The 69,963-nt window shown below is 49.7% G+C and overlaps 7 protein-coding genes across 7 annotated transcripts in view; 6 read left to right on the top strand and 1 right to left on the bottom strand.

Annotated features, from left to right (window-relative positions):
• Positions 1 to 8,197, top strand: part of EMH_0077450 (leucine rich repeat protein, putative) — a gene marked incomplete at both ends in the record, with an annotated part of 16,329 nt that extends 8,132 nt beyond the window's left edge. Inside the window, 13 exons of the mRNA XM_013500084.1 lie at positions 174 to 590; positions 793 to 1,213; positions 1,481 to 1,745; positions 2,151 to 2,303; positions 3,686 to 3,929; positions 4,325 to 4,564; positions 4,816 to 4,957; positions 5,290 to 5,382; positions 5,640 to 5,722; positions 6,079 to 6,198; positions 6,436 to 6,929; positions 7,108 to 7,437; positions 8,139 to 8,197. Of these exons, the coding sequence (XP_013355538.1) occupies positions 174 to 590; positions 793 to 1,213; positions 1,481 to 1,745; positions 2,151 to 2,303; positions 3,686 to 3,929; positions 4,325 to 4,564; positions 4,816 to 4,957; positions 5,290 to 5,382; positions 5,640 to 5,722; positions 6,079 to 6,198; positions 6,436 to 6,929; positions 7,108 to 7,437; positions 8,139 to 8,197 (3,061 nt within the window). The remainder of the gene's footprint in view (positions 1 to 173; positions 591 to 792; positions 1,214 to 1,480; positions 1,746 to 2,150; positions 2,304 to 3,685; positions 3,930 to 4,324; positions 4,565 to 4,815; positions 4,958 to 5,289; positions 5,383 to 5,639; positions 5,723 to 6,078; positions 6,199 to 6,435; positions 6,930 to 7,107; positions 7,438 to 8,138) is intronic.
• A 27,354-nt stretch (positions 8,198 to 35,551) lies between these two features.
• EMH_0076340 (uncharacterized protein) lies at positions 35,552 to 38,953 on the top strand (the record flags this gene model as incomplete). The annotated part of the gene is made up of 7 exons (XM_013500083.1): positions 35,552 to 36,172; positions 36,629 to 36,733; positions 36,943 to 37,258; positions 37,482 to 37,560; positions 37,722 to 37,852; positions 38,302 to 38,529; positions 38,637 to 38,953. The coding sequence occupies 7 exons, from the start codon at positions 35,552 to 35,554 to the stop codon at positions 38,951 to 38,953; spliced, it is 1,797 nt and encodes a 598-aa protein (XP_013355537.1).
• A 3,034-nt stretch (positions 38,954 to 41,987) lies between these two features.
• On the top strand, positions 41,988 to 43,888 carry EMH_0075230 (uncharacterized protein; the record flags this gene model as incomplete). The annotated part of the gene is made up of 7 exons (XM_013500082.1): positions 41,988 to 41,991; positions 42,183 to 42,323; positions 42,500 to 42,596; positions 42,885 to 43,018; positions 43,308 to 43,358; positions 43,496 to 43,584; positions 43,817 to 43,888. The coding sequence occupies 7 exons, from the start codon at positions 41,988 to 41,990 to the stop codon at positions 43,886 to 43,888; spliced, it is 588 nt and encodes a 195-aa protein (XP_013355536.1).
• Positions 43,889 to 45,568: 1,680 nt separating this feature from the next.
• EMH_0074120 (uncharacterized protein) lies at positions 45,569 to 47,404 on the top strand (the record flags this gene model as incomplete). The annotated part of the gene is made up of 3 exons (XM_013500081.1): positions 45,569 to 46,549; positions 46,877 to 47,032; positions 47,255 to 47,404. 3 exons carry the CDS (start codon positions 45,569 to 45,571, stop codon positions 47,402 to 47,404), a joined length of 1,287 nt encoding a protein of 428 aa, XP_013355535.1.
• Positions 47,405 to 60,753: 13,349 nt separating this feature from the next.
• EMH_0073010 (cyclin domain containing protein, putative) lies at positions 60,754 to 63,357 on the top strand (the record flags this gene model as incomplete). Its single annotated transcript, XM_013500080.1, has 4 exons — positions 60,754 to 61,815; positions 62,171 to 62,235; positions 62,405 to 62,438; positions 62,560 to 63,357. 4 exons carry the CDS (start codon positions 60,754 to 60,756, stop codon positions 63,355 to 63,357), a joined length of 1,959 nt encoding a protein of 652 aa, XP_013355534.1.
• A 1,420-nt stretch (positions 63,358 to 64,777) lies between these two features.
• EMH_0071900 (uncharacterized protein) lies at positions 64,778 to 65,882 on the bottom strand (the record flags this gene model as incomplete). Its single annotated transcript, XM_013500079.1, has 3 exons — positions 64,778 to 65,312; positions 65,429 to 65,589; positions 65,724 to 65,882. 3 exons carry the CDS (start codon positions 65,880 to 65,882, stop codon positions 64,778 to 64,780), a joined length of 855 nt encoding a protein of 284 aa, XP_013355533.1.
• A 1,166-nt stretch (positions 65,883 to 67,048) lies between these two features.
• On the top strand, positions 67,049 to 69,112 carry EMH_0070790 (histidyl-tRNA synthetase, putative; the record flags this gene model as incomplete). The annotated part of the gene is made up of 1 exon (XM_013500078.1): positions 67,049 to 69,112. The coding sequence occupies one exon, from the start codon at positions 67,049 to 67,051 to the stop codon at positions 69,110 to 69,112; it is 2,064 nt and encodes a 687-aa protein (XP_013355532.1).
• Between the last annotated feature and the right edge of the window lie 851 nt (positions 69,113 to 69,963).

Raw genomic sequence — 69,963 nt, 5'->3', positions numbered from 1 at the left:
CTCGTGGATTTTGTGAATTTCGAATGGACGGCCAAAACAGCCGAATGAACACATTTTATCCCCAATTGTACTCGTGAAAGGTAAACATTCGGTTCATGAAGTACGTGTACCGAGAAGACGCAGAAAAAAGAGTGTTTGCCCTGCTATTGTGAAGTTTTCTTATTGTTTTCAAGGTGGTTTTTCGAGAATCACTACCTCGTTCCCCATTTCCTCGTTCGCTTTGCATATTCAAGAGATCCCTCAAATCCCGGTTCTTCAGCACCTGTCAACTCCTGTAGCAGGACAACACCTGCGCAGCCGGTTCCGAAAACAGTTCCGGATAAAGTAGCAGGTGCTGCTGCTGCTGCTGCAACTGGAGTCTCACCAGAGGCGGCGAGCGCAGCGGCAGCCCAGCAGGCTACGGAAGAGACAGAAGGACCCCAAGGGACGAAGTCGGCAGCACAAGCACAAAAACTCGATGAGGCTCTCCCGACCCCTAGTGCAGCCCCAGCAACGTACGCTTCAAGCAATTCAGGAAGCGCTCATCAGTACAGTTTAAATAATGCAGGCCAAGACCCGCGCAGCGCTTCACCCTTCGTAGACCTCATCAGGTACGCCACTTGCCCGCCGGCGTCCGCCGCCAGTTAGGCATTCATAGTGATTTTGATGGTTGTGAAGTAGGGCATTCCTGCGTTAACGTGTGACGCATACATTAAGGCAAAACGCAAACAACTTTGGAACAGGGTGAGAACTGCTCGGTATTGTAAGCAAGGAATCCGCTTTGATGCCGTTCGAAATCTGTGTCTGCCTCAGCATGGCTAAACACCTTTTGTCTATTCACACAAGCGAACTGACGAAAGGCGCAAAAGCCCAACAGCCATGCGAAGCAGACAGTAACTGCGAGGAGGTTTCTGGGGTATCTGGGGAGCTAGACCGGACGAAGCCCATCAAGTCCTGTTCCGGCATATCAACAGTAAATGGTGTTGTTTTCTGCGAAAGTCACTTGCAGCAGGTCCTGCTACAGACCTTTGGAACAGCGCCCCACCTCTATACCCTCGGATCCCTAGGGAGGCAGCAGGAGGCACCTCAGGAGCCTGCAGCAGTCGTCTGGAGAGCAGGTGACTGCAAGGCGCAGCTTGACTGCAACGGAGACGTTCTCTCTTTGAGCCTTAGCAGCAACGCGCATCTCATTGCATTAAGCCGAGGGGTCTTACTAAGTTTTCAGAGGCTTAGGGTGGGCAAACGTTGCTCTATTCTGTTTAGAGGCCTGATCTGTTTCTTAACTATGAAGGAATGCGAAAAACGTTACCCACCCCGTTTGCTGCTGCAACAGCTGCTGCTGTTCAGACTCCCTGGGTTGAATATACTCTTCTGTCATGACACGATTGTGCCGGAGACACTGACATCACAGCAGTCTCAACCAACGGTGTTATGCGATGCCCAGGAGCACTTTCCACAGGGTAGGAAGGAAAAGCTGAATTGGTTGTTTTGCTTTCCCCAGGTTCTGTTGCTCCCGCTTAACGGTCTGCGTAACTTTGATGCCCCTGGCGAGTCTCGCACAGCATCAGACGCTCCGGGTTCCCCGAGGGTCACTGCTTCAGGGCCCCAAAATGAAACCAGCAGGATAGAGCTGCCGCAGCTGCGGGTACTGGATTTGAGCTTCAATGAGCTCTGCACCCTCGACGGCTTCTGGGGCACCCCGCGTCTGCAGCAGCTGTGCCTTGTTGCTAATCACCTGCTGCTCTTGTCTGATCTTGCGCCCGTCGGTCCGCTCAGCCTTCACACACAATCAGCCATACGCACGCAAGCAGAAACAGCCAGACAGAAAACGCACACAAGATCAGGATAAAGCAGCCAGGCATAAGCAGTCGATCGCCATGATAGGGCGTTCGAAAGTCCGAAATAGCACACAGCAACATACAGCCGCATTCAGCGACATTCTCTCATGACGAAAGTGGGGGTTTAAGTCTCCCAGTCAGTGTGCGCACTATTCGCAGTGCACGCCAAATCCCTGAAAGCGCATTCCTGTGGGATTAACCCAAAACCGCACAACTTCAACAACTTAAAAAGGCTGCAGATGGGGCGACGCCTCAGACTTATCAGGCTCAAGTGAAGCGTTCATCGGACTGTGTTGCACAGACAATTGCGTTGTGCTGATGATACTCCTGCAGGGACCGCTGCTCCCCAACTGCGGCAGCTGTGGCTTGCGGGGAATCCTTTACAGATGGGGTCGCACAGTTCCCAGCAACTCCAGCAGCTGCTTCCCGCATTGGAGTTGCTCGATGGTCGGCCGCTGCAGACAACACCGGGAGATCCTCTGACTTGTCCGTTGAAGTCATCGAGCTCTTCACCGCCGACGCAAGACGATGCGCCGGGGGCTCCACCAGCACCTCATTGCGCGTGTGCAATAGGGGCACCTGTGATGACTCCGTCTAGCTTGCAGCAACCTGTATCAGCAGGAAACGAGCCACGAAGCTGGGCTATCGCTGCTGCCGCACAGGTTTCTTCCATGGACGAATCGCAAGGCCAACGATACTGGTGGGCACCAGGACAGTCAGCGTCCTTCTGCACTGTCAGGTGGCATGAAAACGATGACCGTAGCTAGAGACATGTCTCTTGATTGTCGATCAGCTGCACGTATCAAAGAACTGTGTACTGAGCTACCTTGTGGATGTGTCTGCCAATCTCGTGCTGAGGTCTGCTACAATTTGATCATTGGTATGGATCCCAGTTCAGGGGCCGGTGTTCTGCAATATTCGCAGCACGTGCAAGGCAGAGGATGCTCAGCTCTTGGCATGTTCCTTAGTGATTCCTAGAACGGGTCCTCGTGGGATAACTGAAGCTTCGAGGCCGTTGGAAGATCTTGACCCACTTCCTGTCGCGCTGCTGCTTCCTCCTTGCCGGGGTCCCGTTCAGCAATGCTGCTGCTTCTGCTGCTGTTGTTGCAGCTGCAGCTCCAGTCACTGCGAGGCAATCACTCCGCGTACAGCCGCTCGGCATGCAGCAACCCCTCGAATGCTAGAGAGTTCCGAAGCAGACAACCACACAAAGGGCTGTGGGGGCCTCTGTTCCGTCGCTGCTGCAATCAGGACAGCAAGGATATGCGGCTGGCGGCCATCCAGCAGCACTCAATCCTGTTGGCCTCCTTCGCAGTACCAGCAGTTCTCAAGTGCTGCTGCCCAGGGTTTCTCTAGAGAAACACTTATTGGAGCACCGGAACTCACCTGGAATAACTGGAGAGAAAAGGTAGACGTCTTGGAGATGTCATTCTTGCGACTGCGCGATGCCCCAAATATACACACTCTGGTTGGACTACGGAAGCTGGAGTTGTCTGAAAATAACCTTAGCAGCATTCAGGTTCGGCTTGATCTCACGCACGCAATACAGCCACTGCAGTAGCGAAGGTTTTAAGGTCTACGATCCCCCTGAAGCTCACTCATCTTTGTCTTGTACATGAGAGTCTGGGTCGGCAAATCTTCTTAAGCTGTGCGTCTAACATAATGCTGCGAAATGCAGCTTGTGCATCATGATTAGACTCAGGCTAATCGATATGAGAAAGCCCCCCGCAAAGAAGGCGACACCGTGTGGTGCTTTTCCTAATGTTGGTGCTACTAACACTTGCAGCATTGTGCTTTTCCTACCTGGCCTTCAGTTTTAAAGTGTTTCAGACTGAAAGGCCCCAACTGACTGCGTCCTTATTCCCCAGGCCTTTTTTTGCAGGGTCTGCTGGGATTGCGACTCCTTGAAGAGCTACTCCTCGACGGCAACAACATAGAAAGCCTTGAAGGCATTGAGTCTCTCTGCCATTTGGAGTGCCTCGACATTTCTCACAACTGCATCGTCTCGTTTCCCTCCGGCATGCAACAGCTGAAGCGGCTAGTCTTCCTCTGCGCTGAAAGCAACAAACTCCAACAACTGGAGCATCTGGAAGGCCTCCCGGCGCTTACACAGTTGTACTTGAGCAACAACGAAGTTCGAGCATTTCGGTGAACCACTTATAGAATCCGTTACTCATACATCTGTAGTTCTCCGTGCATTTACGCCAGGCGGTCCTGCCTGCGTATTTACGCCATAGACTATTTGCTGCTTCTGCTTCTGTAACCAAGACATGGAAATGCGCATAGCGAAACACAAATATTAGTATTAGTCTTGGTATATGCCCCCTGCTTTTAATGACACTGCGTGCATATTTTGTACATGCTTCAGATGCGTTGCAGCAACTGAGAAAGCTCACCAATACTCTCTATTGTTTCCATTTAGTGCATCACCCGCTGGGAAGAAATACTCACAAAGCCAATTTGTGAATTTGGCGATTTCCGTGCATGTTCGTCTGTTGCACGTTCAGGTCATTAATGCATCTCTCTCGGTGTCCATCCCTCCGTGTGCTTGATTTGCGCAACACGCCTTTAAGCATGGAAGCAGAATACCGTTCTTACTCCCTTTACCTCCTTCCCTGTTTAAAAATTTTGGATGGAGTTGAGCCAAGGCAAGAAGAAAAAGAAGAGATACAGCATGTCTTTGCGGGGAGGCTCACGAGAGAGCTGCTGGAACAGATTATAGGGAAGCAACTACCGTGTCTTGAGGGGTGCGACGGGTCATGAACTGGCCATAGCATTCACATCCGTCGCGAATTTAAAGTCTTCCTTATCAACAAACTTGCACTCGTGACTACATGCAAGTGAAATACTCATTCATTTTGCCCAACACATTATATCCTTCTGGACCGTTGACTCAAGGGTATTTCTACCACGCGCACCCACTAATTAATGTAGGATAATGTATTCGAAGTGTGCAGCGACAGCTTTCGATCGACTCCGTTCTTGTTTTTTTCCTTAGGTCAGTTGATTTGTCGGGTCATCGCCTTCGCCGTGTTTCCGACGTTATAACTGAGGAGAATTTTCCATTTTTGCTGAGCATTAATCTAAACCAAAACAAAATCACGAGTCTGGCTTCTTTGGGAACCCTGCCCCTTTTGAGAGTACAGTCTTTCAACTCACTGTACCAACCCACGTCGAGATTCACCATGAAAAAGCTCATACTTAATGAAGCATAAGGGGAGGAGGGAAGTTGTAAATGCAATAGGCTAAAGAGATACTTAGTCTTCAAGTTGGGTTAAAACCTATAGAACTCCTCGGCCGCTGCTCCATCTTTACGCCGGCTCGTACTATTACGGTGTTAACTGGCCAGCTGGCTACGGAAATTTGTATTTGCCAACAGAAAAGCATCACCATAGATAAATCTGTAGCTAGTGAAGACATACAGATACAGAAGGGCTAGACTATGTCTGTGTTATCCAGTGAATGCGTGCAGGAGTTGTCGGTAGCAAACAACAAAATTGACCTCGCAGCGGGGGGCTTAGGTGGGGTTGACGGGCCAGGACTGATCTCGTTGCCACTGTTAGAGGTATGCATAGCCATAGACAAATCTGTAGCTAATGAAGATGTAGAGAGGCAGAACGCAAACATTCATTACTTTCAGGTCTCTGCTTTGGCCGCTGTTCCGCTCTATTTGACCCTCTTTGCAGCGGCTAGATCTAAGTTTCAACTCTCTCAGGAGTCTAAAAAACTTGGCAACAGCGCCACTTGGAAGCATTAGAATACTGCAGTTGCGTGGAAATGGCCTGTCGAGGGTTGAGGGTTTTGGAACCTGCTGCCGCCTAGAGGTGCTCGATCTCAGTGACAATCGAATCAGACGAATCGATTCGGAGGCATTCCAGGGTGCTGCTGAGACTCTGCGCTGTTTGGTAATGGAACGAAATGGACTCAGGTAGCCTTGCGAGCGCATAGACTTAACTGTTGACCTAACACCCCTTTTCTTGCTAGCAAGCAGCTAGCACGTAGCTATCGTTCAACTAATTTTAGTGAAAAGCTCTATTGTCGAGAATTCGTTTCACAATTTAGCAAACGTTTAAGCACTAGCCTGACAATGGCTGTACGCCTTTAAGTGGTTCATGAACTATACAGCGAAGAAATAAGGAGGACATGTCACACAATAACTCGTCGTTTAAAAGCGAGCTTCAGTGAACTTAGGGGTGAGGATAAAAGCATTACACGCACATGAATAACCCGTGGTGAATGTCGACTTGTCTGCGTCCTTCAGGTCCCTGTCCGGCTTTCCATTTCTACCCAATCTGGAGGAACTGCGAATAGCTCAGAATAGGATACCGGACTTCACGCAGACAGAATATCTTGTTCAACTGCCCAAGCTTAAGCAAATAGGGTGGGCCGGTGTCGTTCCACAGTACAGTGCAACAGGCTAGAATCCCTGTTAAGGCAATGAGCGAGCAGTAGCAACAATGATGAAGCATTGACTTGCCTTTTCTCCTGTAGCCTGGCGTCCTGCGCTGAGCAGCTTTGTATCCCGCAGAAGCGGAAATCGCTCTTCTTTTACTCATGTTTTGGTTCAGTGCATACTTGCTGCTTCTTAGCCGATTCCTTTACTCGGTCTGTCATGCAGGTTTCAGCAGAACCCTGCCTGTCAACGCCGTCAATGGCGTTCGATCCTAGCTGAGCAGCTCCCCTATCTAGAGGCAATAGATGGAGAGATTATTTCACTTGAAGAGGTCCAAAGGAAGCTACCTGTTGGCATCCCAGAAGGGCTTCCTATTCCTGAAGACCATGGGCAGCCACTCGGCGAAGCAACGAATGACGAGACGGATACAGCAGTGGGGACAACCCACCAGCAATCAACCCCCGACTACCAAATCCTACAGCAGCACCAGCAGCTACTGCTTTGCTATTCGGCCAAGATGTCGAAGGGCCGACCAGTAGTGCAGCCGAAACCTGAAGGCACCGTTGTAGCAGCAATCCCAAAAAGCAAGCCGCCAGCAGCGGTACCAGAGTTAGTGGCGCTTAATCTTGGTGTTGTGGGAGTGGGTGCTCCTGGTATCTCGCCCAGTAATGGTGCTGCATCATTTCTGTCTCGTCGCGAACCTCCGTCAGAGTCCTCAGGTGTGATCCCAGATTGGTAGCGCTTTCTCTGAGGCCGAATATTGCAAAAGCCCATGGTCACACTGCAGTGACCCCTAATCTGTAATGCCTAGTTTCTGAAAGCACTGCACAAAAAACCAAGTAAAACGCCATAATAGTGTCTACTTTTAGCCGCTTGCTTTTTGGTGTATTCCTCCAGGTCTGCAAACACTCGGGGTTCAGAAAGGCCTCAGAGCAGCGAGCAGATATCTTCTGAAGGTCAACCGCTGTGGAGCCAGCGACGACCGTCAAATGCCTCTTCACGGTCCTGGCTGGACCAAAGGGGAGCCATGCAGTGGTGTTGACCGATACACTAGAAGCAGCAGTACTGACGTCTGTGGTATTATCCCGAGCTGGTGCCCCCCAGCTCCTCCCTTCTTGTCCACTCTCCAGCAGCAAGAGGCATTAGACCCTTCCAACGAAACAAGGCCCCAGCGTGGGTTTGAAATATCCTACTTGGGGCCATCAATGTCGAACAGTAGCAGTGCAGGTACACAGTTGCCTTCAATGCTACAAGGGCTTTGCCTTCATGCAGAACGGGAACGGGGGCAAGCAAAGGGCACTCGATATAATGCGAGGATAAAAAATCACAAGAAAATAACTGGCTGAAGAAACACAACTCTCAAACCGAAAGTGTTTTCTCCGTGTGTTGATCACGCCTTTTATTCGCCTGATTCAAACGACGCCGGCAGCCACGTAGTTCACTCGGCAGTAGAGGAGCCAAGTTGCTTATGGAGTTGCAGAGCCCAAACCTAATAACTAAAATATGCTTGCGTTCAAGTTTATTCGCCAGCTTTTAAGTAACATATAGGGAGAGCCTGAATATGTGGGTTTCACTGGTTCTGCGCTCTACGCCACGAGCCAATTGACCAATTGACAGACTGCCTGTGGTGAAGGATGAAGCTCTAATATGTACTTAGTAGGCTACTTTTAGCCGTATAGTCCACTCTCGTAAGGTGACGAGAAGCCAGACGGTGTGCGTTTTGAACTTGCTTTAAGCTTAGTGAGGGGAAAAATGTCACAGTGTAGCAAATACAGGCAATATGCAACATCTTATACATCATCTCACGCTTTCGAGCAGACCCTTTCTGACGTGCTAACAGTCAAAGCTCCCTAGAATAACTCCGTTCTCATGCACTCTCCTATGGTCAGCGGGGAGCCGGACGGAGTGTGGTTTGAACGTGCTTTTAGATTGGAAAGCGAAAAAGGGTGCAGTGAAGCTGATACAGGCAGTATGGAACTTTACGTAGTCGTATACGCACTCAACAAAAGCACCAGCATGCTTGTACTGACCTGGCAGATGTGTATTTATTGTGTGGGGGCAGGTCAAATGGAAGATAAACATAGTCAGTGGAATATCCGTCTGCTGTTCGTTTTAGGCAGAAAACCCTTCGTCCGTTTGTTTGAGTAGTCAGGTCGCTAAGTAGTATCCCAGCTCGCCATGCATGTATGTTCCAATATTGCACTGCTGAAAAGCGTGGATAGGAGGTGAACACTGAAGTCACAGCATCTCACGTGGCTCTCACGTAGAGCATGTACACTGTGGGAACACAGCTGCATCTCATGGTTGGAAGTGCCACAACATCGTTTCAAGCCTCATTCTGGTTGTGCAAGGATTGAGCGGGTCGGTTACACTCGCGAAAATGCGTCCACAACACCGCCTGCGCCTCTCAATGTGCCCAAACGACTTAAAGCGCACCTTATCTATCTACCTATAAGCAGATAAGAGAAATACATGCTTCAGCATCCTAGATGAGAAGGAATGGAAGTACCGGGATGGACGCGTTGGAACCTTCAGCATATGCTGTTTCTATTTTATGCCTATGCTTCCACTCAACTACAGATGGAGGGCATGAAAACTAGCACGGCAGGCTCTTGGTGACTGGGCCTGGTACGCTGTGTGCAGCATACGTGTGGCCTCGGCTATTCTGAGCATCAAAAGCAAATACGGATATCTAGGGTATACAAAACGCAGGTATTCTACGGCTGGAAAGGAGGTCTTGCCTTTCAGTGCAACTCTGAGGAGGAATATATGCATCGCTGATACGGCCCGAAGACCTGCTTGCCGAATTTCGTAATCGTCCTTGATTTAATTTCGTGCTCATTCAAGCTTTTGTTGAGAACCATAAGTTGGCAGCATCGAGGGCAGCGAGGAGGTTCTTGGGAACAAAAACCATGCTGGGGACACAGCGGCTGCGCTGCACGGAAGGGAAGCGAGGGAAGACTAGACATTGTGTAAAACGCAGCCCCAGCCCGGAACTGGGTTGTCCTGCAATGGTGCTGAAGCCTGTTTCCATCCAATCACCACGACGTAACCGTAGGCGCGCAGCAACTGGACGTCAGGCATAACATACTATTGAAATGCATGGGCTAGAAAGCAATGAGATACTACACCAACTAGAGATTTCAGTGGAATGGCAGTAGCATGAATCCACCCTATAAAAAAAGCTAGAGAGGGGAATGCAACTTAGCTCCAGTCCTAGCCCTACAAGCCTTGTGCCTGTCGGATGTTCAATCCGCTTCAAACGCGATAAGCTAGCGGGAAGTAGGAGCTCGCTATGAGTGAACTCATATGTCGAACACTTATTTGCCGTCATATTGATGGGAAGCCCTCATATATCCTGGTGTTAGGAACTTGCCGGCCTCATCGAAAACATGAATGAGAGGTTAGGACCCTAAGGATCTGAAGACGCTCAAGGACTGAACCTTACTAGCAGTAGGTGCTGCATTGAGTGCTGGTGGGTAGCCTTCTGGCACCTTTTTCTCGCCAGAAGCTTGGGTCAAGATTGGCCTCGCAGAAAGGTATGGCAAAAGCCTAGAATTGTGGGAGTACTTGCGCTTGAAGAAGAGTACTGCTGGTGAGCAAGCACTCCGTCATTCAGTCTTATCCTTGCTTGAGAATGGTGTCTCAGCCAGGTTATGCCCGCCTACCGTGATAGTCAGCAGTGGGCTTGAAGGGGTGGACCCCACAATTGGCTTTCACTGAAGCAACCGATTTGTATATCATGCTTATTAAAAATATTAAACCAAAACCTTATTAACTTAATTAGCGACAACCAAACCCAGCATGGCATGGGAGGGAATGCTGGGTTAGCGCACACATCAACAGTCTCCTTGGCGCGCAGCATATCCATTGTTATTGGTCCACTACATCTCATCGTCCAAGGGGAACCGAATTCCTGCTAGGGCTTACAGTGTAGTTTCTGTCTGCGTTTCTGTTGTCGTGGGGGGCACAGCACGCAGAGCTGCGGCCATTGTTTCGTTGCAGCCACAAAACGCGGTCCAGTTTCCAGGGCCCTATGATCGTTATGGCCCCAAACTCCTCTTAGCAGGCCTGCTGAAGGAGAGTTTCTCACAGCGCCCCTTAAGATCTTGCGATGCGAAATGTGAAGTAATTAGTGGGATATAGAAAAGAAAGTCTGCCCTTCTATACCTGAAACAAGGGGGCAGAAGGCTGGCCTAACGTAAGAAATTCACACAACTCCCCCGGTGCAATCCTTCCTCTACTTTTGTCAAGTGCCTTATTTCCCTACTTCGACGCATGTTGGCGACAAGTTTGACGCGCGCTGTCCATATATGTCAACCCCCCAGCACGTAAGATGTCATATCTTAAAATATGGATCGACGACATCCCCTACAAAGAATGGCAGTGCGAAATTTTCCTTATGACGTCTGAGTTCTAAACATTCCCTGTAACCACCCTAGTACCATGTGACCAAACTCTACAGTAGGGTGCATTTCTATTAATATAAGACATACCGGAAACTGGGGTATTTCACAACATTCTGACATTTGCATTAGTTCTCCCGGTACTTCGATGACAATTGGCTAGTGCGCAGGGGTCTTGATTTTTGGTTTTTTTAAACCACCAGGTAAGCAGAGCACGACTGTTCTACTAGGGCAGTCTCGCCAGGGCTTGATTTGCACTACAAGGGCTTTGGATGCTCACATAAAGCTGTAGAGCAGTCACAGCGATTGACCCGAGGTTCAATCGTTCTGGTCATCCTAAGGCTTGGTGCGAGCAGGCAATCATTTTGCCACACGATCATGAATCATTGTGGTTGATCCCCGGCTTGCAACGAGCACGGAAGTGCTTTCTAGTTTGCTCGGATAAACCTGTACTTGGAGTCGTAGAGATCAGGGAAGTCTGACGGTAGCACCAGTCTATCCTCAGCAATATTTTTTCCTGCAAAAGGAAACCGTCAGCGCTACTAAAAGATAATCGGCGTGGCCGGACGTTTGTCCCATTTGCCAATTTCTGATGTTATTTTTCGACACAAATCCCTTACGGGTGTGCATCTGTAGCTCTGCTAAGCCTTAGTGCACTCGGCAAACGCTTTTGGAAGCCAATATGTGCCGTCACGGGCCGTACCGAGAAAGAAGAATGAGAGACATGCAGAGACCTGTTGCCAGCAGCAGGAAAAAACTGCTAAGCTTAACTCCTGAAGGTACTAATGCCGCCTTTCGTGTCCTGCGCTGCAGCCGTTTCCCTTCACTTTTCTCTACTTGGAGAGAAGTGAGAAATACTTAACGACCGCAGTGGAGCACCGGACCGTGCCTCAGTAGTCTTGCCTCAACGACAAGTTCAGCTGACCGGTGCTGTAGTGAATACTCCCTACAATCACGGCAGCAATGGCGTGCTCGTTGTGAACCGAGCGAGGGTTGTATGAATAGTGGAAGTCTCTGTGAGTTCTTATTGGTGTGCATTGAATATAACAGTGGTGGATGCATTAAGCGCGCTTTATGGAGCTACCATTGGTATGGTTATAGGAGAGGCTGGCGTGTGCCTTCGTGCAAAAGCTGTTGCGCCAGGCTACGCCATCCGCTCTCCCAGTTTCAAAGGCCGCAGTCCCTGCTCTACTAGGGTTGAGTGAGAACAATTTCCGGAGAGAGAAAAAACTGAGAGAACTTATTTCCTTAACCTTTGTTAGTTTGATATGTTTTGTTCAGTATAATAGATATTGCTTGCCAGCTCGCTGTACTCAGCTGTGGGGTCCCAGCCATGCGCCCCACAGTGGCCGTTCAGCGATACAACCTCGTAGTACGTAAAGCTTACTGCAAATACTTGTACAAAGGAAGAATGCTGTAAGCTATCTTGACCAGATCTCAGCATTGCGTGAGGGAACTGAGGGCTCTGCCTCATTTCTCATCAGCTTACAGGGGCTGCAGTACCTAGAGTGTTATCGAATCCCATCAGCCCACCGTGTGAGGGAACTTGGATGCCTTCTACGCCTCACAATTGCGATCTTCACCTGCGTTTGTGTTGTCGTTGTGGGCACGAGACTCAGAGCTGCTGCCAGGGAGTAGTGCATCTACTGACGTGAGTGATCAGGCTCCGAGGGCCACATGATCCCTAAGGCCCTGAACTCCGCTTAGACTGGCCCTTCTGAAGGGGATTTTCTCACAGCTGGCACCTTTAAGACGACTCGCCAATGACCCGTCTGACCCCCAAAATAATAAGCGCGCAGGGAGAGTTTGTAACCGATCAAATCATAGACGCTACACTTATGTTAAATTGAAGCCTATTTTCCTTCGGTTGGGTAATCCTACAAACACTCCTCTAGATTCTGTAGCTTGGAAAAAACCAATATCGTCCCCCCGGGCTGCTCAAAGTGGTTTTTCTCGTCTCAAAATGCTGTTTGCCTCCGTCCTGCTCTAATCATGATCTGGAGGACTCGCCTTGATAATTGGGGCTGCTGGGGGTGTGCTGTGTCTCCACTGCGTTAATACGATACTAAGAGGATGTGCTATTTACGCTAATGCGAGCTACCCCAGTGAACCGGAAGAGGCCCTTCTCCCAAGCCATATAAGATACGTCCATCTAGGCAGAAAAGTCAGGTCAGCCCGCCGGCGTTGCGGTGGTTGTTAACAACCTGCAACAACGACCCTAACTGGATATGCACCTGCACCCGTACCTCCCGTGATCCAGGTGGATAGAGCGTGCTGCATGCAGCCGCGTTTAGTCATCCTAATAATTTGACTGAATGCAGGAATGCTCTGGGAAAATACGGTGTGAGTATACTCACAGACAGGAAGTAGGTATTAGTTATGCTCCACACGATAATCAAGGAGACCGAGTGCGTAAACGCATGCGCTGCCGCCGTTATGTTAATGAGCACCACCGAGGGCAATCCGTGGGCATCGGCTCATGCTTTTCTGCACAGGTTTCAGTGAGATCCGGAAGACGGGAGGCAAACGGGTCGCTTGAGGTTGGGGTAGCTTGTATGTCACCCTTCTCCTGCTCTAAGGAGGCACGTGAAGTCGCAAACCGCGCGGTTGAAAGTTCACGATTTTTCTGCTTACATCCAGTTGGCAACCCGAGGCTTTCCGCTGCCTCGAATTCGACTTCTTTTCTGTGCTTACCTACATACTGCTGCTGGGTTCGTTCTGATTGCAGGATATTAGGTGCCACCCTATAATTTAGTTCCTTAAAATTCACTGTCATGGAAAGCGTTGATTTTGGGGGTGGCTGGACAGAGCGATTGGGGAATCGCTGTCTACCGCCCTCAGCAGCTCGTGTCGTTGAATATACTTGCGCAACACTCGGTCTAGCAAGCTGTGGATTCGTCGCAGCTTGCCTCTCTGGGTATACTACCCACTAAGGAATCTCGTCTTGCTCTTCCTTAGAGCATTACCGGCAAGCAACACGGGTCGCGATGCAATTGTCGCATTGGACGGCATACTAAGGAAGACGCCAGTGCCAAATTGAAATATATGGCTCTCTTTGATCGGTAATTTCGGCATACGTGAGGAATCTTGTAAGTTTGGCGTAGCATGATTTGGATGCCTCTCCATTGGCAACGACCCCAACAACGTAGATTACCCAGCTGGCAGTCGGAGGCTACTTTGATAAACGTGTGAGGACCTGGTCAGACCTGCATCATCCAACGCAGCGCTCTGTGGGATGATTTCACGCGCAATGTTGCTTGCACACACGAAATGCGGGAACGGATGGGCGTCCCAGCAGGCGGATGCACACAAAAAGTAGCATCTCCACACGTCCAGCAGAATCACTAGCTACCAATGATACGGCATGCTGGCAGAGTCTTTGTGAACGTTGCTGCGAAGAACCTGCACTGGCAACGCTTTAAGTGAAACTGAAGCGCAAGCCCTTACCCTCCACAGCTAGTATTCCTCTCCCTCCCGCTAAGGGTTTAGCGGCTTTGCCTCAACATGGAGGTTCTCATGGGCCTTCCGGAGGCAGCACATATTTTTTGTGAGTCATGACATCATATGGTTTGTTTCACATCTTTCTCTGCTCCTCAAAGCTACGCAGCAGGCTTCGTCAGATCGGGGAAGGGGACCCACCCGAACGTCTTCTAGAAATCGACTCAGCCATGTGACTGTAAGTTTTCTAGTCACATGGCACAGTCGGTTTCTAGAAGACGTTCGGGTGGGTCCCCTTCCCCGATCTGACGAAGCCTGTTGCGAAACTTTGAGGAGCAGAGAAAGATGTGAAACAAACAATATGATCTCATGACTCGCGAAAAACCGCGGAATTCTTCATGCCACATCTTAACCGGCTTGAGCCTCGCTGCGTCCTGAGGGATCTCGTCCGTCGCAAGCCAAGCAATGCACTGGAGAGCTGTCGATTTCACATTGGTGTAGCTTCGCGCAGCTTGCTGCTCCACAAAATTTCCCTCTTTCGCTGTAAGTCCATAGTGTGAAGCTCTTCGTTTGAATTTCACACTGGGATCCCATTCGCATACATCACTACCTTGTGGACTAGAGGCAAGCGCATGCCGTTCATTATACTTTGGTGTGTCTGGCGTGTTATGCTCAGTCCTAAACTCCTCAATGTATTCGTCAAAATCATTCCTGAAGCGGCGAATGGTCAATTCATAATCGGCGAACTATGACGCTGTCAGTCGATATGCCCATATTAACTGCACTGGGTATCGTCGCTACATGGTATATTGTATACAGGCGGAGCAAGTTGTATGCGCCCAGCCCGCTCCTCCTCGAGCCGGGCAACGCGGCAGTGCGAAAGCCTCAGTAGCAGTCATATACTCGAACATGCGATTGCTCGGACTCCGGATGAGTATCTTGAGCGGAGAGAAGGGAGAGTGTGACCGGAATATTCTCAGTGTTAGGCTAGAGTAGAAAAATATGGATCCATATCGGGGATTTGCAAATGTTTTGCTGTAGCCCTACTCCCTCGGTGCAAGGCATGGATCCAGTGTGACTGCACAGGTGGGTAGATACGCAGTTCTCAACACTGGTAGCCGTTCTCTAGGACGACGCGACTTGGCCTGCACCGCCTATGAGAGTTATAGGAACCTTCTCATTGCCGTACATTTGGTTAGTACGAAAGCCATTAGTGTGTCGCCAGACCCGTTCTCCATGGCCTTTCGGGCTCTCCTTGGCGCTTGCCGCGCAGAGGAAAAGCCTACCGCCAGTCATTACTGTCTAAGACATCTGCTTTTCCGCAGCTTTCGCATAGGTAAGTTTGACGCTAATTCCATCGGGTGCTGTCAATTCCGTGGGGAGCACGTGCCTGCTTCGGCTTCGCTTCGAAAGTTTGACGCTTCTCCTTAGTGTGCGACTGTGAGACCCTGCACCACTGGCAAACACAGATATGTCTTTTGCGCCTGCTGCTGTCATTTCTTGCTTCACTGCTTCTATTTTGTCAGTAGGGTGCATACTGACCAAAGTCTGCTGCGCGCCCGGCAATGAAACTGGGCATCCCCTTCTCCTCGTTTCGCAACCAAGGCCACGAAGAGAATACCGCTTACCAGAAGCGTGCGCTATAGCAGAGAAAACGAAAGTGCCCAAACGTCGCCTTATTGCCATGCGGGTATCCTGTGTCCCTGCCTGCTGTCAGGTGGGGCTCCTCAATATTCCCTCCGACCCTCTGTCTCTAACGAGGATCAACGAAGCTTTAAGGTGTCCGTTGAATTCGAGATCTGCGCTTCCGCGAGTAGAACCCACCGCTGGTTACATCCACAATTATCACATGATGAGGCCCAGGAATAGTCTCGAAGCTGTCGCTGACAGGCTTTGGGCTCAACTTTTGTTTTAGAGGAATCCTGCGGCCAATTTGCAATTGGTATTGTATTAATAATCACGCAAAATTATCTAGTTTTGCCAGTGCGAGATACTATTGCAGGACAACCTGCATGACCCACCGCCGGGCTCAGTCCGGGTTTCTCCGCCCCGCAGTCGTATTTCCTTAGGATGTCGCGCGGTCGTGTTGATCGGGTTTCCGGCGAACTCTGTGGATTAGTCCCCGATAGCATACGGAGAGTGGGTTGTAGCTTAGTTGGCAGGCAGATGTCTTATTAGTTACTCTAGAGCCCTAAGGGGCGGCTACTATTGTAGCCATTGGATCTCAACTCTGCGCCTTCTCCACGCCTATGTAGCCGGCTATTTGTCTGGGCAGTCCCCTCTCGAAAAAGTTGCAGTCGCCAGGCAGGAACTTTCTCACCAAAGTCCTTTCAATGTGACAGCGCCGATGCCTGGTCGCTCAGAATACCAGCATCATGACGGATATTGAATTACTCTCACACCGGCATGGTTGCCTGCTTGGTCGGATCGTCACACCGGCTCAGCTGGACGGTTTCCTGCTTGATCGCTCGGAATACCTGGGTAAAGATATTAGTTGCGTTAGACACAGGCTCTTAGCAGCATCTGCAGCGGCTGCTGTGTCGATTACCTTCTAGCTGCGATAACACATCAGACAATGACGTCCGTACCGTGAACGAGAGGCCCGTAAGAAATCAAAACTCAGGAATTCCGGGCCATAGACAGTATGTATTTAATCCTTTTCCCGAACCTGACTATACCGGGTTATCTAGATATGCAGCGCGAAACACCTTAGTTCTGTTGTCCCCTCCAACACCAACTAGAGCGTTTGTGCACAGGCGAGAGTGGAAGTAGAGGGCGGAAGGTCATGATCCAGCCGCCGAACCCGTGTGGGGTGGACTAGGCCAGCTCCCCGACAGAACTACGACCTAGTACAGACTGAAAAGGAAACAGATTGCTTCGGCAAAAAGTTAGAGGAAGGCTGCTCATATTCACTTTCTAGACTGGAGGCAAATTAGCGGCTGAGTTGTCATCGAACAGCTTCCCAGTGGCGGCCGGTTTCCACTCCAAGCACCTAGTCTCGGGAGACCGAATGGCATCGATGACGCACAAATAGCAAAGAGGGTGCAGCGAAATTTGTCGTTGACTAAAGTACTTGGCACTGGCTTCTGTGCCGTGGGCAATGCGCACTCCGATTCCTCAACATCGACTGCAGGAAGTTTGCATCTCTATCCAGGTTTTTAGTAACTTCCTATCAGAACCGAGGCAGCCTGTGAGAACTTCTAGTGTTTCAGCGTTTGATACTGCATATGGGGATAGGTTCAGGACGGTGCTCCACAGACGTTCATGAACGGAAGCCAGTAGGTCTGGGGCAGCTAGCAGCACGTTGAATTCGGCGTTGCAGCTATACTTCCGAGTAGGTGTGTGGGCGTATATAAACAAGCGTTAGCTACGTTTTAGCGAATTCAAATCGTTCTGGAAGGTATAAGCTATTCCAGTAGCTTGCACTTTTGATGGATTACTTCAAGGTTTTGTTACGGCATTTGCGTAGTCTGCAGGGTGTACGAGCATGAAGTCTAGAGGTGCCCCAGCCACAGCATGAAGACGGGGGAAGTATTTAGGGCCAACTGTGCACTACGCAGGTAGAGAGAGCTAATAATGTCCCTAGTGGAGAAGTAGACACGCCCTGGATTTTCCTGGACACCCGCTGTGCACTTCGCTTTGTACACAGGCGCTGGATTGTCCTTGACACTCGTTAACAGGAAAGCGAGTTGATGAATGTATTCAAAACTATTTTCTCTGGCCGCATGAATTTTGCGATGCTTCCTAATTTCAACAGATAGGCTCTCGCTGTACTAATTTGGTTTGGAATGCTTTCTCATTTCAACGCTGGGAGGCGAAAGAAATACGCAACACAAACAGCCGCCGGCCCTCAATGCCGAAACGCTGAGAAAGAATGCAGAGCCCGCGAACACGAGATTTGGTTGCTCCTCCACAACTACCGTATGCATATCATGAACAAATATCCTATCTAGAACATGAAGCCTGGTAAAGATTTACGGTGCATATATAGGTGCCGCAGACCAATTGGTTTTGGTCGGCTGCCGAACCCAGAGCCCAAGAGCACGCGGGATATCCAGTGCAGCTAGCGAGGACATATGGCTTATCGTTGACAAGTGTTGAGACCAAGATAATTTTTTATAATGCTTTGTCTGGTTACACTTGTAGAGAAGTAATACGTGTTTACTGAAGAGTAGCGATCACTGTGGGTCTTCAGGGGAAATTATTCGCAATTTTCACTTGCTTTTATTCTTTGGTGGGAGCAATCTGGTTTGAGAAGGCGTACAAATACAGCCAAGCCAGTTGTCGGCTTCGGTTAAGAAAAAAGGCAAAAAAATGTAGGACACAGCTGTTTCTGTATGCTTAGAGTGCTCCAAACTTTATTGCTGCTGGTGCAGTAAACAACTCGCATCTAACAAATATACAGGGACCCGCAGCTACGCAGCGAGATGTTAATCTTGCTATTTTTGCGAATACAATTGGCTATCGCTGCGGCGGATGCGTTTAGAATCGTTGGACTCCACGTCTCCTCTTCATAGAGATCTCGCGGTATGCTCCAAATATACCCAATATCTGTTTTTCCTCGCGACATGCCTAGAAGAGAAATAAGCATCTTCAGAAAGTTGGGAAGCAACCCGGCCAGGCTCACCTCTTGTGCTGCCAGTGCATTGGGTTTCGAGGCAAATCTACGGGTTACCGGAACGCATCCGATGAGCTCCAAGGAAATAAGCCGCTAATTATTTGTAGTTTATACAAAATACAAATAATAAGCGCCTTTTTTCGTATTACAAATAATTAGCGGCTTATTTCCTTGGAGCTCATCGGATGCGTTCCGGTAACCCGTAGATTATACAAAATACAAATAGTAAGCGCCTTTTTTGGTATTTTTCTGAATGCTGTATAAATAAATGGTACGGTACTGCAGGCAATCGCAGCATGAGAATAATATGCAAAGTAGTTTTCATGTAGCATGTAGGCATACCAGCTGAAATGACTAGCGAGATCATCTGGCAAGCTAAGAAAATTGCGGATACGAACGTTGTGCTGCTTTTAGAAATATCCGCTCAGGAATACCGCCTGACATTAATCAGTGCTTGGGCTGAAACTTTAGGCGTAGCCTGTGCTTTTTGTTTAGGTCCAAACCAGCCGTCTGCACTTACAGGAGAATGTGGAATAGAAAGCGTGTGACACAGCAAGCCGATGTGCTGCAGCCAGCATCTATAGACAAGCTTAGGCAAAGCGAATTAAAGCGTTCACACCTTTATCGCGCTACCAGCTCTGTGGGACGTGAACCGTAGCATACATATGAGTTTTTCTGCTGCTGCATTTTGGCTGTCCCTACTCCGTTAAAGCGAAAGCATAGGCTAGCTGTCGATTTAGCCTCCTAGTTATTAAGAAATAGTGTATAATGATTCACTCTAGTCGTTAATCTGGGGAGGCGAGCAGCGTAGATGACGGCAATCCAACTATGCACCTCTCAACTGGCGTGGAGGATTAGCCGAAACGTTTTTGGATACGGGTATGTACATTTTCGGTAAAAAAATAGGTCACGCGGCTGACGATTGACCCTGATGAAACGCCCTACAATCTTAGGGTCGTAGATATGACGGCTGCTTTTCGGCATATTGCTATAATCGAGCTGAATCAATTGTTTAATTTCAACGCTGGTCGACCTACCCATTGCACTGCATTGAGTAGGCTGAGTGACACAGAGACACCATTTCCTGCTAGCTTGTCTTCTACTCTAATTCCATTTAAACAAAACGTCGAACAGGGCATCGCTATGGCCATTCTATTTTGATCACTTGTTAGAAAGCTTCAATTTTTGGCTTCCATTCCCTGGTTCCCCACTTCCGGCTGCGCGCACAACCATAGCCTATTCTGCTAATTGCAGAGAGTGATCCACTTCTTCTGATTCTATTTACACCATTTGCGTCAACGTATTGCGAAGATTTCAGCAAATTGGACAATTTAATTTTTGACCTAATTATAAATGCGTCGCCGTCGTAGTTTCATTCACTTATAGTATGCTCTAAGAAGCGCTGGTGCTATCCTCTCGTTAAAACGCTGCGCGAGCATCTGGTTCTTAAAACCCGAGTAAGTGTGGATTACATATACCCGCTTGATTAGTGAGACGGCCGATGCCTAGCCGCGTATAGAAATCCAGGCGAACGCTGCACATGCCACCGCAAAGCGCAAGCCCCGTCCTTTGTGTGCAGATAGCTAGGTGGTAGCCCTGCCTATGCAACGCGAGAATGTGGCCATTATGTTCTGGTTTGCTGTGTCTAGTTTTCAAAAGGGAACAGCAACAGATCATTTTCGGGAACAGGAAACTACGTGGATCGCCCCAGGCACAACGGACATACAATCACAGCAGCACTTCAAAGCTGCAACACCAAACTCTCTAAATATTATTTTCAGGCTTCTGCAAACAAAGCAAAAGGCTAGAATCGCATGCAATCACAACCAGAGGCTTTCAAGAGACTGCCTTCAAACATACAATGATGCGAGCTTTTCTGTCGCCGCAAATTAGCACTTCTCCACATTTACAAATGCTGGTAGATAGCCAGCCTCAGGCAGCAACTCCAATTACAGCAGCTGAAAATGAAGGGCCTTCGAGTTCTATGTACGTGGACTAGATGCTGACAGGCATACGAACAAATTCGAAAGCAGCAAGTCTATGTACGGACGCGCAAAACATCGCCGTGTTACAGAAATCTAAACATACGCGTGTAGCAAGCTCACAAGCATTAGACAGACCTATGGAACATACTGCTTTTGTAATAGTATTCCACGCCCTCTTGCGGCAGCTCCATTTATACCATCTAGCTTGGCACACTTCAGCATTTGCGTTGGATTTTCTTGGTTTCCAAGGCATCACTGCCTTACCCTTACCCGAGTCGCGAGGGCACCCTCTGCTTAGGCAACACCCCTTTTCAGACTGGCGAGGTCGCAGGAAAGTATTCTCAGAAATCGGACGCTGTGCTGGCCCAATGTGTGCACAAGTTTCGCATTGCGCTGTGTTGTTAGCGGAAAACATCCTCAGCGTGCCTGGCACTACCTTAGAAAGAGTTCTACAAACCAGGACACATAGAACCTCCTAGCTAGTTTTCTATGCAGCCTAGGGAGTAGAAATTCCAGGTGGAGCCTGTACGCCCACCGGCGCAAACTTCATTTACAGCGGTTCAGTCAGGCCTGCCTTCCGCGAAGGAGTACATCGCGAAAAAACGTTTTCCTGCGCTAGTCATTTCGCTATCAAATAGGAGCGCCTTCGTTTCAGGGGACCGAATACCATATCCAGCAACCCACAGCTTCCCAAAGCAGCAGCCGCGTGCTTAGCATTGGCGTCGCAGTTTTCTCGACAGTAAGCACGATCGCCAATACCGCTTTCGGTACTAGCAAACAAGCCTCAGGTTTCCCCAAAAAAAACACCCTTCGGCAGTGGACTTGAACCCGATGATGGACTTTGGTGGAACCTACCAGCAAAAGCAGATGTTACTCCGATGCTGGCTGCAAAATCACAATCCTGCGACTTTCTTCGCTAATTTTCACGGTCGCTGCGTTGCACAATATAACGTGTGGGTAAGGGTCAGGCTGTAGCATTCGTGCTGCGCACCAAGCCCACGCACTATAAAGTCCTGTGAAACACGGAGTCTTGAAGGAGCCGGAGGTTTGTGCTTCACATTCCGGAACCGAAAGCGTTAGGCACTTTCTAGGCGGCGAGCCGCTCGCGGGACAATCGTCGGGAGGTTGCTTCCTGCCGGTAGTTTCTATTTGGACGAACATGGAGCCCCTACCAGGGCGTCCGGACCTTACCATTACCTACACACCTGGAATCATGAGATACGAAGAGCCCCCCCGCGCTGTGCACCATGGACCATTCTGGCTAGTCAGGTGATTTCAATTCTTTCACGAACTATGATGCATGAAGAGCGAATTGCAGCAGGGACAATCGCTTTCCGAAGTAGTACACACGAACGTACAGGAAGATATCCGACTGTTCCGTGAACAATGGCACTTCAGCCAGTTGTGTGTGCGCGGTTTTACCACTTCTTCCATGCCTTATTAATGCGCTACCAAGTGCACTTTGAGAAGGTTTGGCCGTAGGATTGCCAGCAAACGAACAGACTGTAAACATCAGTCGTGAGATAGGGCGCTTTAAATTGCACACAACGGGTCTAAAAGTAAAATGCCTCTGCCTCAAATTTCTCCTTAGAGCAGCAGATTTGAAAAAGGAGCGCCTTCCGGGATAGTCGCCCTATGCTGGATGCAGCGCGGTACTTGAACCGCGACCCGGTGCGGAATCAGCTAGGTTGAAGATACGACTCCCTGCTGCGAAACTCGCATGAAAACGCATCAGGTAGATGCTCATAGTGTTATGGGGCCCCGCAAATTCCGCCGCTTTCGTCGTCTTCACAGTCCCTACAGAGCGGTCACCTCTTCCTGTGTATCTTCGCCGCGAAAGCCCGTGAGTGGCTCTAGGGGCCGCTGAATACTCAATCATCAAACGCATTCAAACTGTTAATTAAGTGGATGCCGTCGCAACTATAGGCGTTGGAATAAGGAAGGACGCCTCAAGGTGAATCCGTGAGCGGATCACTGCTGATGATTAGCGACCCATCTCCCCTGCTGTGACGGCCTACATTTGGAGTTAAGTACATTATCCCACCGAAGCTCTTGGCAGGACATCTGACAGATAGGCACCCACATTTCAAGTAGTAGACAATTCACTTCGCCCCATATCGGTACGCACCCTATCCACACCGTATCTGTCTGGGTAGCACCGCTTCTATAGCAGGGATTCGTCCCGAAGAGCATAAAGCTTGAGAGGCACCTGTCTGCATAAGGCAGCAAATAAGAATCGAAAAACGAAGGGAAGTGCTTCAGCAGGAACGTTGATCTCCAGCCCATCATCCGCCGTCTTCGGCAGAACGGGCGAACAAACCCGGCAGGCAGGTGCTCGGATATGACTGGCACTGCAGCCTGCTGGAACTGACCAGACGAACAATCCTACACACGGAGCAAGCTAAATCCCTTCTCGCCACTACGAAACTAGGAATGTAGATAGTTGTTCAGCACTTAGTTACGCAGACCGCCTCGCCAGCACTAAGCCCAGGTGTTCGAGCAAAGATACACTACGCTACAGGATCGCATAGAAGAGAACTGCAGAGTTCCGCCGATACCGGATGAAGCCAGATTTGTCGTGAACGTTTGCAAAATGAAATGCTCCGCTTGGGAGAAGGCAGCCCTTGCATGACTAAGGAAAGAAGAGCAGCTCGGAAAGTGCGTCCAGTAGCCCAGCGTGTCTCCCAAACTGTCAGGCTGTTTATGCCTCTCGATAAGCTACAGTGTAGAAACCCTAACGACACGCGACTCAGACGAGTGCAATCGATAACAGCCCAAATAAAGAAATGGACAAGAGCGGTCTAGAGCATCGCTTTGAGGGTACCTGAATCGGGAGTCCTCCGTTCAAAACTGCCTTCGGCTGCCGGCAGGGATTAGCTGTGCCTCGAACGACGAATCAGTACATGGGATATTACGGACGTGAAGAGCCATGCCGAAGGCTCCCCAAAATGCTGCAAAGCAGCCAGGCAGGTTGGTGGGCGCGCCTCTATTACTGACAGTCCATGCTTCAGCAAGTACTCAACGAAGCTCGGAGAGGTGCTCCCTACTAACAGCAGGATGCAAGGAGGGCCAAAACGTCCTTTCCTTCAGGGATTCGATCTCGTAGCCCAAGGATTATACGTCGAATATCCCCAGAGGTGGGTGCAACCCAGGAGGCCAGGTGACGAGTATCGTGCCCTCCAGGGCATGATCAACCCTGGCAGGGGACTGGAGGGCACGATAATCCACTCATGGAAGGCCGCGCAGGTGAACATCGCTTGATAGCAATGCAAGCTTTGGGAACGAGGAGTGGCGCCTAAGCGGTTGTGTGCTCCTGGCTGCGCCCTCTGCTACTGGGTTGAACGGAGGGTTGATATTTCCTGCACAGGCATCTACCCTCAAAGCACTCTGACCTCGCGAGCCTCCCAACACTCGTGGCTGCCGGAAGCATCACAAAAACCGTTGCGAAGCTTTCTGAGTCACCTATGCCATTAGCTATTAGCCGTCGCCGGCCCCATCAATTAACAAAGGGGCTCCTTCAAGATGCCTGGTGGCAGACCAGCGATCATTCTCTACTCTGCAACTCTTTCTGTTAGGGCGGATGCACTCGCGTGAATGACCGAGGGGCGACATGCCGCTGGAAGTCCAGGTAACCAACACGCCGTGGAAGTGCAGATAACTCGGTGGCATACAATAGCGTGTACAGTTCTATGATGGCGACAGCTGGAAGCTCCGAAGGCCTGCACTACAGTTGTGCCGCACCAGGGCAGCCTGGGTAGTTCTACTGCGGTCGCTGAGTTAACCGGCCAATGGTGGTTTTAACGCTGTTTATGGAGTGCTGTGGGTGGAGCTCTCTTCGCTGCCTGGCGCGTCCCTACCCACCCTCACAGCATACGATAAGCGGCAAGCCCCTGTTACCAGGGGTGTTAGCAGGCCATTGGCTTAAAGTATCTACAAAGAAATCGATACACCCTATGGAAGATAGGCGAGGCCACACCAAGTTGGTCCAGCGTTCCGCCTTCTTTGTCTTCCTAATAACCGTCTCCAATGCTACCGTTACAGATAGGACTAAAGCGATAGCCGAACATACAGACAGGACCAATTCTACCACCGCGAGGCAACTGACAGTCTCGCTCAGTCTCTACCCCTCGGCACAGCTAGGGGGGAGAAAATGATGAACGGAAAGCTACTGCCTGAACAAACACTGGTAGGGTGGAGTACGATCTTGCTCGTGGGTAAGCAGGGTTGCTCTACGTGCCCAGAGAAAGCCTATCGCATCCAGCGGAGCCCCCTTTTCGCTATATTTCAGGTGGCGACCGTAACAACGATGCTCAGGAAACAACACATACCTTCTAAACTGCTGTTGAGGAGGTCTTGCACTTCCATGCCTTCCAGCGAGTTCTTTGCAGGACACATCCCGGCTCCTAAGCGCCCATTCGCAAGCCAATCGGCGGAGGATATCCTGCTGCAGCGTCCTGGTGGCAAAGGAGGCTTCCCCGGGTCGTCCTGGCAAAGCTCGTCCTGGAAGCTACAAGACCTGCAAACATTGGAAGCACAAGAAAACTTATTCACTGTGAAAGGTGACGAAGGTTGCGCATTTCTTTACCCATACGTGAGAAACTTCGCGGCGTTCCGTAAGGCGGTATCAGCAGACCGGCTGCCCATATAAATAGACAGGGGCAAAGGCACCGACTATGCTGAGTGGCTTCCATGCCAAAATGTCCCCGCCAAGGTTTTGTGCCCTGCGCTGGAGAGCTAGCACTTACAAATGAAGTAGTTCTAGCAGGTCTCTGCAGCTCAACAACTATTCCCCGGTGTTCTGATGAATGGAGCTTATGAGTTTAAGGAATTCCGAACGCACGCAAGTATAGGGAACCACTCCAGTATACTTGCGTGCCTTCGGTATTCCTTAAACTCATGAGCGCCATTCATTAGAATACAGCGGAATGGTTGTTGAGCTGCAGAGACCTGCTACAACTTCTTCGATTGTAAGTGCTCCTTAGCGCCATCTCTTTGTTCGCTAATTCTGAATAACGGGCAGCTGAAGCTGGAATAGCCGTCCGAAGAATAGGCAACGATTTATTTTAAAGTTGCGTATTAGCGGAAGAATCCAGCCGTTAGCTGTAGCTGTCTAGCTGGAACAGGTAAACTATGACACTATTGTGAAGGACATTTCCTGTGCGTGTTAAAGTTGAACATGTAGAATATTCTGAAAAGCCCGTGAGGTTAAGCAACTGATGCCCCATAAATTCTTTTGCAGGGCGCCAGCACGTAAGTTGGGAATTATTGTGAACCGTCGTATTTAGGCGAACTGCGTGTCAATACTCAGCCAAAATTCCTGGTAATCTCGGCGAAGCAGTTGTCCAAGTTTCCAGAAGGATGCCATTCGTGCAGTCCAATTCATATTCATTACAGCCGGGGCTCTGTGCCGAAACAGAACTCAAAATGCAAATTATCAACCTCTGAAAGTATAAATATAAATTGGATGAAGGCTTGATATCCTTTCGGCCATCGCATAGCTTATCAGCAGGCTTTTCCGCGACATGTTCTTCGAGCGTAGACGCTCCTCTTGGTCTATAAGCTGCTGCCGGATGAATACCCAACCGCTATGTTGAAGAATCCTGGTCAACCGGGTAGCACCGCCCGTGAAAGTGCAAACATCTATATGCAATGGCAGACTTTGGGTCAACATGATCACACTGCCGAGCCCTTAGCACTCATAGCTGTCTCCTCCTCTACGTACTCTTGAGTCCAAAGTGCCCCAGTATAAATTGAAAGTGATATGGAGGCAAGCAATACTTCTGCTGACGTTCAAGAGTGGTATTTAACGACAAAATAAACGTGCGGGTCTGTCCGGTAGTTACGGCAGTGTGTACACATGGGGGTGCACTGTGGGATTATCGCCAGGTGAGCCTACAGGACAGTGTCAAGACGCACGAAGTTTCCCGGTGTTGGGCCTATATATGATGCACAAGCCCACGTGTCAGATGAGCTTTCTGATCCCCCATGTCCCTGGACGGAAGTCTTTAGCCTGTGGCAAACGATAAAAGGAGCAGCCAGTGTCCGAGCTGTAACGACCACCTCCGTAATTGCAGCTATAATGTCGATATATACACTGACCACAGCCACTTGCCTTCTCAGGGGCCATGTCAAGTGTGTGGTAGTCCGGAGCTTAACATTCTATTGCGTTCGCCACCGTTCTGTTGTGTGAAGAAGATCAGTACGCCTGAAGTGAAGGCGGTACCGTCCTTCCCGGACGTGCACACATAGGCAAATCGAGGGCTCTTCCCATGTCACATGTCAAAACCTGTCTATTCCCACGAGAAGCAACTTGGAAATCCCGAAGTGCCTTAGGATGTGTGAACGTTCCCGTGAGTGCACGGTACCAGGAAGTCCGATGCTGGCTGAGCGCACACTACTGGCCTCTGTCGCTGCGGTGTGTTTCTCCAACCTCCGGCGATAAGTCCGATGCTGGCTGAGCGCACACTACTTGCCTCTGTCGCTGCGGTGTGTTTCTCCAAACTCATCGCCGGACTACTATCATGCTGTGCAGCAAGCCGTTAAGAGGGGTGGATGCATCGCGATTAGCAGGTGCATTCTTTTCGTTCCTACATGAAGCCTGTCCCAACGGACAGCAGCCATAGAGTTCAGAAGCTTCTTCTGTCAGGAACACCGTTTTAGCGCGAAAGCTCCAAAGATGGAATTCGCTGTCCCTGATATTTGCAATCTGGAGGCGGCCTGCATGATGCGCAGTTTACCAGATCGACGTCCTGCTAGTGCGACTTTTGAATGACCTGGTACACAGGAAAAGTTGTGATAAATTCCCCTATCGCAGGCCAGCTAGGGGAACTTTGGGGCCCCAGGGATCATGGGGCCGTCGGAACTTGATCCCACTCTCGCTAGTGGGTGCCCAGTCAATGCTTGCAGCTCTGCATCTTGTGTTCCCAATGATAGCAGAAACCCATACCAGACCTTATAGGGATCCAAGCTCCCTCACACAACAGGGTGTTGTGAATCCATAGTGCTAGCGGTACCGACGGCCCAGTAAGCTGATGCTGTGCCGGGCGAGACGTCAGTCCGTCACGTCCTGCCGAGCTTTGGTCACGACAACAAAGAATAGTACGACTTAGCATCGTATTTGCAGGAAACATGAAGTATTTGTAGGCCGTTCATCTGACAGACTACTGTGTGGCGCATCCTTAGAACCCCACAGCTCAGTATAACCAGCCGGCAATCATTAGTTAACTGACACCCTCAAGTAAAGTGCTACAGACGCTCACACCACCCATCTGATACAGCAACACAGCAAAGCTAGCAAAGCTTAAAGGAAGTTTTTTCCCTTGTTTTTCCTCAAAACTGTTGTCCTGCAACCCCACCAGAACCGGCATGCCGGCCTTTGAGGATGATATAGCAGACCAGTTGAGATGTTGCAACACCTTTTGGACCAAGTCTCATGCCAGCCTCTCCTCGCAAACAATCTTTAATGGATTCATCAATTGATCACACAATAAAATAAGCACACACAGACACTTTAGAGGACGCAGTGTCCTTGGTGCCAGTCGGTATATATCTTCCTCGTCTCTGCAAATGGGCTCGCGCTCAGGGCTACGCTTGGCTAGCCCACAGCAGAGTGCCTAGTAAAAATAATGACAACATTCATCCCGGTCACGAAAGGGAGGAGACTCAGAAGCCACCAGTCTCGTTGTTCCACTGTTTGCTTTAATAGCTATTTAGTGGCAAGGGAACGGATCAACTCCAAAGGCCAGGCGTTTCTGTGCAACCTGTCTTTCCTCATAGGGTATAGCAAGGCATAGATACTTTTCCTTAAGTGTTGCAAACAGCAGGAATGGACATGCGTTTATCGATCCTCCCCCTAGAGCTTCTCCATACTCCACGCTCGTGTAATATTCAGCTGTCCAGGGATATAGTGTAAAGAAAATCCGTAGTCTAGCCTATTCGCGAGTGCCTTCGACTGAACACTTTAGAAACGTTGTTCCCGGTTCACCAAGGTGCCTGCAATGCGTTTTGCAGATTTCCACTGCATAATCTCGTCGAAATAGTTATCCTGACATAGGGAATTCCTGCCGATAATAGCAATCTGTCAGCCAGACGCACATCGTGCGTCAACGAGGGACGGGCTAGTAATAGTCCTGTACGGGTGCTATTGAAGGGGATTCTCCCGCTTCAATGCGGCCAATGCAATGTTTTTGTTTTTCATGGTAAGCGCACATTGCACTGTTAATTTGCCGATTTGTAAGAGGATAATGCTTCTTCTTAACGCCACTAGAAAGCCATACGGAGGACAATGAAACGCACCGCTGTACGTGGACGCGTTGAAAGTGGGAGTACCCCACCCTCAACAGCGTCATGATGCTGAAAACCAGCAAAGCGTTGCGACCAAAGCAGTGGCGTTGCTTACACTGAGCATTCTACAATTTCGGTATGCATACAACTTCTCCTTGCTTTTGCATTGCGGTTTAGCGTGTCTGTTCGCTCAGCATGCTCATGCACGGATATACATATGGCATTGCACAGCCGCTTTGCCTTGCAGCAGCAAGCAGAGTGGACTGGAAAGTCAGGAGCGCGCGAAGCAGCATTCAACCACAACATACGCGAGTTAGCCTAATAAGAACCTTGACACAATTTTTTATCAGAAGGCGCGTTGATAAAGAATATCCTATGGACTAGAAGGAAGGCCCCAATGTGAACCAAAATATCCAAACGAAGTAGCGGATTTGTAGGACGACCATCATATAGGAGCTCCCCGCAATCAGCGTCACTTATCTGAGCGCTCCTGTTGAGAGCAGCTGCCAGAGTTAGAGAGAGTAAGCTCAGTGGAAAATGAGCGCTACCATTTTGATAGCATCTACGCATCCGCCCACGTTTGACCGGCGGGCACAAGACCGACCAGCTTAGGATGCTGCAAAATACACAATAAATGTGGCAAGCTGTGCCACTTTCCCCAGCCTCAACATGTTGCTAGTGCCTGGCGCAAACTGTGCTCTAAGCACAAACGAACACCAAGTTCAGATAGTTGCCGAGCAGGTAAGATTTTCCGTACCCCAAAGCTTCCCTTGGTGTCCCGACTAGAATTTGCAATTTTTATCGGTTGCACCGGAAACTTCCAGGGTGTGTTAAACGCAGTCCGACTGTCTGCATAACCGACGGAGCCCTTCGTATGAGCGGCTTTTGGCATTCCTAGTCCGGATGTGGTGCCAATTCGTATTGCAGGCAATGCCTGCCGCCCGTGCCGCAAAGCAGCCTCCAACTCCGGTTCATGAAAAATATGTCTGCCGCCCTTCCTGGACGACTTAATGCTCTCTTCTCTCCTCCATTATCTACTTCCGCAGATCGAAGTTCGTCTATTACTTTTTCTGTCGCCTTGTAGTCAGCTCGGCGGACGGTAATTCTGTTCTCTGGGTTCTACGGTCTTGACTTCTCACTTTAGAGAATAGCCCTTTCTTTAACACTACATAATTGTTCAGATGCAGCGGGCTTGTGGCGAGCGTGCAACAACTATTTGCTGTTGCTATCACCATCTAGTTAGCCGACATTAAATTAGCAACGGCCATCACCTCTGTACCCTAAAGAGACAGGCTGAACGCCTACATGCACCAGTTAAGAATGGAAGGCTCAGGGGCAGCCTATACCTTAAAAGTGAAGGGAACGGCACAATGAAAAATGAAAAGTTCCCATGACGTAATTAACCCTTTTCACAAACAGCACTTTCCTAATGGGTTTTTCTGAGCAGTCGCGGGGAGTCCATCCAGAAGAACTGTAGTAGAATGAGAAACAACACTGGAAACGTGCTGCTTACTGCACAAATGTTGCAGCCTTTGTTGGGCGTGCCGAAAACTTCAGGTAAGCATGCAGCTGTATCTGCAATGCCGCCCCATTCCAAAAGGGACACCCGGCTTTTCTGCAGGGTTCGCGAACTAAACCATACACGTTTGGCGTAGAGACGTAGCTTACTAGTTGTCTGGCCGTGATTTACTCCGGTGTTCAGAAAGCGATCACCCACGGGCCAACGATTCCTCGAGCCTTAGTGCTATATCACACCTAATTTCATACCCGACGAACTGAAGCCGGGTTCTAAAAAAATGCTATTGCATAAATTTGCGAAGCAAGGCAAAATTACTAGACTGAAGTTCTGGTTGGTGACCCCCTACGGCGGTCTTCGCCCTACATGTTCGGAATCTTAGCGCTGAGTTTCCAGAGGTTCTGCTGGCTACTTTCCTCCCTCCGGCATCTGCTGTGCTGCCCGATTTTACGACCGTGCTGTTAAGCCAACGGACCCACGGCGACGGCAGAAATCACAAATATTTGTTACACTATGGCCACGATGGTGCAGAGTTACATCAATGTGCCCGACTCGTTACACTGTGAGGCTGTCCATCGGCTAACATCCAAGGATTTCACTATTCCGCTAAGAAAACGGTTACGCTTGGATTTACAAAGAGCCGATTGTGGTAGGAGGCAACGAAAAAAAACTTTCGTTGATCAGCGTGTATCTTGTCTCCTCTACTGGGCAAGTAGCCGAATCATCGCTGAGCCTAGGCCAGAACTAACCAAAGGTCTAGCGTTACCGATTAACTCGACCGAACCTGTTCACGCCCGAATACAAGCAGCTTTAACGTTAAAGTGGTGGAACTGTTCCCTCGCGAAGGAAGCCCAACGGATTTTCTCTCCACCGTCGATGTTGTATGAACGTGCGGTCGCCATCAGGTCACTCGCATATTCGCTTCAACATTACGCGTGACGCCTACACGTTCACGGAAATCTAGTATTCATTCTTGAACCGTAAAGATTTGCGTCGTGCGGCAATTGTCGCATGTGAGTTCTTACAGCGTCGCTGCTTGCACGTTGGACTGAGCCCAGAAAATATGGGGAATTTTCATATAGAAATGTTGCATTTATTTTAGTATCAGATTTTACCTAAATTCTGACTCGGTCGGTAGCATTCTGGAATCGTGAAAGCCATAAAGGTGTGTGCATTACTTTAGGTGTATTGGGCTGCCAGAGGACTCATGCCTTGCGCCGCGATGATCATTACCAGCATACTCGCGCATCCGCCGCACCATCTGCACCCGTCACGACTTACTTTGGAAATCAGGCAGTTTTAAGGCTTTATACAAGAAACATGGCAGGCATTCATACATGCTGCATGAGGAATAAGACTGCGAGCACAGCCCTGCATGGAGCAGCCAGGGGTCGGCCTTGCATGCTGTCCAAGCCCGTTCTTGGAGCTGCTCACAGGGTCACGCGACCGCCAAATACAGCTAAAGTTTTGGCTCTCTTCATGTACAAAAAAGATATTTCGTTCGTTTTTTTGACAATTCAGCTGAAAGAATATAGTTCACAATTGCTGAGCCATATAGATTTCCATAACTGTGGGCCAGGAGAAGCTATGATCCTTCCCTTCGGGGCAAGAAGCTGGCGTTACTCCTCTAGGAGCTAGAGTAGGATATGGTGCTCATTGATTTTGTGCACAGCAACTCAACAGGGAACTTGTGGGTGTCGCCCTGCGCCAGATGAAGCTACCCGAATTAAGGCTCAAAATCATGTGTAGTCACGCCGTTAAAGGAAAATCAGGAATCCAACCTGACAGTACTGACGAGATTATACACTGGCTATGGGTGGGATTCCTGCAGGCGACAGAATGGAGGCTGCCCTATCGCCGACGGCCAGGCCGTCAAGTTGCTGCACGAGGCATTTTAAACCAGAAGAAGTAGACATTAGGTCTCTTGCAGTGCCGATAAGGTACCCCTCTGCAGCAGTGAGCGGGAATTATGGTCTCCCGAACCTTTCTACGGATAAGGCAACCAATAGTTCAATGACTCCCCGAAATGCACTGCAAACGTCGATGACAGGCAAAGGACCCTCCCAACTGCGCTCCACGAACTAACTAATCTTCTTTCACTAGAATTTGTATTCGCACATTGGTTCTGGCAATGAACATATATCTAGACGCGAGGCCTCTTCGTACACTGTCGGAATGCAACTACTGCAGCAGTCAAGCCGGCGAATTTGCATACTCCGGCTCAGCTGTAGTGTTGCGGTGGTTCTTACTTTAAGCCGTTCACCAATTGTTCATTGAGACTGTCGGTATCGGAGAGGGTAGTGCGGCTGAGTCAATACATAGCGAGTGCTGGAAAGTTCTAGTATTAATTTGGGAGAGCCTTAGCGCATCCTTTGTACTGATATCTGAGTCAACGAACTTCAGTCTTCTTCCTCTTGCTATGTCATATGGTTAGTATCGATATAACGAATTCGTGGAAGCACGCTTAGCTGATTAGGCGCTTGTTGCTTGCAGTTACACAGCGGGAAAGCGGAAAAGCAGCAGCTTCTGCAAAATGTCATAGATGACGTGCACGAAGCATATCTGGAGAAGCTTGGAATGATCGCCACAAGGTACGCCACTGCTGCTAGCACATGCTTATTTACCATCCCGAGGGGAAAAGGTGAACTTGGAGCTGCAAAGCTTCCATGAGATGAAACTTCGAATACAGTTGTAGGCCGGCATATAACGGTGTTACCTAGCAATGGGAAATCGACGTTTCGAAGAGGGTTTGTTCTTCTAATTTTGCATTCCAAGCCGAGTTGCATGTTGCATATTAGGAGTACCCCTATAGTACGTCCTATCAACCTCTAGTAAACCTTGTTGTGTTCATACATAGGAATAACAGGGAAATTTTGCGGAAAAACCTCAAGCTTTGGAAGTGCCACATCTCTGTTTCTTGGTCGCCAGGAGGGTACGTCATGTTTCAGTGTCCTGCTACAGACGAACCCCCGTTTTTTCGAGAGGTGGATAAGTTAGAACGCGTTATATGCCGACCTACTAATTCGCGCAGGCTAGCTCAGCCGCTCAATATCTGCAAATTATTGCATTGCCAAGTTATCAGGTGTGGCAACCTCCGCTCTCATCCGGCTGAGCTTGCTGATTAATTTTGCTGTTGTCCTGCTGCTGAGTATTTCAGAGGGGAAACCGTCGCCCAAGAGCTTATTGTTGATTTTCCTTACTCTAAACGGGAGGAAGCGCCTGAACAAAAGGACGCTACCGGAACGCCTACAGAATATGAAACAATTGTAGGCAGGCATATACAGCTTCTCTCAGGAGACTTGGGGTTTTTCGGCCACTGTCAAACCTTCAGCCTAATTCACTGAGCTTTGACAATGCGTTTTGCCGCTGCTAGCATCCCGCTTCCCCACAGGGCGAGGCAGCTGACGACCCACGTGTGACTTCCCCTATGCAGGATACTACGCTGCCCCCGTTACCAAAACGAAGGCACTCAGACGATTATGAAGACAAAAAACGCGAGCGAGAAATGCATGATTCTAGAGAAATAGAATATATGTATGCCTCTTTCTGTTAGACTTCAGCCTTAAGCTTTGTAGATTTACATATTGGAGCAACTTCCATCTTTTCTGTTTTGCATATCTGCACAGCAATAAGATGCCTCGTGAAAAATTCGTCGATTCTGTCAAGACCGTTGTCGGGGCATTAAAGTAATAGGTGGTGTGCTGACGTTCCGTTGCAGGCGCTCAACTAATTTGTTTAGAATACTACAGCGGTTCAGCTCCAATCCAACTGAGCTTGAAGAACTCACACAGCTCTCATTTTCGCAGCCTGCATCGCAAACACAAAAGCGTTGTACACACTGGAGGAGACCATCCGAACAAAACAGTGAATTCCAACAACAAGCAGCCGCTCCAGCATACGCCAGGCTCTCCGTCGCAGGCAACCGCCTTATTGAGGCTGCGTCAGGAGAAGCTAGCAGGCGCAGGCCTCTCTCGTCAAAAGCGCGGAAGTCCATGCTGCTGTCTCTGTCTAAGCAGCTAAACTCAAGAAAATTTTCCCGCAGTGGCAAGTAGCAACTCACTGATCTCAGTTTTGATGCCTGTACAAAATTAAACACTTGGTTCACACCTCAAGTGCTGTAGTATTCTGAAGAAATGAACTAGGAGACTGCATATATTAAATGCGCCATATTCATGGGATCGCGGCCTGTACCAACGTATTCTGCGTATCACAGCTGCTGTACTCATCCCCAGCGAAGAGTCAGATATCAGTGCTGGCCACAGACAGAAAGGGTCGATGGCTAAGACGCACTCTGCATTTCCCGCTGCATATCAAGACGGGCGAAAGGGCTGCAGAAACACGCGGTCTGATCACCCAGAAGTGCTACAAGGATTAGCAACCAGCAGCGCAGCAAGAGCCACTTGCGCCCCGCCAATGAGCAGGGAATTGTTGTCGCTGAGGGTTCCAGCTAGGAAAAGATGGCACCGATCGCCGCGATCCTATTCCAGTAAGAAGCGCAGGCACTTAATGCATCGGTTCGAAACAGGCAATTCTCGCACTTCAATAAGCCATCTTGACGGATGCGTATTATTCTGGCTTGTGCAGCGGCTTGGAGCCCTGCAGAGCAGGAGGCACTGCTTGGGGAACTTCGGAATAGTTTCATTCTTCCATACGCAGCATTTAGAAGACAGCCGTTAGTAGGTTACTGACCTCAGACGCCTGATTGTCTACACATTTGTTTTCGTAATGCTGAAATTCCACTTGGTGCGCAAACANCATCATGGCTCCAGAGGTCGATAATGCCACAGAGGCGGATAGAGCTGGAGTTCCGGCAATACGCCTTCTCACAATGACTGTTCTGCGTTACGTTGCCGTGCCGTGCCGCCGTGTGAACGCATGATCAGGGTGAATGGAGGGTTGTTCATTGGTCTTCTCTAAGAGGGGCAGATTTCCTAATGCCGATAGCCTATAAAAATTATACGGAGTCTACAAGGCCTCTTACGGTATGTTCGAGCAGAATGGAATACGATGACATTGCTTAAGGAAGAGATTCCTGTCTCTGAGATACAAGAACTCTATGGTATGACTATGGTACGAGCAGATTTCACCAACAATCATGAGGGGCCGCATAGTGTCGGTAATTGGGGAGCGTTTGCCTTTGGATCTCCTGACACACCGTCCCCTTAGTCCAGCACAGCTGGCTGAGATCCAGGTTCTCCTGTCTTCCAAATCTATAGCCAGCTTTGCATTTACATTTTGTCACCTCGTGCACTGGGTCGCGTTTGGCCAAACCCAGCGTGATGCGTCGGAAGGAAATGAAGACGATAGGGCCCACAGCACAAACGAGTGCGTCGAGTGCCAAGAAACTGACGGTCATTCTCCAAATTTTCCGGGCAGTCAAACTGTTCTTCTTGGCGCAGCCAAAGCAGCTACGCTGAAAGACCGTTCCGGGTCATCTGAAGAAACTTGCTGGAATAAAGGCCAAGAACAAGCGAGGAAGGAAAAAACACCTTTCACGGCGGAAGAGCCTCACCCGCCCACTCAGGTGGACCCCAACTCCCCGGAAAGTATTTTAAAAGAGGAATTAATGCGCCTTCGGGGTGCAGAAGGCAGTGGAGGCAGCTTAATATTTGGAAGTTCTACTCGACTACTCAGGAGATATGGCGTACTTGAACATCCGTCAGAAACAGAGCCGAGTGGAGAAGCGCATGCAGTAGAAAGCTGCGAAGAGCTCCTTGTTCCTCTTAATACATGCAGGAAAAGGTTAAAGGTGCTGGCAGCAGCTGAGGCTGCGTACCAAGACCTCATCGGGAAAATAAAAGTGTGTCGGCCAAGCACACTGTTGCAAGGGCTACAGCTGTTAGCTCCTGAAACTAGGACAGTGATTGTTCAATGCAATTTACCACAATGGAGAATGGCTAGAAGTTCGAGAGTGTCAGGTGTAACTCGGGTTATCTGCAGAACGCCTTTGGACCTTTTGGAATTTCCCTCATTTGTCCACTTTCGGTTCTGGCCGTAAAGGAGTCAGTGGCTTGGGCTCTAAGGCAACACTTGCCAAAGCTACTAGGTCAAAAAGCGCTTCAGCTGGAGCTCGCAGACCGTATCAACGCTTTGTTTGCTCAGCTCTTCGATCCACAAGGATATTTTTCTAGGTATGTTCGGAGTGAAAAATACTAAATTTTGCATTGTACAGTGCTCTGAAAATTCCCAAGCGATCGTAATCTGGCCTAAGGAAGATGATGGCTTCAGGTTTCCTGCGATCGACGCCCATCCACTTACGCAGCAGCTTCAAAAAAAAGTGAGTTTCTTTTCTGGATTGCCTATGATGCAGAGGGGATGGATGCCACTGAAGAACGCGTATGCGCCGCTAGAACTAAAAATATTTTGCAGTTATCTATGTTTATCATGAATATTGAGCCAGCAGTCCTAGAAGGAAACGTGAAGATTTCATCGTAAATGGGAGATTCAAACAGAGGAAAACCAGATATTCGTGCGCATGCTGTTCAGCTGGAAAAGTACCAGGCCAACTGTCCTAAGCCGCCAGCGTCTACAGCCGAATGTTTTCATACCCTGTGTACACCATTGGATCTTAGAGAGTGTACACAACAGATAGAGTCGGAAGTAAAAAATCTGCAAGATAAAGTCTACAAACAGCCATCGTTCCTGCAGCTAAAACACGAAGGCCCGCCGGCGGCAGGGGAACCAGCACTCCAAGAAGAAGATCTACAGCACAAGTTGCTACGTCTGCAGACGGAGCAGCAGGAGCTTCTCAATCGCCTAGATCCTAAAGCATTCGATCCCATTAGTAACTGGAACTGCCCAGGTGTGTCTGTTCATCTTCTTACACACTTTACCACCGTATACTGCAGAATGAGCAAAGATGCAGCGGACGGAGAAGTTTAAATGCGACGATTTCCTGTGTCACTTTGCGGCAGTGGGTATCCACCCGATAGAACCTGACAATGTTTCTCATGTACTTAAATGGACGTGATTCAGTCGAAGCTTTTTAGGCAATGCTGGTGCACAAACAATTCTCTGAAATGCAGGAACTCTCCCGCGGTTGCCACAGGAACCACAAAGGCAGAGTGTCGGTCCTCTGTCAACGATGCGCAACAAACTTCACTCGTGAGTACAGTCTCACAATGGGGCTACTTAGTGCCCCGCTGTTGAAATCCTTTAATAGCCTGCTATGACAAAGCAACCCGTAGTGACAGCAAAATTTCCACATTTTTGCATGGGGTCTATGCGGCAAATTCTTCCACATTGGAGTGTAAACTGCATCTCAGAACCAGCCGCACCAAGCTGTACGAAATGGTCGGCGCCTTTCGGAATTCCGATCAGAGGATACGTGCGCTCACGCAGCAAGACAGGCGGCATCATTACATGTACTCAGAGTTACAAGGGCCTCCTATGGTTCGTAGGTGTGCTTCTTCCACTAGCCTCTATTCGTCTAACGGCATCAAAGGAATCAGCGCTACACCATCGAAGAAAGTACTTGATTGTTTAGTCCAGCCAGGTAAATATCAGGAGGAAACCTCCATCGACGAGAAAACTGCATTGGAGAAGGAATGCTGCACAGGGGAAAATGAAAACACATATTCTCGTCAATGTCACAACATTGCGGAAAGTGGGAACCAGGAGGTAGGTATCATTCTACAGAATTGTGAATGTAGCTTAACAAAAAGCGAATAGACTTCCTAGACATCAACACTTCTCGTCCACTGACCTGTGCTGAACACTACAAAACAGAAAAATACTCCTAAAGAGCCCATCCAAGCCAAAGATGTTCTGAGGCAACATATTTTTGAACACAGGAAACGGCGCATGAAGAAGAACTTGATCAGAGAGTGTCGGAGTTCTGTATAGGTTCATTGACAACAGATGATCAGAAAGAGCTACAGAACAGCTCTGATTCGCTTTGGACGGTTGTTTCAGTTGCGAAACGATCACATAAAAAACGTTCATCCCCCGCAAAAGTCCGCGAGAAATCGTGCGGATTGACGACGGCGCAAAAACAGGCAAGCGTCAAGCAACGTCCCGTGACACCCGTGTCAAGACAGCAAAAGAAGAAAAAGGAGGTCAAGGACCTACAAGGTAAAGCATTTAAAGGTGCATAATGCTCGACATTTCCGAGTAGACGTGCGCCCAAAACATTCTGAATACCCCAAAATGCAGCCTGCAATCGCGTGTTGCTTGTGTAGGAGGAGACAACTTGCTAGATGGCATAAAGTCCTACACCAAGGTTATTGAAGAAGGATTCCAGAGACAACAGATTACCACTTTCGAGCAGCAGGAAGGAAAACAGCAGCAGCAGCAACGCCAGCGACCTGAGCAGCAAATTGTTCCACGAGCGCAAAGGAACCGTGCCACAGTTACAGGGTACTGCGGCGAACGTATATCGGGAGCGCCCAGCTACACACAGCACTACAAGCCCACAGCTCCACAACTGAGAAGGCACACCACAGGGGAGACTCCTGTGACTAACATGTACCCCTCACGCCAACATTCGGAGTCCTGAGCTGTTTGGGTGGAAGGAGTTGCGTACCTGCAGTTGTAACGGAACGCTGAGAAGCCAGTGTGCCAGGCTGCGAGCCCATGGGGGGCTGCGATATGGCATTCTATGGCGAGCTCAAATCTGAGGGAGGCTCCCTGTATGCTTGCAACTCTGTTGCAGCCCTGTCTCTGTAGGGGGATTTTCCTTGAGAAAGTTTTTTTAGACGCGATGCTGCATGCGGCTCTTTCGCATCTACCGGGAGCCCCATAAAACAGCACATATTCCTTTAATTGGGGAATTGTTGATCGACTGGTGACTTCACCTACGCATTCGCTATGCGGCTGGCGGAGTTTGTGTGCGTCGCTGCGAACGCTGGAGTAGTTGCAGAAACGGGTGCCGCAGTTGTGCTGGAGTGAGAAGAACTGAATACGTGCACGAGGTGAGGGTAGCAGCTAAGCCTGAGGACTTTTACATTATTTGCGCGCATGAACCTCCTATGGTGGAGCTTCAGGCTCTCGTTATGTCCTTCGAAGAGGCAGGTATTTAGGCTCAGGAAATCTCCAACCACATTCGTAAGACTGAAGCGATATCACGAGCTATGTGATTAGAACAAGAATTACCGAACTTAACCGAGAATAGCCGTCAGCTGAAACTGGCCCAAAATACCCGCAGAGAACTCCTCCAAAGTGTGCGACCACTTTGAGAGTCTGCAGAAGTCCTAGGCACAACAGCGAAAGTGTAGTGAAAGTCACTACAATGACAGCAGCAATGTCGTGCTCGTTGTGAAGTGAGTCAGGGCTGTATGAACAGTGAATGTGTCTGTGAGTGCTTACTGATGTATATTGAGTATAACATTAGTGAATTCATTACATTCTTTATGAAGTGACCACTGGTATGACTATAGGAGAGGCTGGCATGAGCCTTGGTGCAAAAGGTTTTGCAACATGCTATGCCGTCCCCTCTCCCAGCACCAAAGGCCGCATTGCCTGCTCTAGTGGGGTTACGAAGGAGAACAGTTTTAAAGAATAAACTGAGAGAACTAATTTCCTTTAACCTTTGTTAGTTTGATATGTTGTTGTTTCAGTATGATAGTCATTGCCTGCCAGCTTGCTATGGTCAGCTGTGGGGTTCTATGGATGTGCCCCACAGTAGTTCTTCAGAGATACAACCTAGTAATACGTGAGGCTAACGGCAAATCTTTTTATTAAAGGGAAATACCATAAGTTATCTTGAGCAGATCCCAGCATAGCATTAGAGGGACTGAGGGCTCTCCCCACACATCATCAGCTTACTGGGCCGCCAGCATCTCTAGTGTTATGGATTCACAACACCCCATCGTGTAAGGGAACTTGGATCCCTAGTATGTCTCACAACTGTGTTTTTTTAATATGCGTTTGTGTTATCGTTGGGGGCAAAAGACGCAGAGCAGCGGTCATTGACTGTTGCATTCACTGAGGAGAGTGGGATCAAGTTCCGACGGCCCTATGACCCCTAAGGCCCCAAACTGCCCGAAGTCTGGCCTTCTGAAGGGGACGCTCTCACAGCTTAAGGTGAGCAAGTTTGCCGAGCCTATCCACAACAACATTATGACTCTCACAGCGACGGACGGTGGTAAACCCACTGCAACCCATCGATATATCCTTCTAGTTTTGTATAAACGGCGGGAGACTCTGCGGTAGTCTGGATGTGAAGGTGTTTCTTGGCTTTAGATGCTGAGATTCGTCTCAATTGAGAGGACATTCCTCGGCTGAGGAGAATATCCTAAGCCACCAGAAATATTCTGCCACCTGCATCGTGTTGCGTTGACTCCACGCTGTCCCGTTAAAGCATAGTTGTACTTCTTGCAGAAAAGCTCGCTATGAAACGAAACGTGATCGTGTAGTTTGCCGATTCCACGCTTCTTCTACCACAGCTGTAATGAGAGCCCTCGGTCGAGGACCGTCGCGACCTGCAGCAATAATAGTCCTCGCAAAGCATATGACGTCTTATCCAGTCCCCACGTGGCGGGAGTCTGGCGCCCCTAATGCCTCATGCTGGGGGAAATGCAGAGGCTTCACATTAGTCACAAAAGACCTTGTTGGGACTCGTGCTGCACGTATGTACCGCCAGGCCCCCCTTGGCGCATGCAATAACACTGTAAGAACTACATGGCCTTCCATAACCCGCTTGCGCACAAGTAAAGAGACACGTCCCAACTTTACACTGGGCATGTTACATAGCGAGGTTCCTCGAGCATAGCCGAGAGCATCTTACGTAGTGCGGTCCCTCGAGCAAATCCGAGGACCCTCGTGAACTGCACTGGAGTCAGAAAACCTAAGATATCCCCCAGAACAGGTGACATGTCCTGCATGTGAATCTACCCTGGACACAACGACTTAAGGGCTGCAGGTGGGTGCCTGTTACGGAGAGCAGGCCACGTGGTATAGGTTGCATCACACCTTAATGCAACTCGTGGTGAACGGCCATGTTTCCCCGTGGGACTCCACCTGAAAACATGGCCAAACTCAATTTGCTGCATGAACGAAGACTGCAGATGATTGTTGAACACTTACTTGGGCCTCAGTCGCCACCCGCCACACAACTATAAACGCAAGTACGTGCCAACGTGAGACATACCATGCCGTAAACGGAACCCCACCTCACGAAGCACAGTTGGGGAAAACTACTATATTTTCCTCACCGGAACCGTTGCCTTCCTGGTAAATAAAATAATTAATACTGCGTTACCTAGGCTTTTGAACTAGACGGATGCGCTGTTGTGCTGAGGACGATCGGCTGCAGCCATTGTTACGGCGTCGGCCCTTTGGTCTTGTTTCTTCAGTCTTGCTTCATCAAGCACATCCTCAAGACATCTTCCGTTGTGTGCAGAAATTAAGTTTAATGTGTTGCAAGCATTTGAAAGGCTTTAAAAGTGGAATTTTAAAACTCTTGTGGCGTTGCAAAAGTATTGTTTCCCACACATGGGTGCAGGTGCTGCCGCTGTTGCTGTGACCAGCGGCCTCTGAGGAGCAGACAGGGAACGTGTGTTGCGCTCTTTTTTCTGTTTCCAACTTTCATCATGGGTGAGCTGTACTCAGATGCGACGGTGACATTTTCAGCTGCAGAGAACCAACCACATGACCGTATGAACGGCAACAACTACTGCCCTCTTCAGACTGTGGCAATATTTCACATACTCTTTGTTACGAGGACAGCAACGACGTGACTTGGTAATACTAAGAACACACCAACATTGTTGTGCTGCGTTACACAGGGGAGGAGGGGGCTTGGGGCCGGGGCGGGACCACAAGCCGTTTCCAAGAAGTACTGTTGAGCGGAGGCAGCAAAGTGCTGCAGCAAGCGACAGAATTTTTAGGGGAGGGCCCCAAGCCTTTGCGTTTCCTTTGTTTCCTTGGTAAGATGCACACACGGATTCTCCGCTACACCTTATTTACAGACATTACGAACAGGAAGAACGCAGCACCGTAGTCGGAGCCTGGCAGAACGTCGTCCGTATTATTGTACCCCCTAAGGGCGTATTGTATATGTGCCTTTTTAGATGCACGTGCGCTGTTTGGAATGCCTTTACAGGCGGCTTAATGACTGTCTTAACTTCGGGCTTGGCGTGCATTAACATTTTTTCGTTTCTTACAGAGCCTTCAAACTACATTCTGCAGCTGTACCTAATGTAAGCAAATCTAAGTCTATACATGAAATCTAGTCGTATATCCCTGTGGGGTCCTATGCAGGCAGTGTACCCTAGCGTTTAACTTGCCTTCCGCATTAACAGTAATCAGCATGTAAATTGGCACAATAAGTATAGTGGGAATCACGTGGTCTACATAGGCGATGCGCGTATATGCAACTGCTCAAGGGGGCATTTGTCCGCAGTTGAGGAGGCTCTCCACTCAGAAACAGGCCTAGGGCCTTCTATATGGCTTCCAGGACTGGGATGTTTGTTCCATTGCGACTGCAGTTTGTTCGGGACACTGACGATGGCGGTGGAGGCCAAGGATATTCCGCCCTTGGAAAGGATGAGGCCATTCTTTTTTTCCTGGTTTCGATTCCTCACTGTTCCAGGAGGCAAGGGCTGCTTCTATATCTTTTACGGTGAGGCTTTGCCGCCCTAGGCTTTTGTGTGCGTCTGACTTGCTGTCGTTTGGCTTACTGCGGTTGACGGCGTATGCCTCCTAGTGTTTGCTGCGCATCGCAAACTACCGTTAGATTAACAACTCACAGGTTAAGCTCTACTTTGTAGCGAATAGTTTAACTGCTTATTGCTACCACTATAAGCCACTCCACTCAACCAAGAAAGAGGCCCCCCATCTTCGTTGGTAGATCTTTTTCCATGTCCTTCAGCTATGATTTTCTGCGGCGGGTTGCGTTGTGTTTTTTCAAGGATCATTGTCTCTGTCCTTGTGGAGGAGTTCTTTCGTCCTAGCCCTTGTTGGTGGGTAGACCTGGAGCGGCTTTGGCCGTGCTTGCCTTTCTGGGTTCTATTTATCCTCTCCTCGCTTCAGCTCTTGGCAGCTTAGTTCGACTGGATGTGCATGATTTATACATGTATTTTAGCCTTGTGTGTTACAGGTATATACACAGCCAGCATGGGTGTTGTGTGCGTCCTGGTACACTTTGGTATGAGGCAGGAGCTACAACAGCACGGGATTAGTGTATCGGTGAGGCATTATTCTACGCTAACTAGACATGCCGTTTGAAAATGCCGGCCGTTTGCGCCTGTGCTTCCAGTTTTTACCTTCCCTTTTCCTCTTATTTGTTGGTAACTGCGTGTTGCCGTACCATATTTAGCATGCTGGCATTTATCAGTTTTCATTCTCGGTTATGGTTATTGCCTTTCCCATCCCCTTTAATAATACTGTACTTTCTCAGTATCCCTTTTGGTGTGCGCAGGAGGGCTCCGGAGATGAGGTGTCGTTGGGACGAGCCATTGAGCCCGACCAGATCACCTCGCCGGTCTTCTAAAACTAAGATATTCTACTCCGCTAGGGTGCATTTTTTTCAGTAAAACGCAGTGGCATCCTAATCGCTTATCGCAACAAACCGTAACAATTGTACACTTAATTTCTTCGTTCGAACTTCAGACACCCTGTCTTCAACTTGTGGATACACGTACCTCAATCTTACGGGCTTTTGCGAAGAATCGTCTTCTGCGCGCCGAGTTAACTCAGGCTTTCGTTTCGTTTTGGGCTGCTGCTGTATTTAGTAGGATTTATAGAGGGCTGATGATGCCAGTTTAGGATAAGACTTATCATAAGGTTTGATAGTAGTGTGACATTTCGGATCGGTTGGAGCCTACGATTTATTATATCGCAAACATGCGAGTGTGCGTACTTTGTGAGTTAACCATCCACATGAATTTCAGTTTGCTGCCTTCTCGCCACTAAGCTGCTGCACCATTTGTGGCTGTTGATTGATAAGGCTTTTGGACCGAGAAAAGCCTTGGGAAGCTTTCGAATGCCAGTGGTTTGGGGCTGGATTTGGACGGTTTTGGGCGGTGTACGGCTTATGTTTAAGGGTGCATTTCGTTCTCTGTGCAGTGCGGAGTAGTTGCCGCCGACAGACACATGCACTGTTCCTTTATGCTGCTTACTACCCCCAGGGAAACTGGTGGTGAAGCCTTGTAAATGGATAGTGTATTCGTTTATGAGTACTGCATTGGTATACGTGGCTGTGAATTACTGACCAGTCAAGATATGCAAACCACAGTGGGCCGGCAGGGCGAGCGATCGCCCGGTGTACATTTTGAAACGTGTATTAGGGAGGACTAAATGTCATAAATATGGTCCGTGTGCTTCAAAAGATTTAATTTCATGCACACGAGTGCGATAACAATTTTTGGAACGCGGGAACTTTCTCCTACAGCATCTAGCTGCTACTCGGGAGCGCGGTCCCGTCTGAGATGCTAGTCCTACCAGCGCCCGCTGCGTTATGCACAACAACCTTCTTGAAGCCTTCATTGAATCACCTTCAAACGCCCGAAGTATGCGAATTGAGGTGTTATGGTACTTTGGTGACATGTAAAAGTGTCGCTTTTCCTCCAAGCTCTACACGCCACCGCCACAGGCAGCCCCAATTATCGGCTCCCTGTGCGTCTGTAGAGCACGTAAGCTCGTAAATATACGTGCATACACAGGAAATAACTTAATTTCGAACACACTCGAACGTGTCTGTGTGTTTTGAACTTGGCTGTTTTGAGTTTTGGGGGGCATCCACGCGGCCACCACTCGAGCTCCCTGTCGTTCAGTGGCAAACGTCCACTGGCGGCGGTGGCGCTGTTGCCTCAGGAGACAGAACGTGAAAACAATTTCTGCATACGAATTCCTTTTAGGAACTTTGAACTACCTGCATCATCCTCTACAGGTGTGGATTGAGCTTTAAGTTTTTTAGGGTGTGCCGCGCAGGGGTTGCTTGGGGGGAGCCACTGCTGCCGGTCTCCTTCGACGTCTAGACACCGCTCACATCTACCTGCCTGTGCTTCAAGCAGAAATACTTATACTGGCATCTCTGCCTTTTCTCCTGCAGGCCTAACGACTAGTCGCCGCATGAATTGACAAGCAGGTCAAAATCCACAAGCCAAAATAAAGGAGCACCAGACAATTTGCAAGGATCGAAGCAGGAGAAGCACACAATTAACCAACAATAATGGCAAGAAAACAAAAGCCAAGACTACCATCTCCAGGGGAGATCTTGTATCCTTTGGATGGGAACCCCGAAACAGCCACCGTTGTAAACCCCAAAGGCCTAAAACTCACTATCTATGCATGGCGAGTGCCACAGCCCAAAGCAGCAGTGCTATTTATTCACGGTGTGCAAACACATGCCAGGTTTGAGTTCCTCAGACACCTCTCTCCAGACGAGCCGGACGTCGTGCTGCCTGCAACGGCAGCGGGAACGAGCGCACCAGCAAACACAGCAGCGGAAACAGCAAAAGCAGGTACTGCACGGGCAGCAAAAGAGTCAGAGGGGGCTAAAGAAGGCGAAGACCAGTACGTTCGTTGGTGTATATACGAAGGCAGCTGGTTCCAACAGCTGAACAAGGCGGGTTGTTCTGTGTATGCGGGGGACCTTGAGAGTTTTGGGCTCTCCGAGGGATGGAAGGGCCGTCGCTGCAGCGTTGAACGCCTGGACGACCTCGGTTTTGATGTAATCAGTTTCTCCGAATTCGTTGCTGAAGACTTAGCAAAGCAAAACAAACGCGGAGATAGTGGTGACAATCAGGCGCTTCCCCCCATCTGCCTCGTAGGTATTTCTATGGGTGGCTTTTCCGTCATACGAGCACTTGAGCTCATGGGTGAGAGAAAGCACTGGCTTCTTGTGCCGTCTGGCGCTCCTGCTGCTAATGGTCGTTCTGCCGCTGCAGATAATGCTGAACCAGAAGGTGCTGGAGCAAATGGGGCTGCAGGAGATGGGGCTGCAGCAGATGCGGTTGCAGCTTCTGAACGTGCTCATATCGTGGCTTGTGTGGCTTTGGCACCGATGCTGGCCATAGAGAAGGCAACCTCTGGCGTTTTTAACAAAACAGTAGCTAAACTAAGCGGAGTCCTCTCGAAGGTCCTTCCACACCTTGGCGCCGTTAAGGTTCCCCCTGCACGCCTTCGCTGGGTCGATGTGCAGAAAGACGAGGTAGGGACATGACTTAAACGACTACTACAGCACGCAGGAGCAACAGCAGCAACGCAGCAGCAGCAGATAATTGACAATGCGGATTCTGTCTCTACAATGTCCGCCTCCACACATGCAGGATGATATCACAACTCACCCAGAATTCTCCCGAGCAGCCAGCCACACAGCCTTTGCAACGCCGGCTAGCAGCTGGCAAGTTTCCTGCGCTTCGTTGTACAGGCTGGCTAGCTAGCTGCTTCTGCGCTAGCTAAAACCCACAGGAGGACCAGCTAGCCACGTGGCTAGCCGCTCTGTGCGTATCTGTTGTGTATTCTGTGTATCGTGCAGGACCCCTTGGTGACCTGCCCTTTGAAGATCCCTTGCCGAATGGGAGCTGAGGTGCTGGCTGCAGTCCCTCGTGTGCACGCGGAAGCCAAGTCTATCCCTAGTCATATTCGCCTCAAAATCATTCATGCAAGAGAAGATTCTATTGTAGAGCCACAGGTCAATACCTAGGACTTGCAGCGACACAGTTGCAGCAGCTTGCGCAGAGCACCGAGTTTAGCAGCAGCAGCCATGCTGTTAGTTGGCGTAGTTGCCCCCTGCGGTGAGGAGGGTTGGTAGCTCGTTTAGCTCGTACTTTGCGTGAAATATATTCAGTCCATCCCTATTGCCATAACTATTCTCCACCACTTCTACTCCTTGCTATGGTTGTTGTTGTTTCAGGGTAGCATGCGCTTTATAAACGAGTCCGCCACCCAAATTACTGAACGTGAGCTGCAGATCCTGGAGGGAGAACGAGGACACTACCTCGTCATAGAGCCCGGAAACGAAGAAGTCCTGAATTCCATTAAAGAATGGTTTAAGATATATTAGTGATATTTCTTGACACCATCTGCGTCTTCGAAAGTTAGCTGCATGCACAGACGCGTGTGTTTTAGGGGTAGCAAATGTACTTATCGATATTTGCGATTTGAGATGTATTCTCTACAATGTTGGACCCAAAGCGCGTCCATAGTCCGTAAAGAGCAACGCGATTTTTATACATCGCGGATGCCTTTTGCCGCTAGCAATATTCTGCTAACAAACCTATCCAAGGTCCCAGCGGAACAGCACAAATTCAAACCCGCTTTGGCAACAGAGCCTCGAGAAACCATATCTCGAACTCTGCGTGTTTAGTGAAGTAACTCCCGTACGCAGGGACCCTAAACAGCATACTCTATAGTACATGCGAAGAGTACACGGCTGTATTTGGTGTTTTCTATATACTTTCGGCTTGATCAATTTGTCTGACCCATCATCCGACAGCCGTCACCGCAGCAACCCGTCAATCTATACTCCAAACACTTGCTAACACACCTCGTGTTTTTGTGCGTTCTTGCGCCTGTTTGCTTGTACGAACCTGCTTCTCTGTTTTGTTCTCTTTGCAGGCCTTGCTTTTCGTGAGTCTGCAGTATCCTCGCTGCATGGTTCAGTGCTAAACAAAGTTGACGCTCATACACAGTCTAGTTATAGGTTGTACACGTGCGTTTAGATACACGGACGCACCCTTGCTTGGAGAAGTGTACAAATGTCTGGGTACTAACACAGGCACCATACCCCCATACATGTGGGAGGGTAAGACCGGGCCGGCGCAGGCATGCATGCGTGCATCTAAGGAATTGGAGTTGGATGCATGCGTGGGACCGGAACCAACCCATGTCCCTAGGCACGGTGACGCAGCCAGCTAGTAGGGAGTGATTTCCTTGCCTGAACACGTGTCATCACCAATACTACCGGAGAAATTTTTACTTCCATCCGAAAAGAGCAGGAGGAAACTTGCTTAATCTGGAGCTACGCGTCTTCTCCAAAGGCCAACCCTAACAGCAAACTGGCACGCCAGAAAAACGTGAATCGTAAAGACTTTCGGGAAAACTGCAAAAATAACGTTTGGTATTTACAAGGCAGAAAATAATAGGTACTCGGTGGCTGGAATGTTGCTGGCTGTACGGTTCAACCAGGTCGCATCCGCTTGGCGTTATTTATACGAGCTGAGTATTTCTGACGACGCAGATACTCTCAAAGGACAAGTGTGGCTTCAGGACTGATGATAAAGGCTCACTAGGCCTAAGGGTGAGGGCTCTCCACTGTGTCTCAGCCACAACTCCAGTAAATCCTGCCATCCGCGGCTGCCGCAATACCTAAATTGAGGAATAATGAAACCTGTGAAACAAATGCGCCTTCAGGACTGAGGGTAAATGCTCACTAGGAAGCTTTCTTGAGCTGGCAGCTGAGAAGCAATAGATGTGGAACCTTTACCATGAACAGTCCTTTTGACTGTCAAAGCGGTGCCGTCTGACAACATTTTGGTTGCGGCCAGAGGGTAAGCAAGCATATGATGGCTAGTTATATAAGTGAAGCAGGAAACCTCTCCTCATTAGGACGATTTCGCGTTTTTGCATTTCACGAGCGGAAGCATGGAACTGCTTTTTCTCATCTTACTTTTATTCGCATTAATCATTAGCACTGTCGTTTCAGGATCTCAAACTAGCAGAATAGCATAGCACGAACTACAGCTTTCCGTTCGTGAGCGCTCACCACTGATATTAGAAGCCAATTTCAGAGGAAGGCACAATGGGGTAGCAATATCTTGTGTCTGCGACTGCAGCTACCGCATACACACCTGCTGGCTGTTACCTATAAGTGGTTCTCCACGGCGAAACGTTCAGCTATTCCTTTAGGCCTAAGACACATCAATTAAGGGGTGTCCAGGTCCGCACATTCAGCTCCTCCTTTGGAGGGGTTGGGTTGGAAGATGATGCTTGGCGCATGTGGGCGGCAGATGCTCGTCTCCCACAAGTGACTCCAACGATACAGCTTCTATTGAACGATTTTCTTTGATTTGTTTAGTTATTTTCTCACAGTAGCACCACACAGACACAAATCAGACAAGTGATATTTGGCCTTTTTCTTTGGTGGCGCAGTTGCGGCCTCGGAGGAGCTCAGCCTTGTGTCGTGCAACAATATTACGTCATCGCAGTATCACTAATGAAACGTGAAGCGACATCGCTACGTCCGGAGCCTATTTACCCAACCTATTCGGCCTCCACCATCCCGTAGAGCCCAGAAAAAGTAGTATGTGCTTAGAATTCAGACTAGCATGACATAAAAACCGAGACTGACTAACCGATGCCCCAAATTCATCGGAAGCTTCCGCCCGGCAAGTATCCAGCTCTCGTCCCTTCCACCTTTATTCCCAAACTAAACGTTCCCTTCCGGAATAAAAGTTGTTATACGGGGCAAATACACTCCTCATGCGCTGGCATTAGCTGAAGTCCTTCAGGGTATTGGTTAGCTCAGCTGGTCTCGTTTCCTCTGCCGCGTTGATCTAAATTTTAGCGCGCTACTCTTTTCCCTAAGCTCAGCAGAAGGAAGAATGGGGGATAGATGCGGTACCAAGTTCCTTTCCGTGAATGGGTTAGACGACGGTGAATTAAGCGTGTTGAGCTGGGAACGCCCCCAAGAAGTCGCTACACTGTGAATGCCGGAACGAGAAGTGACATGACGACGGCCGCAGTACCACCACCCTGAAACCCTGTAGAAGCTGCACCAGAGGCTTATTTTTAATTGGAATGGCATCTTTGGAAAAATCCAACGCCTACGGATACTAAGTTGGCAGCCATGGTAGGGAGCCCGTGACAAAACCCGGAACCCTGCGCTCTGCTACGTTGGAAGGGTTAAGAATGCTAGTGTGGGTTTTCAATCTAAGAGATATCGAGATTTCACTGGATTTAAAACCCTGGTAAATGCAAACTTGAGAGTCTGTAGAGTGTAAACAGCACATGATCAACCCGGATGTAGAGGTCACCGCAGGTTGCGCTCAACACGGGCTGAGCCGCGAAGGCTACGCGTGAAAAACTTGGGAGTGGTGTTACCTAGAAAGGCATACAAATTAAACTGCTAGAATCTATACAAAAGTTGAACTTCTGCTTCCGCTTCTGCGGAAGACCTGCAAAGTTCCTCCCATGCCACAAGCCGCCCCCAGCTGCCTGATGTGTCACAGGAGGCTGCACCTATCGTTCAGGATGCAAATACAAAACCTGCCTAAGAATGAATACTTGGATTTATGAGATACGCTTATTTGTCTTGTGGAAGGAGCGAAATACCCGCGGGAGCGGCTCCTGGGTCTAAGGACCGAATTGCACACGGTGCGTGTGCAAATGTAATGGGCTGGAAGATGCCATGCTAATTAAAGAAAGAACACCCCCCTGCTTTTTAGAAGTAGATCAGGTACTCCAAGCATTGTTGGTCGCGGCACATAGTGAGGATATACGGGCGGGTGCTGCACTCGATACACTGCAGAGCATATCGGCGTGGAGACACTGGTAAACGGCGACAGACCAGAATTCCCGGCTTCATATTGGTTGCACAGATGAAGTCATGGACTCAGCGATTGGTCTTTTCACGGATATGCCTACCAAACAACCTGCTGCTGCCAAAGAGGAGATAGGGCTTTTGGACAATGCGAGGCATGCCAAAGCGTCTGCGGCCGCCGTTGTCATTGTGTCAGACTTTTCTTCCGCATCCACCTGCGCTGGACCTACTTCCCATTCTGCTTTTTTCTCGAAGGGAGCTGGAATTCCATTCCAATGCCAGCTTCATTCCAACGATGCGACGGAAAGCGGGGTAGTTGTGTTAGCTGAGGGGAATGCAAGCAACGCAGAAGCTCAGGTAGCCGACTTGAGCGATCGTTCTTCAAGTTTCTTCGTCAGTGGAAACATGTCTGTCGATAGTTGCTCAACTAGCACTAATAAAAGCATTCTAGAGGGGTCACCGATTGTTCCATTTGATGGATATGCACGGCACATAATTCACGGGCAGAGATCTGCGGCTTTAACTGCGCTCGTACCTGAGACTGAAGTAAACCAGGCATCCAGAGTAATCGAACTAAGCTGCAGAGGAGGAGGGAAAACGTGCCAGGTCAACATGGCAAAATCACAGGCATATCTTCCCACGAAATACGACACCAAAGACCTTCCGTCTTTGTCAAGGCACTCCTCTACGCAAAAATTACTCCAACCAGTTCACGTGCACACAATGGATTGCGAACACTGTATAGGATACATTACAGATTCGGCCCGTAGCACCGCCGAAAAGCGCAAAGTTATGTGCAGCAGTGCGGAGGAGGCGCGGAGATCCGCCAGTAGTTCGAGCACGTCTCGGAGAAGCTCGCTTTGCATTAAGTCTATAGAGCAGCCATGGCGTAGAGTAATGAAGCGACGTCGAAAGAAAAATGTTTGCCTGCACCCCTCAAAAACATCGAGGCTGTCTAACAGCCAAGAACAACTCAGAAAAACAGTTCCACTCTGCGTCTCTCCGGCGAAGCGCCGGGCAAGCTCTAGTTTGAAACCTGGCTCTCTTTGCTTAAATGGCTCATTTGAAGGAGCAGCTATACTCGGCTGCCAACGGTCGAGCGAACCCGCCCTTTTCAACCTCGAAACACGCAGTTCCTCTTTCCCAAGCAACTTCCAGACACTGGCGGTGGGTACTGATACTGTGCGTATCTACCAGCGCTTGGGTTCACCGTATATGGCTGCACAAAGTAATGCCGTTCAGCTGCAAGGATACAATCAGCCAGGGTTCTCAAGTAAATTTCCAGTACTTCGGCAACCTTGCTCTGCGACAAGAAGAATCAAATCAAATGCCCTTCGTGCCAATAAGTTGCGTCACGAAAGTTGCACCGGACGGTTAACTACTGCGGAAAGAGCAAGGAGGCGGTCCCAGAAAGAGCAAGGATCGCATTCCATTTACCCAATTGAATTTGCCCCAAGACGAACTAACTTCCGAAAGCTGAGTCGACAATGCAAAGCTTACCAAGCTCGGCAGCAAATGCGCGTTTGCTTAGAATCTTGGTTGGCATTCTGCCGGAAAAGGAGAGAACTACGACTGCAGCAGGAGCTCCAGCACTTGCGAAGTCTCAAGACCACTGCAATGAACTGTCTACTACAGTGGGCCAGTGTGTTCGTTGCCGTTGGCGCGAGAAGAATTTTCCTGAGCTTGAGGGGATTCAGAGCCTTCGTTGTAGTTGCCTCCCACCGACATCAGAGTTTGCATGCTGGTATGTGAATAGGCTGATCTACCCTGAAAAAGGTGGCTTCATCCACCACGCCGTTATATGTGGGAGCAGCGAGCATTGGCTTAGTGAACGGGGTTTTCCCATTGTGGTCCCCATAGTTCCATTGGTGTTACATGGTGTGTTCTTCCAAAGTGTAGTCGTGAGTAGTAGAGTCGGCAAGATGTGGGCGCTAAGTAGGTTCTGACCGTCATGTTGGAGTGTAAGGAACATTTGACTGCGCAGCAATTGCTAGGAACTACATGCTGTCTCGCACCAGCAGCCTGTGATGCTTTACAACTGTGACTGTGGGTTCAGGGTCGGTGCCTCTCGCTACCTTTCAGTACTGCGAGGATTCAAACATTATTGTGTTCATTATTTTTTCCCGTTTGTTTTTTAGACTGTATCACACTCTGCAATAGAAAATTTGACGGAAGAGACCACTCTCCGAGTAGCCCGTTTTTGGTTTCGTCGTGGGTGTAGCGACGCAGGTGCATGAACGAAACACAAAGCGTAAGGCCCTGTTATACTGGCGCCAGGAGGCAGCTAAATATTGCAGACTGGAGCGGGCTCGCCGCTGCCTGGAAACTGCATCGCTCCTGAGGCTTCACCACCGTTACTGGAGTGCCTGGGTCCAGTTGTTAAGCCACAGGGATAGAATCCGTTGGGCGTTGTTCATTACAATGAAGGCTGCGGATTCGGCGAAGCGAGCGCTCATTGCAGACGCATTTTATGTATTCAGGGCTGCGGCTATGGTGGCTACATCTCGCAATGAATGGTGAGGATTACGATCACATACCTCTGCCTATTAGTCTTCTCGAAAGCAGCTTAGAATTTTCTGGAAGTCTCCTCTTGCTTGCACCGAGAACGCACCACACTAGCACCACCCCGCCTTTTAGTGCTGGTCTGCTGCTGCACGTAGCAAGCTCAGGGAAGCACTGCGTGACCGGACAATTCGGTGGATACGGCATTGGCGTATCGTGGCCCATCGAGCATATTTGCGCCGGAAACTGAGAGTGGAAGCAAGCTATCGTATCACTTGGCTTGTGTGGCAAGCATGGCGGCACGCCACAGCCGAGAGTGCAGCAAACACGGAACAACTTTTGCACAATGCTGGAGCATTTTTAGAAGAAAACAGCACAGGACGATGCTACCTTTCCTTTGAGGCATGGAGGAAGTACACTGCCCTACAAATAAGCTTGAAGGATCGCAGGCGAGCGTTTATGCTGATGCGGAAGAGGCGGATCTTCGGTGAAATGAAGCACGCCTCTGAAGGGAGCAGATTGCTCAGGGAGCAAGCTGATCTACGGGCAGCAGAAACTTTGAAACGCACATTCAGATGGTGGCTAATGCACTGCCGTCGTCGGAAGCGGAATGACGCAGTTGCGCAGCTGCTTGTGGCGGGGGGAAAAAGAAATTTTGTACATGAATCGTTTATCGCTTGGGCAGACGTCACAGCTCGCTGGCTGGCGGCGAAAACTCTGCAACGCCGTAGTTTGCAGGCTTCTCACTGGGCGCAGTGGGAAAAATTCGTACATTCACGCAAACGCCGACAAGCGCGAGCGGAAGAGTTGGTTGCGCGCTCACGCACTAGCTGCTTGGGAAGGTGCTTTAGCGCTTGGCAAATGGGGGCACGAGAGAGGGTGGCTGCTAAACGTCAGACGTTCACCGCTTGGAGGCAACTAGTTACATACTATAGTGGACTGGCCAAGGCGAAACAAGTCATAGGAGTCTCGCAAAGCAAATCCATTCTTAGGAGCACTTTCCTTGCATGGGAAATGGAAACAAGACTAAGGAGGCATAGCCGCACACTGGCCAAAACAATGTTGTGTAGGAGGACGATCGAGGCATTTAAGTTATTTAGAAGGGATGCAGCACGGATAAAACACTCACGGGAATTGCTTTGTGCCCGGAATCAATTTGAGACCATCTCCATTGTCTTTGGAGCATGGAAAACACTACAGTGGCGGCTGAAGGAGCTAAGGCAGCTGCACCTGCAAGCTATGAGTACACTGCGACAGCATCGTATTCAGCCATGGTGGGTGGTGTGGAGACGCAGGGCAACGACTGCAACCTCTCTTCGCCGCTGGGTAGCGCAAGCCGTTGGCAGTCCTTTGCGAGCTGACATACAGCCATGCCTTCATAACTCACAACAATCCTCCACCAAGGCAGCGCTTGCAAAGGAAAACGCCGTCTATCGTGCAGATGTTACGCCAGTGTGCCCTCTAGAGCATACGACCACAGATGTAGGCTCGCCTATAGGTAAACCTATAGGCGAGCGGCGGCAAGCTGTATCAACAGGTTCCGCGGTTTTCGGCTACCCTTCTTCCAAAGATGCCTCGCCAACGCTGCAGATTTTGCAGCCACAGCTGCCTTCCACAAGCGCGAACCTCTCCACATCAAATCTTTGCACTTGGATCCCGCAAGAAATGCTCACTGGCAAAGAACGAAGGCTGCTATCTGGCTGCTCAGTTCCTAACATAAAAGGACGCATTGCTGGTGAAGGGGGGACTCACAGCCATTCCATCTCCACTGTTGAGCTTCACTCCGGATCTTCTACATACAGCGGAAAGGTTTCCAGCAGAAATTCCACTCCACGTCAGCTCTCTGCCTCCGGTGCTCCATGCAGCACTAGCTTCGAGGCTGCTGGTGGCCACAGTAGTGCATCATTCCAGACCCAGGAAAAATATAAGAAGAAACCTCTCCATTACGGCGGTACTCATAGTTCACGTGCACTAGCAAAGTGGAGTACGCTTGTTCAACACAAGAGAAGCGGGAGAACGACTAAGCACGGGCAATCTCAACTTCCTTTGCGGCGGAAGCTAAACATGCGGGCTGATCATTTGCTGCTTCTGCACTGGAAACGCAAGCTACAACAGGTCATACGTATGTGGATGCTGCTCGCGTCTGAAAATCGAAAATCGCGCAGGTTCCCGTGTGACAATATCCTTAAAGTTCCCGGGAGGCCCGTTGTGGATCTCCTGACTGCTGCAAATGATAATGCAGTTGCGTGATCTCTCCGCGGGAGTAACCAGTGGCTGCGCACAGGTAGTAACTGCGTATCTATAGTAACCAGAGGATAATTAGTATGGCATGCCTGGATACACCGTGCACTTTGGCTTGACATATCAAAGCCCTGGAATGCTGCAGTCAGCTTCCATCTGGTCTGCCGTGGTGTAGCAGCTCGGGCCAGAAACGCAGCATCAGCTAAACCCGTACAGTTGAAGGAATGTTGAACGTTTCTGGGAAATAAGGGTGCATTTCAAGGCGACGCCATCTTATTGAGTGCAAGCAGCTGAGCTTGCACCGTTTCCAACGCGAGGGGCCCCTAGACGCTCGTCACGTTTCTTGTCCGGACAGTAGCTTCTCAAACACTCCTTGGGGCGGCCTTGCTGGTTAGAACCTTTTCACAACTTTTGAAGCTCTTTCTGGGGCTGCGCTGTAACCTCGCACCTAGAAGAAAGGCCTTCGCAACAACTGCAGTAAAAGTTTTGCTGACAACAGGGGATGGCTTTATGGTGCGTGCAGACGTCCAGTGTCGCAGTAATTCATGTGCCCCACATCAATATGCCGATATGGAGTAACAATACAATGACGGCAAGTTTTAGATTATCAACTAAAGATAGTTGATGTCTAGGACTCAACCGGCAAGCACTTTGCTGAACCGAAGCTGCTCCTCGAATAGCAGTTTGTTGAACCGAACCTGCTCTTCGAATACCGGAAGTCGCATGCTAATCCTCGGCCTCCCAATCCCTTCAGGATCAGCTTAGTCTGGCACTTCAGGGAGGACCATCGTCAGCAGACCTCCTCTTCTGTATATAGCCAATTTCACCGTCAAACCGATTCCTAATGTTTCGCCTGACGTTGTAGGTGAACAGTGAGTTAGCCAAGGCATTCAACTAGTTGCAGATTGTCGCTTACAACTTACTTCGTAAAAGCTCCCGGCTGTTGCGCGTAGCATTAAGGATTCTGTCTACTGAAGCTACAGAACGCGCGCTCTGCTCCGACCGACGCTGTTTTGCGCTGACCACGAACAACGCGTAAAATATCGCATGGCTATCTGGCTTCCCTGCTTGCACCAAGCTCTGAATTCGGTGCGTGCACTTCTGTTTGCGTCAAGGCCGGCTATTGAAGGTTGCGTGAGCGTTTAATCTTTTTTTTCTAGCGCCAGCTCATATATTGAGGGGAGGGTGAGTAGAATCACATATGGCTTTGCTGTCGCAACACGTGCTTCACCAAGGAACGGTGCACAGCAACAAATGCCGCTTACACTCCGAAATAGCCCCAGGCCTTGTTGCGCCGCTGTTCTAACGACTCGTGGAGACCGGGGGGGAGGCTCAGCGGCCTTTCCAACTCTGCGAGTTCCACCTGTTCGTCGCTGTAACTCCCTCTCCGCAACCTAGCCGGTTACTGGTTGCCTCTCTCCAGCCAACAACTTTGCAGTGAAGCATTGATAAACTAGCTCCGATACCTTCGTAGGATTTCTATTAAGGATGGATTGGTTCTTCTCAATTCCAACCCGCCTTCTCTACGTTCCCCTGTTGAAGTATTAGCGTGTAGGATTCTCTCACAGCGGGTTCCTCTGCCGACATGGAAACGAAGCTGCATCGTAGCGTGTTTCTGAATAGTTCGGATGTGCTCCGAAAGGGAAGTTCATCGTTGCTTAGGTGCAGCGACAAACAAGGAGCAAGGAATTACTACCCCCGTATTACGGAACTCACCATGCTTAGACGGTCATCACATGCTAAGCACCTGTTAGTTTCAGAAGTATTCTTCAAGAGTTAGTTCAACGGCAAAAACTTTGTCCGCTAGATGGGCGGCGGATACTGCGTTCTTTCCAATGCGTTGATCACCTCTCCGCCGGAGGGTAGATCCTGAAAGTGTCCGGATAACGGAGAGCTGAAGAGAACGAAAGTTTACCTCAGCAGACTAGAACTACTCTCTTCTTCTCACAGCGCAAGTGCCAGAACATAATTATGCTATACTTGAAGCTATGTTGCTCGGTGGATGGGGCTGGCTGCCTCCCTTAACCACGCAGTGCTACGGAGTGTACCAAATGTCGTCGAGAATATCCGAAGATCGTTACGATCTGCAGTAGAAGCACTGCGACTTAACATCATGACGCCGGCGGCAACACCGGCGGAGGCGCCCATAATGAGTTGGAGAGCTCTCTGCCCGAACTCCTGCCGTACGGAAACCCCACACGAACGCATACCAACGGACTCCTTCAACGCATTCTTAAACGCTGTAGAGGCCTTTTAAACAATTGTAAACAATTACACGACAATCAAGAGACAACATAGACGCAAATATCGAGATTTACACTAACAGCTGACAGCGCCCGCTCCACCGACCCTACGTGGCGAAGCACGCCCCTGCGGTCCCTGCGACCGCTGCATAACTAGCTACATACTTGTGCAACATTGTGACCAAACACATCAAAACAAGCTATATTCCTCTCCAGAAGAACGATCTTTCGAGGTAATACGCTTCTGGTGTGGGTGTGGCAGCATCTGCAGGATGGAGCAAGCACACTACTCCATGATCTATGGCGTGGAACGCCTTGCTCGTTAATGCCTCGGCTTGTAACATGCGAGGAGACTCTTGAAGAACTCCGCCACCGGTCTAAATTCATTTGCTAAAAGAAGCATGCATTTGGCTCTTCACGTCGCGGACCAGTGCATGCCTCTGTTGGGCAGCCCCGTGGTTCACTGCGGCAGAGCACAATTGTCTTCTTGTACAGGTAGTTTCCAAAGTTGGATTTAGGATACACCAATGAAAATTGAGTACAAAAAACGTGATTTTTTGTTTTTGGCTATGATGACACGCCCACAGGCACCCGCGGCTTGAGGCTGATTACGCCATACGCCTGCTCACGGGTGTGCGGGCTCCAAACCGATTCAAGCACGATGAATTGGTCTTCGCAAATTCTCCCTCGCCTAAACTAGGTTACGTGTGTGCCTGGGAGTTACTTCTTTAGATGGCTCCTCCTGCGTGTAGACCCCTTTACATTCGGGGTTCTCGGTTCAGTTGCTGGCTGGGGTCACCGAGCTTGATAATCTGCGGGTCGCTTCTGGGTCTTCTGTCTTTCCAATGCTCAAGAGGATGGAACAACTTCACAAGTCCATTCTTTTTTGTGCACTGATGTAACGAAGGAGGCAAATTCCTGCAAACATTCTTGTATATTACCCGGTGCCGCGTGTTCAGCAGGCGACGGAAGACGAGTTACATCTAGTAATACGCCTGGGGTCACTCACATGCAACCTTGTCCACCGACTGGCAATATTTATCCTTAGACATGTTTTGAATAGAAAACCCGTGAGTATTACCTCAAAGCCACTAGGAAAATTGCTGCACGACTCCAACAGGGAGGAATTTACGAAGTTCACTGCTGAGGTTCCCTTTACTCCAAACTGCGGCTGACTTACGTCACCAACAGTAGATCGAGGAGCGTTGCGTTTTGCGATGGATCTTTGTAGAATTTGATAGGAATACACAGTGGCGGCAGTGTTTACATCGAAGCTCACAACTACAAACAGCGCGCCTCTTAAGCATTGGGGAACTGCGAAGGGGTGGAGCAGGTATAGCGCATGTAGAGCATGCGTATCTTTTCAAAACCACTAGACGAAACGGTTTCTTGCGGGGCAGCCTAGTATTGCTGTTTACTGACATGAGGAATGAGACAGAGAACACAGTAGCTCTTGCACGCGTTCCCTGAGGGAAAATGAATTTATTCACAGGGGGGATTGGCACATCAGTGGAAGTAATGTAAGCGCTCTTCTAGTGTTCCTGAGCGACCGCACACACCTAGAAATATTGATTAAACTAGGGGACGGCAACCAAGTGCATTTTCCCTGCGGACTAGGGAAACATTGCCCTGTCTCTCAAAAGGTTTTCCGGCCTGGCGACACACGTCACTTTGGTTGCCAATATTTACCCTCCTAAGAGGATGTCACATTCCGTGGGGACTACTTCCGGAGGGAAGTCATCGTTTATCCCACGCCTCTCCTGGCCTAGTGATACAACAACAACAAAAAACTTGACCGCATCGGCGTCTACGCGAGATGAAGCGAGGACGGTCATTAGACCTCAACTATTGGGGAAGCTTTGGGCAAGTTCTGCATCGCAGACGAGTTTAGGAAAGAGCAGCTCTCTGGGAACATTTGATTGCGCGCCAAGTCGGATGACGTTATCTTCCCTATTTCACTCTTCTTTGCCTCTAGGCCAGTCAAAGCAGGCTGTGCAACCAGCTTCGACCCAGCGAACTCCTTCTCCAGTGGTGTCACTTCAGGGGATATCCCGAAGGCAAGAATACAGTTTCCAGGAGCCGCAGCCTTCCGCACATGTGTGTGGATTTCAAGCGAAACAGCAGGTTGGCGTTGACGGCGACGAGCCAAGCTACGCCGCCCCACGCAAGTTCAAAGTGCGCGCTGCGCCAGTTGACTTTGCAGAGGGCAGATCTCCATCAGCATCAGTGCACTTCCGGGTTGCTTCCAATTGTATCGAGGCTCCATTTCGTAGCAGTATGATGGGGATTGCACGCAACACTAGCCGCGGCAGAAAACCTGCTGCTGATCCGCCTATCTCAACTGCATCGCCACGTAGTAACTGTCTTAACCAAGCTTTTTCTGCGTCGGGAGAGCCTGCACCACTGCGCCTATCGCTAATTCTGCCGAAGTCGCAGCAACATCAACAACCCTGCGTTCGCCGATGCAGTGTATCTGACAGGAGAAATGGAAGGAATGAATCCACGAACCGTCTGCGCTCGTCATTTATACAATATGAACGCCCAACTGGGGAGGTGGCACCACCAAAAGCTCAAGCTGCACATCGGAAAGGCTCTCAGCGAGGTCTAGGGCTAAAACACAGTCTCGTTCCTCAGAATAAACATCAGGAGATTTCGAAGACTGCGCATAGAGCGGCCGAGAGTCACTTGTCTCACGGCGGGTGCATAGCAAGCCTTCACTCCTGCAGCGATAACATCACACCACAATTATTAGAGAAATCTAATATCAGGTGTCTTCTAAAAGGCGAGAAAAGTGCGGTGACACAGGCAAATGTTGCAACGAATGGTCAAGCAGCCTTAGCCGGAGGTGGCGCACGTCTGAGGGTACAAAAGCACAAAGGAAAAACGATGGCTACTGCCAAGCACTCCCCAGTTGTAGCAACCGGATCAGCGGAAGCAGACTTCCATTCACCACTAGTGGCTGAGTGCAGCTTGCTGCAAAGTTCAGATTGTAGTTCACATGTGCCGTGCTTGCTGGGGGAAGTACCTTCTTCGCCCTCAAGGGAACGCCAGCCAAGCCTGGAACCGAAGCCCCTACCGACACCTCCTGTATCAAGTGTTCAGGAAAAAGTGGAGGCAGGGGGACACTCCGAAAGGGAGACAGCAACAACGGCAGCTGCAACACCCCCCGTCAGCCACGCTGGGGTTCCTCCTATTGCAGAAAAAGTCAGAAAAACGGAAACTCATCCTGGGCGAAGCATCAGTAATACATCTGGAAGAGTTGAGCCTAACGTAGTCGCAAGCTCTCAAAAGCGAGTACAACCGCCTCAAACCCCAGGATTTGTGGGCAAAGTTTATCAAAATTGTAGAGAACCTACAAGCGAGTACGAAGACGTCGAAGAGAATACAGAGGCGCTCGCACTGCTGCGCCATAGCGAGGTGTCCTTTGTATGCGTTAGGGCGCTTGTCTCCTTCTTGGCTAGTTGTTGCACCGTCAGTCACTTTGGAAGCGATGAGCGGCTACAACAGGCAAACGACCTTTCTACCTCACCATTCCACTGCTCATCCAGGCCGCACATTGGACTCGAGGAATACTTGGTGAAGCGGATTTTTCGGCATGGCAAACAAACCATAAACGAAGGAGTGATGGCTGTTGCTCTCCTCAGCCGGTTCCTTTGCAAGCAAAACGCGTTGCTTTCTGCTGCACTGCGCGAAAACAGTCACCAGCAGCGCCTGCAACAACACTTGGATAGTTGTAGCAGGGATGCAACAGTTCGTGACAAGGATGCGAGGCATGGGTCGGCAATAGCCAGAGCTACTTCAGCCACCGAGGGCTTTTCAGCAACAGCGGCTCGCATTGGATACATAGAGTTCAACTACTTGACTGCCCATCGGCTGCTCTTGACTGCAGCATTCTTGGCAAGGAAAACACACAGGGACGACCACACAAGCATAAGGCACTGGGCTCAGGTACGAACAAAATAGAGAAAAGTGCCGCAGGGACTTCAGGAGGCTTGCAAACAGTTGATTGCTAGCAGTCACTTTTGACACAGATAAACACGAAAGTAGCGACACGGCATATCGACAAATTCGTCTTTCTCTCGCACTGCAATAGCACAACAGCTTTTGTATTCGGCCGACGCAACAAATGCCAAATGCAGAGTATGCCCACCACTGCTGTACCGTTAATTGACGGTCCGCCGAAAGAAAACGTTTGCACCCTTAAATTCATGGGGTAGTGGACTAACAACGAGCAATTGAACTCGTCTGAATTTATTTTGGACCTTTTGCCTGTACAAGAGCTGTACGTGTCGCTTGCTGACAGCTCGGCGGGGTTCCAGTCGAAGATCTGGTAGAGGCAGAGTCCGCATTCGTGCAAGTTGTCGAATGGTAACATCCCCTGTTAGTTCTGCAGAGCTTATAGAACTAACTTCATCCGGCAGGCAATGCATTAAGTTGTCTCTAATTCAAAACAGTATAGAGAAACGGCTTTGCTGTGGGATCGGACATGCCGAGTAAGGCTTGCACGCTTTTTTTGCTCGTTGTCCAAATGTTTCAGGCGGGTCCAGGTGACACTCGACGAGTTCTTCAGCGTAAGGACTGTTCCCAGAACTCAGCACACTCGCGAACAATTCATTAACAATGCAGATGCAAGGTGAAGTGCAAGTTTTTGACTCGCAGGTAGCTTAACTTTTCTTAACTGCATGCGCGCAGACAGCCTTGGCGATTTCACTTGGCGACCCGCGCCTTCTAGCGAAGCAGGGAGAGCTACAGCCTGTGCGGGGGAATCCTGCTACAACGGCGGTGTATGTTCGTGAACATGCGTTGTTACTGCAACAACAAGCTGATCTGACAACGCCTACAACGCTTCGAGGTCTCCAAGCACAGGAGCAGCTTCATCAGAAGACTGCTCTTGACAAAATGCAACTGCAGCAAACCGAAGAAGTTCTCACCTGCTGTATGTGCTTCTCATGCTGCATGCTGCAGCCTGGGCAGGTTAAGCAGAGGAACGTTGGGTTGCCGTTTGCAGATGTAGCTCCTCCTGAAGGGCTCGCATCCTCGCAAGTTGAGAACGATGTGCTGAACAAAAGCGAGCCAATTGGTTTTCCTCTTTCATCTACTTCGAAGCAATTTCGGGAAACAGCACGCTATAGCCTCAAGACAGGAAGCAAAGTTGGTCCGCTAGATCTGCCTCAGTCACCAAGTGGAGATGAGAATCTAAGTACAACAGACGCAACACAAGCGCCTACCATGTGGAAACTCAGTAGAGCTTTGAATCAGCATGAATGTACCGCTAGGAGCACTGCCTGTGCAGCAGATGATTGCAGCCATTCCCCTAGCGCTTCAGTAAAGCCGCACGACACCAGCAGCTGCGTCCTGCAGGAAGATATTCTTCAAAGTAAAGGTCGGCGTCATTTTAAGGCGTACCCCCTTCGCACTTTTAAAAAAGAAGAAACGAAAGTTCCAGCCGCCCATACAAATCTTCGGGCGGGTCTAGCTCCAACTCAGTGAATATTTTTTCCTCGAAGACCTGTTCCATGTACATATGTTTTTTGCATTTACAGTACGGAAGAGGACGAAATAAGTGCGCGCATGAACCATTTGTTCAGCGCAGAGAGATACATTAATAATGGGAAACCTGCCGGATGATTCAGAGCACCCTACATTATTCATCACGGAGGTGCGTGACGCCGATGTGATGAATAACTTACATAGAGGCATAGGGTATACTGCGCTGTGCGAGAAATGTCGTTATTTCTCAATTCGTGGCCAATTCGATCGCAGTGGTTATCTCAATATGTTAGCTGCGTGCTTCTCTGGTAAGGAAGGTTGCGCCACGTTCGAAATGCGAACTTGTATGCTTTCATTGCCAAATAATTACGGGAACGAAGTGAACAGAACCGTATGTATTGAGTGATTAGATCAATGCTATCTATATCTCTGTTGTTTCCTCTAAAACACAAGGATACTTGGGTCACTTACTGCGGCGCCGGTTGATGCACAGCAACGTGCATTCTTATCCCTGCAAGAGCATTCAAAGTACCCGTGGTGAACTAGAGACTGCGCACCGTGTTGAGCCACCCAAAACTTCTCGTTCACAACGGGAGAGGGTCGCCACTTGCGGTATTCTGAGATACAGTATCCATGTCACCAGTGTGAAAGCCGCTCTGCGCAATCTCTGTAGTCTTCAGAGGAAGAACTGAAGAGAAAGCTTGTCACTGTTTATGGAGATGAAGAGCCACTCAATTAAGAAAGCTCAGCAGTTTCCTTGGCTGCTGAGATGCCCGTCCCCGGGGCCGAAGTGCTTTGCGAGGTTAGCCATCCCAGTTTTGGATGGCTTCACATAATGTCGACCAGAACAGAATTCCAGTTGATGGGCGCAATATATACACTTAACTCAAGAGTAGTAGAATGCCAGTTGGCCTGTGCACTGAGCGTTTGGAATACCTGCCGCTCGGATGTGTTTCGGCTTCCGTTACGAATAGAGCTCCGTCTCTACCGTCCTGATTAGATAATGCAGTCTGCCTGGAACGAATCAAATAAGACCCTACTTTGAAGCCTTCAAAAAAGCATCGTTTCCGGAGGTTAGAGGTCTAATATAACTTTCTTAGGTGCCGAGTATGGCAAAATAAAATACCTTATCGCGAAAAGGTAGAGTTTTATCCAGAAGAAGCGAGAGAACCGCAAATCTTCAGCAGCTCCTCCCCTTCGGGATGCCTCGAGAGCCCTTCCTGACCACCCGTTCTGTAACTTGACACCAGAGCATGCATTGTGTGAAGAGTTGAATCCTCGTTTGACTCTGTCCAAACGCTATGCAGCTGAGCATATAAGGGTTTTACAAAATACTTCCTTTACCTAATAACATCAGTAGGTTTCCTGCTGATTGCACATTTTAACCGTGAAGTAGACATTTGCCGCTCTTAATTCCCTGCTAGCCTTGCCTACTCTCCGCAGCACTATCTGTTGAGGGTAGCACGGCCCTAAACCGACTCACATCCGAGCCAGTGAGCAGGGGAGGGCCTGTTGCATTCGGTAACTGCAGAAGTTCACGGATCTCCACTTCTTTGTTCGCCGAGTACTGCTCATGCTCGCACCATGAGATTTCCCCTTCCTTGTCTAAAAGAAAGATGTAAACCCGCTGAGCGTCCGCCAGCTGAAGTGCATCCACAAATGCGCTCTTATCTGTGAAGCACACTAGAGTGCGAGATCGGACTTCTTGCAGTCTTGACAGACGAATTTCCTCAGGTGTTTGGCCTGAGAAGGAACTTTCTGGCGACTCAACCTTGCTACATGCATTTTGCTCAACAGCAGCATCTAGACCTCCTCTTTCAGCACCCAAATGTGTCCTTTCGACGTTCTGGACGATCTTCTCTGCTGTAGGCGTGCTTGGATCGGAATCCCCGGTGCCTACTGCGAAACGGAGTCTCTCGTCTGTCCACCAACGGAGCAACACGCCCGCACGGTGCCTGCACACCAAGCCACGCGCACGCAGTTAAATTCTGCAGCTAAAACATCACTCGCAGAGAGGTGGCACCATCTGTATGTGCCAGCAATAAGTGCTGGACAGAGATATCCTGCTCACCTTACGACCAGCCTGTATGACTGAACCTGTGAGATATCAAGGCTGTGCTTATCCACAATTTCCCTCTTTATCTTGTTTGTAAAGGGTATCCAAGAATTCATATCATCATAGTGAGCAGCCTTGAATCCCACAACTAGAACGTTGAGTTGGCCCTGAAGGTCCTGTGGAACCCTCACCGTTCTACCCAGTAGGTTGTGGCATGTCAGCGTCGGAAACCGCCTAAAAGTAATCGGAACGACCCGCCCAAAATGCATGTGCGACATTTCTCTCTGGGGCTCATCACAGCAGAGCACACCGAAACTCCAGGCGAACCGAGATCTGTTGCTGAAACCACTGCTGGACGCGGCTTTCCTGCCACCCCCGTATGGCCTCCACGCACTAATGAGTCGAACACTGCAGGGTATGATGTGCTGAGTGAAGCTCCGCTAAAGATTAGCCAGGGAAGAACCGGCATGTGGGCACGGGGGGCGGCTGAAGGTCGAGAGCCGAGGGACCGGACCAAAAATTGGCAAATTCGCGGCAGCTAAAGTTTGGTCATTTCGTCCATAGATGCTGTATTATAGAGGAATTCTCCACAATAATTGGGTTTTGCAGGCACCGAGAACTGGCGTTCCTTCCTGGTTCTTGCGGCAACTATGCTGAAGGCCTCCGGGCATGCCATGGCGCTTGCCAGCTATGAGCCCGGGGTCTCCCCCACAAATCTTGCGTAGAAATGTTGCATCTATTCCATATACTGATTAACAAAGCTAGCTGGTGCTTATTTGATTCACAGACAACGCGAAGACACCAAGGCAGAAGGGCTGGTTGTTGACTGGGGCACTGATGAACACTCGCCACTGCTATCGAGTTCTCTCCACGCGTTCTGCAGGAGTTACCCGGACTACAACCTTGCAAGGATAACAGGAAGCTCCCCTTGCAATGAGACTGTGAACCCAGATTCCGGGTGACTGGTTCCAGTGTAGTTCAACTGCACAAAGTGCCGGAGGTTGAGTATCCATAACTGGCATGCGGTGGTGGGTTTGGCTACTCCTCGGACTTTCACAGGCTTTCCTCATTGCGGGGGCCTCTTTCCTTTTACCTCACCAGCTGCTGAAACGGAGCCAGTATTCATGGGGGGCATTTGGAGGTCCGCGGGGGCGGTACGCCTTGAGGGAGGCCACTCCCTCATTCAAGCAAGCAATAATATGCGATATTAACAACAGAAGAGACAACAGACACGACAGACGGGGTATTGGAATAGCTGTTTCCAAGAGGCCTTCATGCATTTCGTTTGTCTCATTGAGAAATTTGGATTCCTTAACTGATATTGCTGCAACCCAGCACTTCCTCAAGGGATATAATCATGGACACAATAGTCAAGACGCTAGCTCGGACGTAACCAAGCGCTGCCCTAGCTTACCTGCCTCTCACGCCAGCAAGAATCCGCTTTTTACCAATCCGACTCGAAGATACTCCAGCGCTGACGATGTTGGTCGAAGCAGTCAAGAGGTTCCCTCACAGTGTGCCCCTACAGACAGCTTGTTGCCGCCTCGAGGTTTCCGCGATTTCCCGCCGGATGTGCTTGCTATTCATAAGCACATATTTTCCTGCTGGCACGAAGTGGCCTCTGAATTTGGCTTCATGGAGTACAAAGGTCCCTCAGTGGAGAGATATTCGCTTTATTCCCCTTTCTGCCGTTCCCTGCCCCCTTCTGCTCCATCCCCGCGAACTGCGACCTCATCGGATTCAGGCTTCGCTTCTCCAGCAGTGTCGATCCCTCCGCACATTTACCTTCTGCAGGTTGACGGTCCCGAGTCTCTCTGCCTTCGCCCCGAGCTCACGCCCTCTTTAAGTCGTATGCTTCAGAGAGAACAGCATCAGCATCCTTCTGGGATAGCTCGACGTTGGTATTCAATAGAGAGAGTTTGGCGCCACGAGAAACCCGGTTGTGGTCGCCGGCGAGAGCATTTTCAGTGGAATCTTGACATAGCGCTTCCCTCTCTTCCTACCAGGAACACCTTCACGGCTCCTGACACTGCAGACGCAGCGCAGCAGACGCAAGGAAGACAGAATAACCAGAAGCGGCAAAATATGGGGTCGCCAGCCACCGGGTTCTCCTCCTTTGCAGCAGCGGAGCTAATAGCGGCTGCTGTCCGCTTGTTTCAAAAGCTAGGCCTTTCCTCGAGGGATGTGCGAATTCGCGTCGGAAGCCGAAGCCTGCTAAGAGATCTCTTGTGGACAGAAGAAGAGTTGAGGAGTCCAGAGACGAGTGTTCCGCTTTCTTCTACTGCGAAAGAGGACCGAACACCCGACAACGGGACTCTGCTTTCCGGCACCACGCCGCACTTTTTCTCAACGCACGATGAATGCATCTTCCGACAAAGACTCACAACTGCAATGCAGATCCTAGATCGAGCCTCCAGGCAAAGCCGAGAGGAGACAGAAATTGCACTGGCGAATGGACTAGGCATAACCGTTGAAAAGTCCCACCGCATTCTTCAGCGACTTATCTCGTTTGACGTAAACAATGAATCTATGGTACGTGAATTGGGTAGAAAGCTGCAGCGACTGGGCAAAGGCGATGGCACGCAACAAGGAGATGGCAGTAGGCTAGACCATACGGGAAGCGAGAGGCCTTCAGACGGCACAGGCGTGCTTTCCAGTTGGCTTCCCACGTCAGTGAAGGATCTGCAGTCCGTACTTCATCTTCTGAGAGAAGGGTACGGAATAGGAGACTGGGTGGATGTGGATCTTCTGATTGTGCGGGGCCTGCACTACTATACGGGCGTCGTATTTGAAGCTTTTGATTCTGAGGGTGTGTTCAGAGCTATATTAGGGGGGGGATGCTACGGTGAGCCAGGGGCATCCGTGGCTGTGATGGAGACAACAGCCGAAGGGCCTTCGGTTTCCACAGAAAGTCCCGAAGTACCAACGATGCATCTAAAGCCACACAAGTCTAGTAACCGACGAAATATGAGGTCTGGAGTCAGTGGAGTCGGCTTAGGTATGGGGGACTGCGTCCTGATTGAGCTACTGCAACGAAAGGGTCTTCTGCCAATCCCTGGATCCACGATTGATATTATTGTGGCACCTCGTCAAAATTCTGCAGCTCAAGATCCTCCTCGAGAAGTTCCGGCTGTCTCTCCCAGCGGCGCATCAAATGGCAACCAGAGACTTCCTGTCATGGACGAGTCGAGAGATAAGCTGCGCTATTCAACGCCTTCAGCAACAAGCGTTTCAAATTGGCACTCTGTCGCGGCAGAGCAGCTCTGCTGCAAGTTGCGAGCCCTTGGTCTTCGAGTGGAGTTACTGCTGCCTCCGCACAGGTCTGAACGAGCCGCCATCAAGCACGCTAGGTCCGTGGGGGCAAAGGCCGTCATATTTGTTGCACCACGTGTGCAGCTTCAAGTGCTCGAGGTAGACGCAAGCATTCCTGACAGTGCAGCCGAAGTTCCGCCTTCCCTATTTTCAGGAGCAAAAGAGATGAGGAACCCCACTGAATTTAAGGTTCTTCTTATTCCGGAGGAGAACCAGAACTCGACGCCTCTTTCGAAGCAGCAACAGAAAAGTCAGCCGGGGGATCTTCATCCCATCCGCTGTACATCCGGCAGTTTGAAACACGCAGGAACCTTGACCACAATTCCCTCCGTCGTCGAGATGCTTGAGGCTAATCTTCGCCTCTCCTCTCAAGACAGGCAGCCCTGAACTTCTGGGGTCGCTTGCGAGTTGCTGATAACGTAAAACCAATACCGCACAGGGAGGACCGATGTCTGAGATGTCTTCTATACCCAACCAGTTAGCAAACAGCCCGCTAGTGCAGCGGCTCACGACCAAATTTGTTTTTGAAGCTTATACTTTAAGTGTCAAGGCTCAAGTCTCAGGGCCAAGCGGACGTACATACCAGTAGTCTCTGCAGATCAGCCGGTTTTCCCTATGAAAGGTGCTGCCGTGCTTTGCGCATAGCGGTAGTTGTTAAACTATGCTCTAATTGTCAAGCACCCGCTACTGTACCTCGGTGCATCGAGGCAAATCGTAGTCTAGCAAGAACCAGCGCGAACTAGTGTACGTTTCTTCGCTGTTCACACCAATGAGCGACTAGCTAAACTGTGATACCAACAGACCAGCTCTCTCGGGGCAAAAGCATTAAAAAATGCAGAAAGTTTCTTGTAAGTTGAAGCCGTCTTGCCGACGTTCTTCGCAGCGTAGTATCACGAGGTACTAGCCGTACAGTATGTCGTAGCAAGCAACTGAAGCGCGGGCTGAATCTCCCCTGCAACTATAGAATGGCCAACGAACGAAATGTGGACGCGCTGTCAGCCCTCTCCCCTCACCAGATCCTCAGAGAAAGGTTCCTATACGGTCAGCCATAAGGCACAATCTCCGCTGCAAATGGCAGAGACTACCCCTGAAAGTCGCTGAGAGGTCGACTCTGTGGCAATACGCAGCGATGGTTCCATTTGTATTCTACACGCAGCTTTGCACAGAAGTTAAGAATATTGATGGCTCGTCAGAGAATACAAACTGTAGGTGCATCACTGTCCCTGAGGATCAGTTGA

This window comes from Eimeria mitis, genomic scaffold, assembly GCF_000499745.2.
Source record: "Eimeria mitis Houghton genomic scaffold, Emh_scaff5, whole genome shotgun sequence".
In the NCBI taxonomy this organism is placed as follows: domain Eukaryota; phylum Apicomplexa; class Conoidasida; order Eucoccidiorida; family Eimeriidae; genus Eimeria; species Eimeria mitis.
Note: the sequence above shows the minus strand (reverse complement) of the source record. Positions and strands in the feature narration are given on the sequence as shown.